At 43.1% G+C, this 72089-nt stretch overlaps 1 protein-coding gene across 1 annotated transcript; it reads right to left on the bottom strand.

Annotated features, from left to right (window-relative positions):
- Positions 1-19832: 19832 nt before the first annotated feature.
- On the bottom strand, positions 19833-41246 carry LCA5 (lebercilin LCA5). Its single transcript, XM_074150984.1, has 9 exons — positions 41173-41246; positions 40583-40665; positions 33588-33978; positions 30639-31168; positions 29013-29150; positions 27995-28091; positions 26745-26890; positions 24761-24899; positions 19833-21583 (listed from the first exon to the last, which is right to left on the bottom strand). Exons 3-9 carry the CDS (start codon positions 33784-33786, stop codon positions 20778-20780), a joined length of 2055 nt encoding a protein of 684 aa, XP_074007085.1. The 5' UTR covers positions 33787-33978; positions 40583-40665; positions 41173-41246; the 3' UTR covers positions 19833-20777.
- Positions 41247-72089: the final 30843 nt, after the last annotated feature.

The raw sequence follows: 72089 nt of genomic DNA on the forward strand, positions 1-72089 counted from the left end.
TGTAGAGCCTACGCTACAATGATACTGATAAATGTTAAATAACTACAGTGACATACATTTCAACGATGCCTTTAGATCCAACCTCCTGCCATTCAGGGATCAGAAAAGTAATGGCTAACTTAATAAAATATATGCAATTAGAGTTATTCAGTGTATTGAACTACTTGTACCACAAAGTGAAGCAGCCAGGAAATTAATGGGAGGGTTTAGTGCTAAAAGTGAGTGTTGGAAAATTTTGTAGGCACAAGTAAAACTAGCCCACAGTGTCTTCCTTGGACACCAGACCTGGAACAGAAGAGGACAGAGAAGACTAAGGGCAAGTTGTTTGGGGTTTTTTGGGGTTTTTGTTTGGTTGGTTGGTTGGGGTTTTTTTGCTAGAGGAGATAGCTAGATAGAGAGATAACAGGCCATGCAACAGCATTTAGATATTTGTAATATTTTATAAAGAATTCTACCGTCAGTTTGTTGTGCTATGCTCAGCTTAGAGGATGTTGGACCACTGAGGGATGCATATCTTAGATGTATGGAGGCAACGCTATTGAAAGACCGTGAGTCTGAAGAGGGTATATATATAAATATTGGGATGGTCAATGCTGATATATGTACTGAAAGCATATTACAGGCAATATTCAGAGGTGCCTATCATTTCAGCCCCATCCCTGGAGGGGTTCAAGGCCAGGCTGGATGAGGCTTTGAGCAACCTGGTCTGGTGAGAGGTGTCCCTGCCCAGGGCAGGGGGTTGGAACTCAATGATCTTTAAGGTCCCTTCCGAGTCTAACCATTCTATGATTCTATGAGAAGGAACCAGGTGAGAGGTATTTTCTCAAAATAAAGCAGCATTGGATGCATTTAAAATAACGGATCCAGATCTTTTCCATATTCATCCCAGCTGGAGAATAAATTAGTCCGGGAAGTTCAGTTATACCCCATGAAAACAGCTGATTGAAACTTTTTGGTAGCATGGAAGTAAACTTCTTCCATGCTCCCATTCCTTAATGTAATTCACCACATTTAATGTAATTAATTTGGAAAGAAGGAAGAGCATTTTTCCCAAAGGAATTTCCTGACTGACAGCTGTTTTACATAATCAGCACAGAAACAGCGGTGGTGGAGCATACTCCAGCTATTACCTCTTAATGGACCTTTATTTTGCTTTACTACTGTTTTCCTCAGCAAGATAGCTAGGGAGATTCAATTTAAATTCCTTTCCCTATACCATTAATTCTTTAGCTAAGTGTGTATGTCACAGAATCCTTTGCTTTGGGGCAATAATGAGCACCCAGCACCTGGTGAGTCTGCAAGTCTGTGTCCTGGTATTCCCCAGAAATACCAGCATCACAACCCCAGAATCAGTTCGAAAAATCCTCCTTCCCAATGAGAAAATCTTAGATGCTATTAGCTTTGTGTAACTGTGAAGTAAAGTAAAAGCAAGGACCCCAATAATGTTTGTAAAATGGTTTGTGAGTGCTTAATGAGGGCAACTGTTCACTTTAATAATTATTCAAGCCTATTTGACTGAATTTGTGAGGTGAAACGGAAAAGCACTCTAAAGAAAGAGCAAATAATCATTTGACACTTTTCTGTGGCAAAGTGTAGTGAAGAAGGGGTGGAGAGTAGTAAATATGGAATAAATCAAATGTTTGAGTCTTCCTGAATAAAATTTATCTAATTTGTGGAAGGAAAAGAATCAGATGTTTCCCTCTCGTATAATACCCAGGTGACTTCTGGTATGTCTCTCCAATTTTCCGTGTTTGTTTTAAATGAAAAGCTGTGTATTTTTCTAATCTAAATTTGGAAAGAACCATCAACTTGGTAGGAGATTCCCCCCCCACACACACACCGTACATGTAGATGTTCAACAGTAGGTGGTGCTCCCAGGGTGAAAATGTACATAGTCTAAAATGCAAATTAAAGAGGGTTTACTGAGGAAGGAGAGCTCTTTGGGGTTTTTAATATGGCAACTGAAGAGTATTTAAAGTGCAAAATCTCTAAAAAGATATTAAATATTATGTGAATTGATTTTTAAATCCTGTGCAACTACACGACCACTCAAACAAACGTGGAAGATGCTCATTTTTCGGTCTGTTCTTTTTCTTCCAAATATTCACACAAATTGTTCTCTCAACTTCTACCCTGACTATGGAATTTCTGTCCATGTGCTTTATGGCTCAGATTTGATTCACATTTGCTGAGAACCTCAGTATCAAATCCAAATTACCTATGTGGTTTTCTCAGTTGTTAAATGTTTAATCTGTTTTATTAGCAATCACGCACTTTAAATATTCTTTTTGAGTTACGTCCTAGATTTATAGCACATACCGTGGGGTTCTTAAAAAACCTAGAATCTTTTCAAAGTTATAAATAGCAATAGAAGCTAGCATTTTCTGCTGGGTTTCTTTGCTGTAGGCGTTCTTCATTCAATATATGTTTGCTTTTCACTTTTGTTGCTCGAATTTTGTGATACAAATATGGTCTCGCGCATTCTTTATATGACCAGAGAGCATCACATGGGAGATATAACTTACTATGCTCAAATTCCAGCCTGAATGTTACTGGCAGAGCACCCTACAAATTTTTAATGAAATAAAGAACTAAAGTTAAAATTGCAGTTGAAAACACACCATAAAGATCAAGTGTCCCAAATAGCTTTCAAAGAGGAATGTGCTGGTTTGGGGGATTTTTTTTTTCTTTGCCTGTTTACATTTCTGTAGGAATTCATCAACATTTGTATAATATACTATTTGTTTATATGCAATCTGACAAATCTGGTAATTTGCAAACAGTGTATTTTGTTAATTATAGTAGGTGCTTTGCCTATTTATGGATTTGAGCAGCTTGAGCTAAATTGAGAGAATAAAACCAATGAGGCAGGAAAGTCCAATTAAAAGTACATTAATCAAATGCCCCCAAATGCCTTTCCTCCCTCATATGTGTTGTTGCATTTTATGTAGATGCCTGTTTGATGTCAATTGGCCTTCTGTATCTAACGCAGTATCTCGCTCAGTCAATGTGCAGTAATAAATGTAATTGTCAAGTGCCTGGGTTTGGATACTTCATTTTACATTTTTATGGATTTTATAGTTCATTTAAATTTTAAACCATTCTTCTTTTTAAGATTAATTATAACCAGGAAACATAGAGAAATGAGAAAGCGAGTACCATGTTAAGAAATGGCTGGTTAAAATGCTTTTGATCTAGGGTAGTTGCAGTAGACTCGCTTCTCATCTGCGCTGGACTAAGGAGAAGTACACTCTGTTGGGTTTCACATGAAATTCGAAATAGAAAAGCGCTTCAACAGAGCACTTAAAATTTGTTCCCCTGGTATCTGATGAACAATATTAGCTTGACTCATCTTCTAATATAATGCCATAAATCTAGAATAAGTCCGTGGAAGCCCATATGAAAAGCTTGTTTTGCTGTAGTGATGCATCTCGATAAAAAAAATCTGGCCTGGATTGTCAGGACGTGCTGAAGGCATGATGACATGATGGGGCTCCCCACGGAACCCTGCCGTGCTCACTATCGAAACATAAACCCCACAGGAGGGTACCCAGATTCTGCTACAGAGAAAAAAATAGAAGATTTCCAGAAAATAGTACAAGTTCAAGTATTTCCTTACCCCCACAGGGCTGGAAGCTCCTGGGAAGACTCATTGGAGTTGAAATTCTCTCAGGCTGGGGAGAGATCTGGAACCACCTCTTGGTTTAGGTTTCTCGCTGCCAGATGATTGTAAAAGGTGAGTCCCACGCCTTTTCCTCTTTGGGTGAGAAACAGGGGGAGAGAGGGATGTTCTTTGAGTGAAAGGGGTGTAGGAGTGAGTCTGCCTGCAGAGGGTGGGCTGTGGGTGCCTGCACAAGGGATGGGAACCAGAGAAAGGGTGGGATTGCAGCCACACACACTGTCCTCATCATCTCCTGCGTGTTAGTGCTACCTGGTGCTGCGGTGAATGGGACAACTTCAGATAAGCGCCCAAAAGCAAGTTCCACCAAGTTCATCCTTTGGATTCCTTTCTGGGCTCCCTTGCCGTGGACACATCTTCCTCCAGTTCCAGTTGAGCCAACTGGAGAGGTTTGATTCCCCAGATGGCTTCTCCCACCCTCTTTCCCCTTTGCATGTCCCCTCAACGCAGACACACCTCCCTTTCTCTCCCTTTCCCTGCCTCTTTGCACCAGAGGTTTCCATCCTCCTCAGCCTCCCAGCTGAGCTGTTTATAAGCAATTCCTGGCAACAGGAGTCAAATTGGCAAAGACCTATATTAATTCTGTTCAAGCCATCCCAGATAATTGCACTTAAGGCAAACTGAGGAGGGCTCATATGAGCAGGTCAGATTTAAGGCATGAGGGCCCTGTAGGAAGCCCTGCTGGTGATAAAAGAGTCCTTGTGGACAGAGGAAGGAACATCCAAATAAATTTTGGTAGGATACTGAAGGTATTGCCTCACTTGGGCATTAAATCTGGGCTCCTCTTCGATGTCCTTCTAGCAATGGCCATTTTGCTGTACGAAAAAAAAAGAGGGAGTCTGCTCATTATTTGTATTCGAACGACTTACACAATTGTTTGCAATAGCTGAGTATTCAATAACATGCAATAATAGTCACTATTGAATTTCCCTTCAGTGAGAGGATTTTCAGGAGGAGATTTTTGACTTCTGAATTAAGTTAAAGGGGCTTCATCATAAAATTATCTGTAACTAGCAATTCAGTCACCTTTGGTGCTTGCATTGCCAGGGAATATTTATAACTGGAGAAACAGCATCCTGTGTTAAACTAAGCCTTCCATGGGAGAAAGAGGGTTTACGGGAGTACATGTTCAATATACATAATAGATACCATTTCACAGGATTAAAAATCTGGACTCGTGAACAGTAAATTTAAGCCTTCTTCTGACTTGTTTTTCCTAGTTACCTTTAGAGGCTGTCTTAGAAGTAGTTGAGAGACCACGAAGTCCATGTTCCCTGGTTACAGAGCATGGAAATTGAACAAATTTAAGGAGAAAGACCCCGAATAACAAAGCTTGAATGGCACCTTCAACTCAAAAAGCCCTTAAAACAATGATTACAAAAATCTGTGAAGAAATAACAAGCTAAGATCATTACCAATAAATTTTCTTTCACTATATGAAATTCTAAATAAAAAAAGACAGGTATATTGTGTCGTTAATGAGGAGTAAACAAAATACGCTCAGGTATATGATTGCCCTTTTCATTAGAAATGCTTCTCTGCAATCTGGAATGTATTAAAAAACAGAAAAAAATGGTTTAGTACTTTATGCCTTGGGCTAATTTGTTTAAATTTGAAATATTGTACTGAGCAAAAATTAAAACATATGCTCTGTGCATATGTTATGCAGGCACCAAACATTTTATACATGAGGTGCTGCAGATAGATATTCTTCTCATAAGTAAATGAAGATGTTTTAAAAAATGTATATCTGATTTTTTTTCTAAGCAAATGCGCCTGGCCTCAGTGCTGCTTTAACAGCAGACTCACAGGGAACCTTGAATCAAATATTTGATACAAACCTCTGACAGTCAATGAGATATGTCATAGTGGCTTTTAAGTTTATTCTCTTATTGCCATGTCTTACAAAAATACCAAGAACACTGGCAAACTTTAAATATATATATGTGTGTATATATATTATACATATATATTAGTCCATTCTGCCTCCTAGCAAAAACCAGAGCTCGTTACGTATTTATAAAGCACTGCACCCATTCCTCCAGCATCCCAGCAAGGCAGTTTGATTTGTTGTTTTGCAGAAAAGGAAGGCTGAGGGACCAAGAAGTTAGGAGGACTTGCCCAAAGACACAGACTGGGAAAATAATAGAAGCAGAAAGCAAGCAGAAAAAATCTGACTGTTTATCTCCCACAGCAAATGAATAATTTTCTCCAGTGCTATTATTGAATTATAACAGAAAGTCTTATATTCTGCATTTTCTTACCTTCAATAGGATTCCCTCATTGTCCAGTAATGTTTTGCTGCTTAATTTACTCAGTGGTAACCAGAGGCAGGAACCTGTTCCTCAGCCTGTAAAATCCTCCTGTGTTTAAGTTGAAATAAGAAAGAATCACTTAAATGAGAGAGAATGAAAATCAAGATTTCTCTCACCAGGAAAATAAACACTGTAAGAGGTAATTCCCGAGCAATACATGTGCCATATATGACTGTAGGCTTCAGCTGTAGGGTTGATTCTCCTTGTCTAGGCATGAAAAATGATACCTAAAACTAACATGAGTTAAAGAAGCTAAAATAAAGTTATCACCTCCCAGAATAATTCACTTTCCGCAGGATTTTCTAAACCTTGCACTGAAGATCAATGTTCTCTGTGTGCCTGGAAACTTTATTCTCTGAGCAGGCTCCTTGACCACCACGCTACTTTATTGAACCCTGCTGTCCCACTAAATAATGCATCCTCCAACAACACACCCACTGTTTAGTCGCCCTGTAGACCTGTGGGACTCATTCCTTTTCCAAAATTGTAATTTATGGGGTCACGTACTGATTATGGAGCACAGCCAAGGGTCGAAATACAGAGCAACCGGAATTACAGCTTCTGAGAACATATCAATAGGATCTAATCCCTTTGCTTGGTTCTTGATTGCTGGGTGACTCCAGTCTGTATTTAAATACAAAAAATAAAAGTTTCAATGTGGAATTAGTAAGGTTTTCATGCTAAGCCAGTCTTTAAACCTGGGCCTGTGCAGGGCTGTACGTCTATGCTGGGATCCTGGCAGTCTCTGCCACTGGCCGTGTCCACCTTGAACCTGGCAGAACTTCCCTGGCAGCATTTTGAGCTCCAGGCTATGGCCCAGGACGAGGCATCTCTTTCTCCAGGCACACTTAATTCAGCTAAAGCCCTGGATTCCTCCTGCTGTGTCTGTTCCTCAGGCGAGCAGTACCAGGGCTTGAAGACAGGTCCCACTCTGTCTTCTTTCCCCGTCTCAGGCCATCTTTTTTCCCTCTCTTCTGGACCATAGCAATGGGGAGAGCTGGAAAAATCTCTGGAGCAAGCTCTGCCTGATCAGATGACAGACTGGAGAACACTAAATGCAAAGGTGACTGAGGTTTCTCCTGGAAGTAATGAGCACACTGGGTGTTTCTGCAAATAACAAGTGTATTGGACACCTATTTTAGCTTTGAGCTCATCCAAGGAACCTCCGTGCAGCAGTCTAAGGGCAACCACTGGCAACCAGAGGTCCATGTTTTCTACCCACCTAGAAATGGGGATGTAATTTTTTTAAAAAAATCTTAACCAGGTCTCCAAAGCCAAATGTCTACTCTGCAAATTGATAGGAAGTATGTTATTTTTGGCCTAGGCTTGCATTAACTCAAAAGTTGGGCAGAAAATAGTTCTCTTCTTTTTTTTTTTTTGTTTCACTATTCACATTAACAGATGCAATTCCTGTCATTTGGTACTTTTTCTGTCAATAACACACAAATCCCATGGAGACATGCCGAAGATTTTCTTAGCAACCAAGCCTCTTGCCTGATATACATGATTAACTACAACAGTCTGTTAAAAGCTTAAAATAAACCTGTCTTTTTTTTAGAATTTCATATAGTAAAAGAAGACTCATCGGTAATGAATTTTGCCCGATTTCATAAGAATATCTTTCTTTTTTATGGAGACGGAGCACTCAAGGGACGTCGTGGTAAAAGCATGTGTCGCTGCGAAGGCAAATCTGCTGGGATCAGTGCAATGGCTGAGTTCAGGTAACGTAAAAGCACTCGCACCAACTGAGGGTGTTGGCTCCCCTATGATTAAAATGCAAATGGATTCATGCCTTGTTAGCGCATAACAATACTGCTGCAGAAAGCATCCTTCTCCACCGAAAAGTAGTAAATTCCATCACGAAGGATGGGATTTTGCCAAGGTATTTCTAGTTCCAAGAGGGTAAACATTTTGGGGAAGAGTGTGCAAATTCCGGGCGCTGCTTTGTGATTCTCTGGAACATGAAGACTAACTGCATTTTCAGAAAACAGAAATTGTAGTTTTTATGGCTTTGCATTTGGATGAAGCCTGAGGGGGGATCTGATCAAGGCCTACAAATACTTCAAGGGTGGGTGTCAGGAGGATGGGGCCAGGCTTTTGTCAGTGGTGCCCAGGGACAGGACAAGAGGGAATGGGCACAAACTGGAACATAAGAAGTTCCATCTGAACATGAGGAGGAACTTCTTTCCTGTGAGGGTGGCAGAGCCCTGGAAGAGGCTGCCCAGAGAGGTGGTGGAGTCTCCTTCTCTGGAGACATTCCAAACCCGCCTGGACACGTTCCTGTGGGACCTGCTCTGGGTGACCCTGCTCTGGCCAGGGGTTGGACTGGATGATCTCCAGAGGTCCCTTCCAACCCCATACCGTTCTGTGAGTCTGTGAAGTGAAATATAGCATTATCACAAGTTCTATCCTATTTCTAGGAAATCTTTCTTATCTTTGCTTAGAATAATCTCCATTGGCTTCCCGGTCTTTGAATGAGACCCAGGGCGGTGGCTGATGGTATACGAAAAAGAATTATTTTTAGAAGCCGTGTACATAACTGCTATCAAAAGAAATAAAACAACAGTATCTGAGGTAAAGACTGACTCTCACTTGAACTCAGCTTCTTGTGAAGCTTTTGTCACGCACTAACCACCCATTTATGTTGCAGCCATCAAAAACTTAGAGACCTTTAGGTCTCTCCGTAGGTATTAGACGGAGCTAGTATTTAAATATCCTATTTCTCCAACAATCCTAAAAATAGGTTTCCATGACCAGAATTGATTCTGCCACTGAGAAAAAAAATACCCTAGTAAGGAGGAGAATAAGAAACAAAGGAACAACAAAACACAGCATTAAGCATTATAAGCTGAAGACATTAAGTAGCCCTTTATTCTGGTCTTTTAAATAGTTTATGGACAATGGCAGCCTTAGTGGTCTCATAGGAAGAATGGCTTCTCCAGTAAACCTGTTTGTTGAAATTTAATGATATGTCTCCCGGCACAATTCTCCTGATTTGTGCCTGCTGTGGGGCAGGCACAATAGGTGGGAACAACTCTTCTCTTCACAAGTGACCCACAAGATGTAATGCAAGCGGCTGCACTGTAGTAACGTGGAGGGATCTAAATGGCTGTGCTAAAGCTCACAGCAAGTTAGATGTTCTTAAAGCTGTGCAGACTAGTGGAAAAAAAAAATTTACTCTTGTTTTAGCAGGTGTTATAGCAAAAAGTTATTAGAAAAGTAAATATTAGATGTAACTTTGAAGACGAGGAATGCTTCAGTTCCCTGGAGCTGAGGGGCTTGAGCTGTGCCCCACTGCAATCGTTAGGGGTCTGAGAGATCATACTGGTGCCAAATGTTGGCACGGAGAATCGTATTTGCCTGTGCCGCGGCAATAAACCGCAATGACCAGTACCGACCGTCTCCCTTACTGGCTTCTGCTGCCAGGGGGTGGGAAAAGGGCTCCCACAGCCCTCCTGACAAACACTCGACACGCCTCAGCGCACTCTGCTTTTGCCTGATGCCGTTTCTAACCTTTCTGCCTCTGCCGCAGAGGTATAAATGACCTTCAAATAACAGACTCTTTTTTTTTTTTTTTTTTTTTTTTTTTTGTCAAAATTGGGTCTATGCATAAATTTCTGAAGCACTATTGTAGAAAATGGTCTTGTAGGTAAGGAATATATTTTCGGCTCTAGTCTCCCAAAATACAGATGGCCATAATTTCTGATGGATACAATACATACACAGGGAAAACAGTTCTGCAGGAACAGAGACAAAAAAAATCTAACTTTTCATTACCCTGTGTGGTATTTGCTGGCTGTCTGAAGTAAGACTAGTTTTCTGCAATAAAACCAGTGTTCAAGGTAGAAAAAGAAGATGATGAAGAAGATGAAGAGAAGGCTCTGAGGAGACCTTGTAGCAGCCTTCCAGTATCTGAAGGGAGCCTACAGGAGAGCTGGAGAGGGACTCTTTGTCAGGGAGTGGAGCTATAGGATGAGGGGTAAGGGCTTTTAATTGAAAGAGGGGAGATTTAGATGAGATCTTAGGGAGAAATTCTTTGCTGTGAGGGTGGTGAGACCCTGGCCCAGGTTGCCCAGAGAAGCTGTGGCTGCCCCATCCCTGGAGGGGTTCAAGGCCAGGCTGGATGGGGCTTTGAGCAACCTGGTCTGGTGGGAGGTGTCCCTGCCCAGGGCAGGGGGTTGGAACTGGATGATCTTTAAGGTCCCTTCCAACCCAAACCATTTTGTGATTCTATGATTCAAACTGAGCCACACCATGCCTGGAACCAACTGCTTTTAGGGCCGGGGAAGAAGTCTCTTCTCTTATGCATGATGCAGTAGTTCGGTTCTCATTCATTTCAATTAGAAGTTGATGAAGTTCTTTGGTTTATCACGTTGTCGTTTGCACTACATTTTCAAATTGCAGTAAGACATTAAATATTCTCACAGGTGGTAACTGCTCACAGGGGATTTTATGCTGTGCAAGACACGTAATGAAACCCAACTCATTATTATTATTATTATTATTATTAATTATTTGTATTCCTTTATTGCTTAGGAGTTGTAGTCATGGATCAAGACCTCATTGCATAATGTGGAGAGCCAGAACAAAAAGGCCATTACTCCCTTAATTGTTACGGATCGGAGGTCATTAGTGGCATTGCTTGGCTTAGGAGCCTGGAATCAGTGCTGTCCCCGCTTCCATCCTCACTCTGCTGACCCTGGAGGAAATCCTTGGGCTGAGGCTGTTCCAGCAGCATCATCAGTCCCCTGCTGCTCCTCTGCCCACCCTCCCACAGCTGCCTCCATCCTCAGGAGCCAGGACCCCTCACAAGAGCATCTCCCAGCCCTGCCCGCTCCGTGCCAGTTCCTCGAACAAGATTTTTTGTAAGTGATAATGAATTTTCCTTTTTTTTTTTTTTTTTGTTGGAAGGTGTCAACTATCAAAGATTTGGTGTGTGGGGAGGTTGGTTTGGTTTTTGTTTTGTTTTTCACAAATATTCTAGTTTTAATAACAATTTTGTAATGACGTTCTTATCAAAATAGCAGCAATGCCTCCTCTGGCAACATTCAACAGGTTTTGGGATGCAGGATTTGCTCACTCGGATCCTCCTCCTGCCACTCTCTAACAAATTCCCCTCATCCGGCCAGGCCGTTCCACATTGTATAACTGTCATATCTACCGGCCAGAGAAAGAAATCCTGTCTTCACTTGACTTGGAAGCATTAAAAGGATTAGAAAATTAACCATTCTTCTGTCAACCTAATATCAGTTCTAGGAAATATAACAAAAGAGCAGATATGGGATTTCACTGTTAAACAAACGGAAGGAGAGCCGTACAATCGATACCAATAAGAAAATATGAAAACCAGATTTTTTCTAAAACAACTCAGTACCTTTTTGGTTCATGTAACAGATTTGGTTGAAAAATTCATAAATGCCAATCCAATGTATGAAATATATGTAATATAGGGGAAATTTCAATTATTTAGATTGTATTTCTGCTGAATCATCACTAAAGTGGTAGGTGATAAGACCCGTTAAATGACCGATCTCAAACACAAGCATAACCAGGGAATCCTCACTGAGGAAACACATTTTTAGTGTGTTGCTGTGTCTCTTCACATTATTTAACTTTTATCAGTGAATGGAAGGGAAATATAACGCTGCTGATAAAGCAGGCAGGTAAACGAAAAATTGGAGGATTGTTAAATAACAAAAAGGACTGGTCTTCCCTCCAGCAGAGGCAATAAATTGAGCACAAACAAGCAAACACTCATCTCACGAAGAATCATTACGAGCAGCAAGCTCGTGAGATGGACCTGAGATATCACATACAGCAGCCCCAGTCCACCCCTGCAGCCTGCCAGGCTTCATCCCACCCAGAGGTGCTCCAGATTTGTGGTCTGGATGCTCAGGAGCATTTCAGGACCCACTCTCCGCTGCTTTCCCTGCAGATCGGGTGCCTGAGCACTCTTCGGCTTGGTTTAAGAGTGAAGTGTTTTGTAAATGCTTTTGAAACAGAGCAGGTGAGAACATCTCAGATCAAGAAGTAGCTGATTTCCTTCAAATTTGGGTTGTACTTCAATGGGATGATCTTAACTCTGAGGTGTCTCAGACCCTGGAGCTTTGAGAGGAAGAAGATCTTAGAAAGGGTTACGAAGAGTTGTAAGTTCACTAGTACCTCTCTGAGAAGAGTCAGATTCTGTGTACTCTCCCCCTGTAAGACAGAGAGGCCGATAGTATATGGCCAATAATATATAATTATAGAATTGGATTGGATTTAATTGGATAATTCCTCTCTTATTTAGGAAGAATACAGCATGCAGTGTAACAGCACAAACCAGCCTGAAAATCATGGCCATCTTAATGGAGACTTGAAGAACTGTTTTTCTGAAGTCATGAATTGTCGTCTTCTGTCATGAAAATGGAGATTTTAATTTTTTTTTCAAGAAGTACAAGATGAAATACACATTTGGAACTTCAATTACTTTATCATGTAGTTTTATTTCTTAAATGTATTTCCCTTTTTCTTTGAGGCCTCTCGCTTCTGCCTTTCAAGGTTTTCTCCACAACCGCAGGAAAAAAACACCCTGGATTTTGAAAATCAAAGCTGAAAATCTCATGGGATTTGCAGAGACTCAGCAGCCCTGAAACGAAATGCAATTCCCTGAGGTTTAGGATCACAGAGATGTAAACATGCCTGCCATAGAGGACTACCCAAATAAACTAGAAGTTTGGGAGAACTAAAATTTCTTCCAACCTGATTCTGCTGATCTAACTAGGAAAAAAAAATAAATAGATTTTATAACGTTGTAGAAGAGATTTCATGTTTTGAATCTGTTGTAGTAGTGAGGTTGGGTGCTTTTGGGGACTGATGCATAACAGTGAATCCTGCTAACACAAGGTATGTTTATACCGAGTTTCCTGAATATCGGGTCCATCCGGGAGGTTTAATCTGCTGTGGCAGAGATGGAAGAAGAGATAAGTGATGGGTTGGAGAGATTCACAGGATTACCCACCCAAGGACTTCTGCTGGGCTGCCTTCCAGCTACTGCCGCTGCCCTGTGAGGCCTTCACAGGGCTTACAAAAATCCTTTGTGAGCCATCAAAAGATGGGTTTTCCACCCTCATCGGAGCTTTTCTTCATTTTTCTTCAACCCAGCCCTCCAATTCTGCCTGTGCTGTCAGCCGGCTCCCACTGTAGGCACCTTTTAAGCCAATGGAAGACAACAACGTGATGAGCATGATCCAAGATTTGGTTGAGGGGCTGCAAATGCACTGAACATCAATCCCCAGTCATCTGCAACGTTAGAGCTGGGCTTGCTGCAGCTAATTAACCACCTAAAGATAAAATATAGACCCATGTTATCAGGACGATGTTGATGCAATTGCACAGAGTGCAGAAGCGATCATAATAAGGAGCCAGAGAGAAGGTAAGCATCTGAATCACCATTTTGTTGGATGTTCCTTCATCTCCATGAAATGACAATAATTATCTGGACAAATGAGATACTTTTGAGGGTTCAAATCTAAAATTAAGCTCATTTTTTGTTGCGGAGAAGACATTTATTTGCACAATTATCCTGTTTACATCACTGTGGACTTCCCCTGAACCGTGTATTGCCTCAAGCTGGGAGACTGTGGTAGGCACTGTCTATACTTCCCTGATCTCTGTGCTGCTTTCACTAAAAAATAAGAACCAGAATAATAGATTAAGACATCTAAAAGCAACTTTCTTCATTCTAGAAAATACCTCATGTCACCCATGGACCTCCTAATCCCATCACTTTATCCAGCAAGATGACCCCACAGCCACATCCTGCCCAGCTTGGGTAGAGCACGCAAAAAAAGAAAGTGAGAGTGAAAGAGAAGGAGATGGAGCGATAGACCTGGCTGCAGAAACACCACTTCTGCTGGAAAACAGATGAAGTCATAGGGAAGGAGAACCCTATAGGTCTCTCTAGATCCAGTGACTGGTCACCGACGATGGGAGGACCTGCATCCCTGAGATCACACAGTGGAAGTGAAGGCTCACCTGTATGTTGGCCTCTAGGGCTTGAAGCTGAGCCTCTCAGCCCTCTTTATCAGAAGAGAGAGTTCAGCATCCTGGAGTGTATCTTCCTTCCAACATTTTGCTTGGTGATTAAGAAAATCACCATAGCCAAGGCCTGAGAAGTCTATTACAAGGTGTATTTCATGTCAAATATTTGCATACAGTAGATAATGTGCACTAGCCCTCAGCATCCTAAATATTGAACAAAAAATATTCAAGACATGGACCTCCGATGTCCAGATATGGATAACGAGCCTCATTAACAGCAAGTTCAGGCATTTAGGTTGACTTCAGGGAAGTCAATGGTGCCCTCTAAAGGAAGCTCATGTGATTCACAAGAGCTCCTGACAGCGCTACCCACTACCCACAGACCATTTCTGAGCAATAATTTAAATAATCAATAAACTGACAAATATACAGAGTCCTTACTAACCCTTCAGAATTTGGGAAAGACAGCCTGTAAAAAGCTCATTTTTTTTCCAAACGTTTATTTTTTAGAGGCAGAAGGGATCCTTGTCCCAAAACATAAGTAACTATTATTGGGAGCAAGACCTCAGATTGTGGCTCAGAAAGCTACATCAAACTGGCAAGAGAGCGTGCCCAAGTGAAAGCTGGCCATGATATATTTCATATTTCCATTTTCTCCTGAGCTAAATAAGACAAAAACCAGCGGCGGGCGAAGAGAGGACAATTAAAAGAGCTACTCGGGAGCGAAGTGTGTGAATAAACAAGCACCACAGAGGAACTATGGTCTTTAAACAATGCGTTGTCTCAGCTGTGTCTCAGCTAACAGGAACCTGTGATTACTCTGTGATTTGCTTATAAAATTCAACATATTCTCTTTCAAGACACATGAAGTTCCATGGACAACACCACATGCTTTGTTTCAAACTCTCAGCTGAGCTCCAGCTGATTGAGGCCCTGGGCAACCTGGTCTAGTTGGGGGTGTCCCTGCTGACTGCGGGGAGGTCGGACTAGATGACCTTTGGAGGTCCCTTCCGGCCTGGATCAATCTATGAATCTATGAATCTATGATTGCACCAGCCAGAGAACATCGTTTGGCCAAACTGGGGAAAGAGCTATTGATCTCTAACGTAGGGATGGTGCAGATCTTCTACAGGGGGATATATTATTTCGGGACACCAGCCCACTGCCCAGGAAGATTTGCCTTGCCTTGGATTCAACGGGCACCCCAGAATTTTTTCAACGGGCACCCCAGGGCTTTGCTGGCTCAGAAAGTCAGGACAGTTATTTCCAGGTTTTGTCATTGCCACTCATTAAAGTCTGTATTTACTTGATTAGGTTTGGAGGAACTCTAGATCTCAGGGTGTAATTTACAACCGGGAACACCACAAAAAATTATTAATATTGCTTAGAATTAAGTATTTCTAGTGAATGTTGCTCATGCTTTAACTGTGCTTTTTTCCCTGCGTTGTGGGTGTAGTATCAGGACGGCGCTGGGATTTATCAGTTACAGTGAATTTACGCCCTTTGCTTACAAAAGTCACATCCATGTTTCAGCAGATGTGGTCTATTCACTAGAAACAAACAGAAAATCAAAGAGACAGGGTTTTTAGAAGACGTTAGAATATTCTTGGGATCATTTTCATCCTAGATTTATGCATTTCTTCAAGAGAAGAAATTACACATCTCAGCTCGTTCCAGGAGTGAAGATCAGCTGAGTGCCTTTTTCAGTAGAACACCTGAGATTTGGATCGAGGATGCCTTTGCACACACGTGAAAATGGGGGCGGTGCCTTATAATCACAGACTCACAGAATGGTATGGGGTTGGAATGGACCTCTGGAGATCATCCAGTCCAACCCCCTGCCAGAGCAGGGTCACCCAGAGCAGGTCCCACAGGAACGTGTCCAGGGGGGTTTGGAATGTCTCCAGAGAAGGAGACTCCAACCACCTCTCTGGGCAGCCTCTTCCAGGGCTCTGCCACCATCAAAGTCAAGATGTTCCTCCTCATGTTTAGATGGAACTTCTTATGTTCAAGTTTGTGCCCATTCCCTCTTGTCCTGTCACTGGGATATCTATCTATATGGATATATATTTTATATATATATAATGAGTGAGAATGTAGAAATTTCTAGTCTTAACTTCCATCACCGACCAGTGGGACTCTCATCTCCTCAGGGTTTCCTCACAGGCGGTGTGAGGCCCATAGGCTTAGAAAGCACGTTGAGACAAAAACGCCTCTGAAACCCAAGCGATGTTGCTGTTGCTCCGTATGATGGGTCGTGAGTGAAGGAAAACCACGTACCAAGCAAACGCTTGCCAGTTAAATAAGAATCACTCCCCGGGGCTCGCGTGCTTGGTTCACACGGGCAGTTTAAGGCTTAGTTTTGTGCTTGTTTCGAGCGAGAATTCAAAGCCGAAGTGAGCTTCACAGCAAGAGGAAGGTCAGGCAGGGGAGCTCAGTTTGTGCCCTTTGCCAATCCAAACAGGATTTCTTCAGGCTGAGCGCCAGTAATTAACTGATCTCTAGTGAATTACAGCACCTGGGTTATCCGTCCTCGCTACCAGGAGAATTATTAAGCAGCAAACTGTGAAGCTGTAACAGCTCATTAGAAGCTTTGCAAAACACAGCAGCACACAGCCCCGTCCCACAGACTCCCAATACATCGCGACGGAAACAAGAATACTGGTATAAAGGGAGAATGACTGGGAAGGTCTGGGACATGGGAGCAGGAGGAGGATGGGCTGTCAGAGGCACCCAAATTAGCAGGTCGTCAAGATCCTAGCAGAGAAACCCACAGCTTTTCAGGTTACTTGGAATAGGAGGGGTGGCCTATAGACAGACCAAAGCAAAGGCTTAAGGCCGCTGAGGGGAGATGGTGGGAAGATGAACAGGCTGGAGCCCTTGGCAGCTCAGGGCAAGAAAGGACAGTGAGGAATTCCTAATGACTCACAGAGGTGGGACAGGATGGATAGAAAAATCACAGGCAGCTCCTAAAAGGCAAAAAGGGCACTTCCCTCCCCAGCCAAAGCAGTGACCAGCAGATGTGAGGACTTCAGAGCAGGCAAGCCTTGTTCTCTGGGGTAAGGACCCCTGACCAGCCCAACTGGGTACAAGTATCTTGGTGCCTGAGCACGGGACTGAAAGAGGGGAGATTTAGATGAGATCTCAGGAAGAAATTCTTTGCTGTGAGAGTGGTGAGACCCTGGCCCAGGTTGCCCAGAGAAGCTGTGGCTGCCCCATCCCTGGAGGGGTTCAAGGCCAGGCTGGATGGGGCTTGGAGCAACCTGGTCTGGTGGGAGGTGTCCCTGCCCAGGGCAGGGGGTGGAACTGGATGATCTTTAAGGTCCCTTCCAACCCGAACCATTCCATGATCTTAGTGCTTGTACAGGGGTGTGGAAGTACAAGTGAAATCAGTTTCAGAATAAGACCATCTTCCCTCCTGCGAGGCCTTTCCTACCTTCTTGCACCATTACTTCCACCCCTGGGTGACAACATGGCTGGTAGGGAGCTCCAGAGCGAGAAAAGACACTATGGGAGAGAAGATAAAGGCAATTTAGGGAGAAGATAACTGTGATGCTGAGGGGACAAAAAGCAGAAGACTGTTCAGGCAGAAGGAAGGAATTACGGTCCACCAAGAGGAAAGACACAGTGGAAGCAGCAAAAGGAGTTTAGGAAAGAGAAGAAAGAGGGTTGTGGAATAAGGGAAGACTCACAGAAATAACAGCAAAAGGTCCTGAAGACAAAGTTTGAACAAAATGTTTCAGGAAATGGGAAGATGAGAAAAAAAAAAAAGAAGAAAAGGGCACTGGAAGGATGAGCACGCACAGAGCAGCTATTGTGGAGAGGGAGAGCCGAGTTGGGATCTGTGTCCTGAAAACAATGGTGTCATATTCAAGAACAGATGGACACACAGGATGCGTCTGAGGCAACTTTGTGCAAGTAGCACGAAAGGGCTTTGTACAAAGGGTTTCTGCTGGAAGGCAGTGTTAATACCAGTGGGACGCGGCAGGGATGACAGGAGCACAGAGTAGCTTCGGTTGGGACCTTGGCAGGTCCATCCGGTCCAACCCCCCGCTCAGAGCGGGGAAAGAAAAAAAATCATACTTAGGAGATGAGAAATTCCCTTGTAGGGATTGAAGATTCTCTTGAAGAAGAGAAAGTTAAGCCTTAGCCTGTACCCCAGAAATGCGTATCCAAAGTCAAACCTTCCCTTGGATCCCTCTGGTTGATGTTCCCTTCTGGCAGCAATCCTCATCTTACAGATTACTGGGATTGCCACTGGAATTGCTCTGGATCCTTTGCTAAGGAGCACAGAGGGGTTTTTTTTTTTTTGCATCTCAAAAGCAGGCAAAAGACACACACGATGATCAACCGGTAGCACACATGCACGTCTGATGCAGAGTTGATGCCAGCGCAAAACAAAGATGGGAAAAAGAGTATTTCTGATGCAAACGGGGTTGGTGGTTAATCAAGTGAATCGTACCTTTTGGAGAGGTATCCTAGCAACTCCCCAGCAGCCACCGGTCCCGCCTGACAGTGCACACTGATGCCATTGTTCTCCTCCTGCAGACATCAAAACTTCGCAGCTAATCAAAGAGATAATTCGAAACAGGAGACCACGTTAAACCCCATCCAACAAAAGGGAATGTTATAAACGAGCGATGGGGCATCTCTTCTGCTCGAAGTTGTCATCTCGGAACAGGAGTGGGTCAGGCTTGGCGAAGCCATGTAGCTCTGGGAACAAACCCTCCCTTCCTGCCATCGGAGGCACGATTCTCCCCAAGGCGTTGCTTCTGCCGCCTCCATTTTTGCTGGTCTCCGCTTTGGAGCACTACGCAGAATTTATTACACGGAATCACAGAATGATATGGGGTTGGAAGGGACCTCTGGAGATCATCCAGTCCAACCCCTGGCCAGAGCAGGGTCACCCAGAGCAGGTTGCACCTTCAGCACCACAGTTAGAATTCACCAGATGTTAACAGGTTGACTAGCAAAGAAACAAAATCCCAACACTCCGTACATTCCACAATCCTTAATAACCGCAGCAGCTACATCATTGTTTCATGCCTTAGAATCCTCAGCCGCAGGAAACAAAAATAAACAGCCCACCCCAGCAGTATCTACAGGAGCAAAGTGCCACCTTCTAGAATGGCAGGAGCCACCCACGAGTAGGACAAGAAAACTAAGACAAATGACCATCCATTCACAAACACCTACTTCTCCCACCTCTTACACCACAGTATCCCCCAAAGAAATCACGGCGGAAGAGTAACAGAGTTAAATTCACTGTTGCCGGTCAGGATTGTCCTGATATTCCGAACGTCTGCAAGCAAAACGACCCAGCTAAATTCTGTAATATTATAATCGATAAAATCGGGGTTTTCAGCAAGCAGGCGAACACGAGCTGCTCTTCACTCCGGGGTGAGAACAGTCCCACGTGCTGGGTCCGGGTCCCTTCTGTCTGGGAGAGCAAAGAAAGTTATTGCACGATGCAGACACTGGCATTTCTCTCCAGAAAAGCCACTGTGTCCAGAGAAATCTTGACTCAAAGAGTCTTGAAATGACAAGAATTCTCTGTATTTTAGTATGTTTCGAATCAGGCTCACAGGGAGCATATCAGAGAGGTGTTTCAAAAATCTGTTTTTCTAACCTTCAGCTTATTTTTTGGAATTTCTCTGCTAAATCCCTCATTTCCTACCTTTTTAATCTGTGTACGCGGCACCATCCGGTGAATAACATCACCGGCAACATCGCTACCAACCCACCACCCCTCAGTATCAACATCATCATATAAAAAAAAATAAATCAGAACTTTGTGTTAAAGATGATCTCTGCACAAAAATTTTACTCATTTAATAAAACCATTTTGTTAAAAAAAAAAAAAAGACTTAGTAATGATTGGAATTTTACATACAAAATTCAGAAATTACAAAAAATGGCATTATATAATAAATAGAATCTGAATATAGGAGAAGAGTTAGACAAATTTGGTAGTAAGGTCTCCAGAAAAACCTATGCAGAGGAGGGACTGGCTGTTCCTGAGTTAGTTGTGGTCCTGTCGATGTTCTTCTGAGACAACATGATTGCAGCGCAGAATATTCTCTTTCTCCCTGAGCCGTTGTGCCAGGTCTCTCCTATCCATTTCCCGACACTGGTGTTAGACACGTGCCTTCTCCTGACACAGTTAAGAGGCTCCCCAAATGCCTGAGAAAGAAAATATCTGAGGCGAAAAAAAAATAATAGTAGTATTTCAAATGAAAAGCAGTGAACTGTGAGCAGCCTACAGGGAACACCACCCCAACGCTTCCTACAGCCAGAGATGCCCATCAAGTAGCCGCCCCGAATGCCAGGGTTGCCACATAAAAACTTCCCACCTTTCTTGGCCAACTCATCCTGCAAGAAATAACAACGTTCCCTCGTGAGAAGTGTAATTCTGGGGCAACAGCATCCCCCCCCGACTGACCGAAACGTCCAGCCAGCGCCTGTCTCATCTCTCCGAGTCCCTCGGGACACCTTCCCCTGTGTTCCTGCCACAAGACTCACCGCCAGGTCTCCAAGGTCTGCATTTGGACACCACGTTTCAGAAGCAGTTTCCCGCGCATGGGTTAGGCTGCTCTATCAAAGTGCATCTTTCCTCTAGACATACACCCACTTACAGAAAGTACTCCTTCGTAAGGCTTTACAGTATATCCCAAATGGTTCAAATCTGTATCTAATAAATATTACACGAAAATATTTTTTTTTTTTTTCAGTATTTACATACAAAAGATACAAAAATATGATCATTTTAAGATTACTTCTTCGATTTCATCTTCTAAAGAGCCGAGGGTCTTCACCGCTGGCTTGCTCGCAGCGTGTTGCAGACGGTGCCTGGTTGGGTTCCTTCCTTCACCAAAAAGCTCACCGTCTTCTTTCCCTTTGACTTTGCTGTTTTTGTCGACAGGGAGAGCATTTCTCAGGTCCCACTCTACGTCAAAAGGTGTTGGATCATTATTTTTAGAAAGAAGGATGGTACCGGCACTGCTTCCGAAGAGCTGTTCCATTAAATTGGACTTCTTTTCCTTCTTAATGTTGCAATCTGCGTTTTCCTTCACGTTTTCTTCCAAGTTGTCGCTTTTTTGGGTAAGCCAACTCGGTCTCCCGGATCCTTTCCCAAAGGAAGGTACGTAACTACCAAATGTTAACTCGCTGCTCAGATCTACAGTCCTTACGCTGCGATGCTTCTGCCCCTCTGCTCTGGTGGCGTCATCCCGGCTGTCACCTACAGGAAATCCATTACTCACCCTCCCGGGAAGCTCAAAGAATTGAGTAGTTTTTTCTTTTTTCTCCAGCAAATCGGATTTTCTTGCTGTATCTACCAGCGGCGCTTGGGAAGCAGCTCTCACGTTTGTTACATTTTGAGTCTCTCTATCAATCTCTTGCATTTTAGCGAGCAGGAACTCTCTTTTTCGCCGCTCTTCCAGCATTTCAGTGCCTTCTCTCTCTACTTCAGCTTTGGGGATTTCTGTCTCCATCTTGGTTTTCTCTTCTTTATCCAATAAATATCTGCTTTCTTTTTTCATTTTGTTGTATTCTTCCTTTTCCCACTCTGCAGGAAACGTTTAAACAATTTAAAATGTTTTAGTTTTAAAATGCCTTTAAAAGAATATTTTTAAAATAATGCAAGAAAAAGCCATTGAGTTTTTAATGTGCTCTTCTATGCAGAATGTGGCTTTCCTACTGCAAAAATTAATCCTTCAAAAATTACAACTAAATTCACACCAGCTTCTCTGTGAAGATATAAAAGTTTACTGTCATTTCCCAAAGGGATCAGGACATTATCCACGTTTTAGAATTTTCAGAAGAAATTCATTTCTGCCAATTGCCTTCCCGTTTCCTGGGTTTGAATGAAAACGAACACGACATCACTGGGTTTAATAGTTCGACTTTCACAGCGCTGTATGTTTCTTTGTCGGCGTCACTGAGCTCGGGACAGTGCTGGGATACGTGGTCTGGGTTTGCTCCAGGGTTTTTTTTATCCCCATGAAGGGAACTATTCCTGTGAACGCATCAGGCCCCAGAGTCAAAGCAGTCATTACCAGTTTCAACTTGTGAACGATTTAAAATATTCTGCATCTGCTGCACACAGAAAACACCTTCACACGAGTGTCCCTGCCCAGGGCAGGGGGTTGGAACTCGATGACCTTTAAGGTCCCTTCCAACCCAAACCATTCCGTGATTCTGGGCATCACCACGGGAGAGTGTCTGTGCAAATACCAGCCGTCGGTTTGCACAGCTATAAAGGGACACCAAAGGGGCAAAACAGTAATAAATTTACAGACAGAACTTGCAAATACGTATGCAAGAGAAAGGAAGCTTCCCAAATATTTCTCTCTTCAAAATATGTTCTTTGGGAACAGCGTGGTGAGTAGGACTCAGGAGGTGACCGTCCCCCTGGACTGGGCACTGGTGAGGCCCCACCTCGAGGGCTGTGTCCAGTTTCGGGCCCCTCACAACAGGAAAGACATTTGAGGTGCTGGAGCGGGTCCAGAGAAGGGCAACGGAGCTGGTGAGGGGTCTGGAGCACAAGTCTTGTGAGGAGCGGCTGAGGGAGCTGGGGGTGTTCAGCCTGGAGAAAAGGAGGCTGAGGGGAGACCTCGCTGTCTACAACTCCCTGAAAGGAGGGTGTAGCCGGGGGGGGTCGGTCTCTTCTCCCAAGGAACAGGCGATGGGACAAGAGGAAACGGCCTCAAGTTGCACCAGGGGAGGTTCAGATTGGATATTAGGAAAAGTTTTTACACTGAAAGGGTTATTAAGCCTTGGAATGGGCTGCCCAGGGAAGTGGTTGAGGCACCATCCCCGGAGGGATTTAAAAGACGGGTTGACATAGAGCTTAGAGATATGGGTTAGTGATGGGTTTTATCAGAGTTAGGTTGATGGTTGGATTTGATCTTAAAGGTCCCTTCCAACCTGGACAATTCTATGATTCTATATTTTTCTATTTTGTGTGTTCGGCTGAAAGTTGAATAGTACTACTTGGGCACTTCAACACACTTTATTCAAATTTCTGACCAATCTTTCCAAAAAGTTCCATGTTATCTATCGTACTTCAGATCAAACTTACAGAACTAACTGCAACAGTTCGGTTAATATATTTAATCTATTTTTTTTTTCCCCAACAGTGTATCGTTATACCAAGTGAAGTAAGGAGCTGCCTTTCTGGACATGAGGTGGGGAAAATCTCAGCCTATACTGTAAGATGGGAAAGGAGGTCGGAATCCTCTCAGAGACCAACCGGAGCAGATCCTTGGCTTGTGTGAGTCGTGCAGGAGTTGCCAGCAGGAGCAGGGCAGTGATGGTGCCTCTGTACTGGGCGCTGGTGAGCCCTCACCTCGAGTGCTGTGTTCAGTTCTGGGCCCCTCACTACAGGAAGGACATTGAGCTGCTGGAGCGTGTCCAGAGGAGAGCCACCAAGCTGGTGAGGGGTCTGGAGAACAAGTCATATGAGGAGAGGCTGAGGGAACTGGGCATGTTTAGCTTGGAGAAGAGGAGGCTGAGGGGGGACCTCATTGCCCTCTACAACTCCCTGAAAGGAGGGTGTAGAGAGGTGGGTGTTGACCTCTTCTCCCAAGGGAATAATGGCAGGACCAGAGGAAATGGTCTGAAGTTGGGGCAGGGGAGGTTTAGATTAGGTATTAGGAAGAATGACTTTACTGAGAGAGTGGTCAGGCACTGGAACAGCCTGCCCAGGGAGGTGGTGGAGTCGCCATCCCTAGAGGTATTTCAGAAACGTGTAGCCATGGCACTTCAGGGCATGCTCCAGTGCCCGAGATTGTTGGGTTGTGTCTGTCTGTGGATGGGGTGGTGTGTGGTTGTGGTTGTTTGGTTTGGTTTTGGTGTTCTGGTATTTTTTGGGTGGGTTTTTTTTTTTTTGGTGGGGTTTTTGGTTTTGTCTTTTTTTTTTTTTGTTTGTTTTTGTTTTTTTTTGTTGGTTGGACTCGATGATCTCAAAGGTCCCATCCAACCAAAAATATTCTGTGATTCTGTGCACTGATGCCAGGGGAGACAGGGGGTTTTTACACAGAATTCACCCCTGAAAGCAGCTATAGATTTTTAAAATTCTTCCTGGTCATCTAGAATGAGTGTTTCTGTACATTAACTATAATCACTGAAAGAGTATTTTAACGTGATGGGGTGCAGTCCATATAAAATATTTTAGAATATTAATAGACTTATGAATGTAAGTCATTAAGATGGTGTGAAAACCAAATGAGTAAAAAAAGCAATATTAAAACATAACGATAGAAACTGACATTTCTCACAGAGCCACACCAAGTGATTCAGATAAACACAAATGGAAAGAGAAACTACAATTTCAAATGATACAAGTGAAGTAGACAGGTACTGAAAAAACTGTATTAAGGCAAGCAGATTTGTTCCATAACAGTAAAAATCTACCTCAATACCATCCAGCGCCCCAGAGATACCATCAGCGTTTACCTGCCATGCCATCCTGGTTTTGTAAAGCAAAATCTCTCAGGCTTCAATATTTTTTTAGCAGACAGCATTTTTTGCCGCTGCATATTAATCACAGCTGAGCCCAGGACACAGATTACTCCATATCCCCTATTTCTTTCTGATTCTCTTTGCATAATACAACTGAAAATAATTTTCCACTGTAGTGATCTCTGCAAAATCGTTTTGCTCTTCTCACAAGGAACCAGCAGCCTCACTCGATTAGTATTCTATGGGGTATTTTCCAGGCTTCAGCTGCCCGTTTCCTTACCGTCATGTAGTTTTTGAACTCTCTCCTCTAAAGCCTGTATTTCCTGAAAACGTTTCAATTTCTCTTCCCTTTCCCTCTCTTGGTCTTGTCTAAGGAGCTCTGCTTGCTCTTTCTGTTCTTTGTCTTGAGTTTCTTTTTCCTGAAATAAATTAATACAAAACTGAAACTGGGGGGGGGGGAGGGGGGGGAAATAATCAATAAAACAAAATCATATGAACTTCTCTTGTGATTCTGAAATCACAATCTTACAGCTAAACATAAAAAGGAGCAACTCATCTAAACCAAACCAGCTTCGACAACCCAGGGGTCTGGCTCTAAAAAGTCTTCTCAGCTCTAACATAGTTTTAGGCACTGGAAACAAAATGAATAGACAATCAACTCTGTTCCCTACCACACACGTCAGGGAAGTTGCTGCTCCAATGTCATAAAGCAGAATTATTATTCTCTTTACAAGTCAGAAGTTGTCTTTTTCAGGGACTGTAATAGAAGGCCAGACCCCACCACCTTATTCTTTTAACAAGCAAGCAATTAGTTACCCTCTATTTCCACAATCTGATCTTTTTACTCTTGAGTGGGTTGTAGATTCAGAGTTTCACAGGGGTACTTAAAGTTATGGAGTATCATGTAACAAATAGTAAAAGAAAGGATTAATCTTGGCTGAAAAATTCAGCTAGTGAGTGTATGTACACATTTAAAAGGAAAAGATTAACAGCAGCAGTAAAAATCACTAACACGGAAAAGTAGCAGCAATGAAGTGAAGAGAAAGCCAGTGTAATCCAACACGTGGATTCTAACTTTGTAGCTTTTGCTTATTTTAGAGTAAAATAAGCTTCCAGTTTATTTTAAACTTCTAAGAGAAATGGTGACTAGTTAATAAGCAAAGAAAATATAACTATGAGCCAAAACAACGCCAAGTATTTTCCCTTCACGTAAAAGTTTACCATCATTATATTAAAAAAACAAACGAAAAAACTTCATAAAGAGATGGCAGCCAGGTGTTTCAAGCACTTGACTTAGAAAACTGAAGAAAGCCCAGGCTACCCCTAAATCTAACTTACATTACATAAAGCAACAGCCATAAACAAGCTAAAGGGGTTTGTAAGATGACAGAGTTGGTACAAGCGGCTCTTGTGCGGTTCCATAACTCAGTATATGCTGGAGGAATGCGTACATTAAATACATCCTTACTTACAGAAAGGGTTTTGGAAGAGAGAATATACAAACAGAACAGCCATGAAAAAGCTTCAGTCTTATCAGGAAGCCAGTCAAGGGCATAATCAGGGCATTATTTCCGACAAATAGTCCTTGCCTAATGCCATCAGAATTTGTACAATTCCTACCAGAACCTGTATCATTCGGATTTTCAATACTTTACAAAGCTTTCTGGGTTTAGCCTGAGGTCCCAGAAGCATTAGCAATGCTTCTAATGGCACTATTTTATAATAAAAAGGGAAATGGAAAAACTAACAACAACAAAAACATCCAACCATATTCACAAAGCTGGAAAAACGACAGAAGAAATACCAGCACTCTGACAATAAGAGGAAGTGTTAGATTTATGCGTTGTGAAATAAATCTGGAAAGTAAAAGAAACCCTAATTAAGACCAAAGCAAAAATACAAGGCGGGCAGCGCTGTTACAGCAGATTGCTCAAATAAGCATTAGAAACAAAGAAAAGCGGAGAAAACCAAAATGAAGTCTTAAAAACTTCAAAGAAATCACAGTGGCAGAAAAAAACCCTAAACTGAATTAATAATTATCAGTAAGACCCAGAATATGATGAACTAAGTGTCACAAAAACAGAGCATGATATTTCTGGAAGGGTAGAGTTTCTGTTAAAGATCAGAATATTTTCTAAATTGTATTTTCTATCTATTTATATTAGTATATTGACACACACTTTCTAAAATATAAGCTCCGAATTAAACATTCGGTCTGACAGGTGAGTTACCTGGAACAAGACTCAAATTTTTATGGAACTCACTATTTTAGGAAGAATTCCTTCTTTCTTGTTTATTGCATCACCACTGACATGTTCTGCTTCTGGAAGAAATTCCACCGGTGAGAAGTATCCGCTGGTCTGTACGGCTTTTGTGAGCTGTGCTCCTTTTTTAATATTTTGGTTGTTGGCTGGAGAAAATACAAACTAATCAAATAATGTTTTCAGTTGAAAATATCCCACTATATCCCCTAGCTCTCATTTTTAACGATTTGCAGCAAACGTAAAAGACGGTATCAGAGCCAACGGAAGTGGAAAGTATTGGCGAGTTTCACATAGTTGTCTTCAGCATCTGTAAAAGCTAATTTAAGAGAAAACTGCATGCAAAACTCCTACTGAAAAAAAAATAAAAAACCCACCTTAAAGCGACTTATAAAGTCATTATCGTATACTGAATATTTGTTAAAAAAATCCTCACAAAATCTCTCTCTCATCTCGCTGCTTGTCACAGAGGCTACATGTAAAGAAGCAAACTCATAAAATTAAAATTCACTTATTTGCATCTTTGAAAACACATACACTTATCTCTGTGGAATGACATTTTTAAAAATCCCAACCTAAAATGGAATAATAGCAGAGTATCTATAATAAAGTGAGCAGCAGACAAACTGTTGGAAATGCTGGCATTAAATATTTAAAACAGTCCCATAAATTCCTGCTGCTTCTGACAAGTAGATTCTACTGATCCAGTGAAAATAAGCTAAATGCACCCACAGACACACGTATACACACATATTTATGTGGGTAGCGTAAGGTTCAAGGCTGCCTTGTCACACCAGAGGAAATTACTGCGCTGATACTTTTAGAAGATCGTGTTCTGGGACATATGTATTCTTTGGGGGGGAACAAACACCACAGCAGAGTGCAGCTCATCTGACAGACAGTACATTTGAATTAGTAAAAAATAAATAAAAAGCATAACCGAAATATTGATAGCAGTGAAGTTACATATTTTTAAAGCCTCTGTGCTTTATTGTCATGTACCCATTATCTATGATCTATTAGAGAACTTACTAGATGTTTTTCCCCGCTCCTTCACCCAGGAACACCCGGTGTGAAAGGAGTTCAGGATGTTGTTTGATGAAGTTCTGGCTTTGGGTCCTGCTGCAGTTACAGGAAAGTCAAATAAAAGTCCCTGACCAAGCACACTGAATGGTACGAACCATATAACCCAGCAGAGCAATTTAAAAGCATCCCTATTAATTTTTCTGCCTTTATTACTTTATATAAGTTACCTTTTTTTCTTTGGATAATATCCACGTCTTTTCTTGGTGACAGCTTCAGCATGCGATTAGCATATATATTTTTTGCTTCAAGCTCTCTTTCTTTTTCCTGCGAGTGAAAAAGGTAGGAGTAACAGAGTAAGTTACTAATGTTTCATTTACTAGTCATTAGCAAAGCTGCAAATTAAATTAAAAATACATGTTGTAAATAGAAACAGAGTAAAGCAATCAATAGTTACGTCCAATGTTTTAAGAATAATTGCATTCCTAACTTTTCCTATGCTATAAGAAAGCAGATAAAACTTCTCCCCCAAAAACTCAAAATATCAAATTCTCCACTAATGAATCAGGCTTAAAACACTCCAAATAATTAAGTTTTTGAGTTACTAATGCTACTGCTACTTGCTTGATAGCAAGTAAGGGGGTAAACTGGTGCATCTCCAGTACAGAAGTATGAGACTTGGGGTTTCAAGTACTTTCAGTCTTATTTAATTTTTTTTTCTAAAGATAAACCTACTAGGTAGAATATAACAGTATTTTCAGCCCTTAAATTTAGAATTTGGGCAATGATGGGGTGGGGGAGTGCAAATAAACCTTTGCACAAATTTAGCAACACACGTGGATATCAGAAATAAATGAAATTAATCTTTACACAAACCCACTGCAATGCAAACGTTCATGACATGAAGCACTGTAGATACCTGCAGATTTCATTTTAAAAAACCTAATTTTCCAGTAGATCTCGTGGTCTAACGGCAATGCTTGGTTACGTACTCGATCTTGCTTTTCTTAACTAGTGCTAACAATAATGATTAACGTAGTTAACGTAGAGACGTTCCTGTTACAAACACTGCAGGGTCAGAGCACGGAGCATTTCAATTTAAAGCAGGGAAAGAACTCATCTGTGGTACACCATTAAGTACGCCCCAGAGACTGCAAGCACCGGGGAACTATTCAAACCTGAATACAGATACTGCCAAAGATAAAATGCCAGAACACGGTTAGCAGCTTGCATTGCTTCCCATTTTACCTTCAGCTTCTGATTGAGTTGATTAAGCTCTTCTTGGAGAACTCTCTTTTCTTCTTGAGCCTCGTACATCTTTTTTTTCTTTGAATGTAACTCTCGTTGAAAACTGCTACCGCTTAATTCAAGATTTTTTTCCAGATCCTTCAATTAAAACAAATTTTTTTTTTTTTTTAAATAACTCAAGAACTTTTTTAACAGTCAAATTACTTAAATAAACCCCCCAGCATTTTGGATTCAGATATCGGCTCCACCATTGCAGCAACACTAAATGCATTTAAACCCTTAATCCGAACGTTGAGGGGGCAGAGAGAGCACCTGCAGACGCTGCAGCTCATCCTTCTGGAGAACCGAGAGGTGATTTGAGGACACAACGGGAACACACACTGCTTTCTGCAAGGCTCTCGGCACAGCGGACCTCCCGCTCTCTTCAGACAAATCTTAAATTGATGGTTAAGAAAAAAAAACAACCAAACCTCCCTGAAAGTGCAGGATTAGAAGAAAATAAGAAAAAAAATTTAAACCTTCCTACTAGAAACAAATTTGTGATTGTGCTTTCCTTTACACGTTCTCACATTGCAAAGGGTGTTTGAAGTGAACCTGTCATGATGAGAGAAGGGGAAAAAAGTAGAAAATCCCTTACTTTTTAGAGCACGGTTTATTTTCACACGATCCAGCGCTACACGTGTTCAAATACCTGATGATAAAACTACAGGTGCCAGATGGTGACAACTACAGGGGGAGGTGATTTAACTACCTCAGCAATTTATATCTTGATATTTTAGTATTTATTTTATGAAAGCTTAGTTTCCAGATCAATCCTTTAGATTTCCAGATCTATTAACTCTTGTAATGGAATTTAGGTTTAATTACCAATATAGACACTAAATTTTAACATCATTTTAATGACCAATATATTTTAAGCTCAAAATAGTATTCCATACAACTACCAACAGTTTCACGGTGTTAACACAATTATTTTTAAACAAGATGAGTTTTTAGACATGTTTACAAAAACGTAAACGTTTTTGCTGAACAAAATTAAAATATACGGCACAAAATTCTTAAAATGCATACCCGTAAAAACACCGCTCTAAAGCTCATTTTGCTATTAAAAAAATTGCTATAATTTTGTTCAGCTCAGCTCTCAGATATGCAGAATAGTGGGCAATCAGACACTGCATGAATGCAGCTCACCAAACTGAAAGAGAATTATTCTCTGTATGGTTTTTAGAATTTTAGTATAGAGTTCCCTAAATACCCAGAAAATATTTAACAAATGCTTTCCCTTTAAGACGATAAATTAGATTTCATAAAGTTGTATTACAGCTGCATGCATTTCTGCAACGTTATTACTAGTTATAAAACCACTTAAAAGCACATGTCCACAGTTATATATTCTGACAAAATATACTTAATTTGTAAATAGAAATTTGAATGCACAATTACCAAGTATATAAGTATATAATCACCTCGGAAATAATTTATTTGATGCTACTTATGTGTAAAAATTTAAAAAAAAAAAAAAAGAAAAGAATGTTTTTCTATTTGCTCCACAACTGTGAAAATTCACGAAGCTCCCTCTAGTAAGAAATATCCGGAGCAGAATTTCCGATGAAAAGGTCATCTCACCTTAATTCTTTTCTCGCTCTCCTCCAGCCTGCTCTCCGCACAGGCTAGTTTCTTCGCCAGGTCATCTCTTTCGGCGAGGTGCTTATCTGCAGAGAGCTTTTTCAGTTTCTGCAAGACGGTTTTTGTTCTGTACAGTTCCTCTTCCGAATCTTTCAGCCGTCTCTCAGTTGCTCGTTCCCTCTCTTGAGATTTCCGTAGGCGCTCCCTTAATATACGAATCTCATTGTTGTGCCGAGCGAGGAGCTGAGAGATTTCGTTTTCCGTATCTTCAAACTTATTCAGGGCTTTCTCCTGCCTGTGCTGAAGCCTCTTCAGCGCCCTGTTTTCCTTCTGCAGCTCATCCAGTTTGATGTGGAGTTCAGTCAGTTCATTTCGGAGCTCGTTGATTTTCAGCAGCCTGGCAGAAAGAACTCTTTTTGTAACAAGATCTATATCTTTGGCGGGAGAATCCCTAGTGAGGCTCTGAGAACGGAAACCCCACTGCGGCCCTCTTTTGCTGGGTGCATATTTGGAACCCAATTTCTTTGTGGCTGAGAGAGGAAAAAATAAAAAGCATGTTTACTGTAAGACAATGCAATTTGTCTGCTCAGACATCCTTCTTGGAACACAGCTCTGGGCCCGAAACAATTTTACAATACTTAGCAGAGATTGCAGCTTTCAACCCAGACAATAAAAGGCATATATATGATAGACTTATGTTCCTTTTGATAGATACAAAAATGGAGATTTATCTTTGTGATCTACTGTAAGAGAGAATATTTGCAGCCATCAACATAGGACCATTGTCAAGTAATCATCTGCAAACTGTAGCAGAAATAACACTCATATTTTGTTAATATTTGGTGATGTTTATTAAAATGTTTTAGAAATACTGTACTCTTATGCATACAATATTATCAAATGCCTTTTAAATGGCAACAATTAGCCGAGCCTTAGCTGGTTATGTATTATGCAAGATGTAATTCTCTCAGACAAATGCAGGAGTATTTTCAAATCCAGCTGCCACACTCACAGACAAAACACCAGATTCCAAAAAAAAAAAATCAGTGCAAAAAGCCTCCAAAGCAAAATTATAAACCCCATGAAAATTCAGTTCTTCCCTTAATAATTTATTCTTGTATCGCAAGTTATTTTTCACACAGCGCCCTTATTTGATTACCAGCATGCATCACTTGCGTTCCTACTGATACTATTATTTTATTATCATCCCCATAGATAAAAGCTAAACATTTTATTTCTGTCTTACTTGCCTCTCAAGCCACTCTCAAGGAACGAAGCTTATAATTCACCAAAAAAAATATCTCTTAAAACAACTGACTGTATAGAGAATGCGAAATTCATTAAGGTACAGCAGCGCTCGGAGGAAAGGTACTGAGCAGCAGCTTCTCGTTCAGGCTGGAAAGCTGAGATACAGCAACAGTGCAGTCACCTCCAGAGAGACAGCGTGTCCGTGTGACAGCAAGTTCTTCCTCCCCTTTCACCACGTTTCTATCCTACAAAAAATATTTTACTGCAAAAAAAAAACCAAACCAAACCCAACCCCAGCTTTACAATATTCTCTTGTAATTTTCACTAAACATTTTGCACAAATACTCATCCATTTTATGCTTAATGCTCATTTTTTCCACGGCTCGGGCAAACAAGAAGGAGGGGTTGGTTTTTTTTTCCTTTACAAAAACCAATTATGTCACATTCAGGTGTGAAAATTCTTTAATACATGCACTGCAGGAATGATGCCACTCCTACCACCAACTAAGGGAATTCTCATTAACCCTATACTTCCAGCCCCTTGAAGAATTTCTCCACGTTTAAAGCAGGACAGAAAATTCCAATGCCACGTTTGCGCTTTTGGGGATTTCGAGTCTTTCATAACATTCACAATACCTTCATGGAATAATTGTGTTCAGCGCTGGCTACGGAATCAAAGAACTAGTCATTCATTTGGCCCCCTCCCAATTAAATAGCCCAGTTTTGGTTTCCCAGAAAGCTAATCCGTGACTGCTCTGGAGAAGATGCCACCACTGTCAAGGGTCTGAAGGGATACGCTCCCTGGGCAACTTCAGTATTTCAAGTTCTACCTCCTGGCACGCTCGAGATGATAAAGTTGACCAAATCATTCATATGGTATCTAGCACTTATAAGTGACATTGAAAACTTGCTTCAGAAAGGCAGGATATACCCTGACTTCACCAGAAAACGTGTGAAAATATTTAGAACAAGCTGTCAAAGCACGGCAGAGAAGCTGCACATCCCTACTCCAGCTCAGGATCTGTGTAACCATTCTCTCCCTTTTTGTAGGGATGTTCCATTCCCCACTATCTCAACCAAGGAAGCACCTTATGGAGGTGAGGTGTGTGCGAGGGAGCTCAAAGCGGAGCTACTTCATCTCAAAGCGGAGATATTTTACCCTCAAGGAAGGACCAGGAAAAACTTCTTGAATTTCACATTCAACTTCACCAAACACATTTTCTCTCTCTTGTCTTTGTTTTTTCAAAGTACCCAGGATTACACCATAAAACTCAGTCAGCTAGACTTCCACGAGAGAGATACCTTTAGGGGTACCTTAGATATCTTGATATCATCAAGAAATGTTAACAATTGTCTCTCTCTTACTGACTGCGTAGTAAGGACTTGCCTTGAGTCCTTGGCTTCGAGTCTTTTTGTCAAAGACCGAAAGAGAAGATCAGCCTGATTCAAGAAAAGGCTAGGAGAAGAGCCACACTCATTAACAAAAATATGAATAATTCCAAAAAGGACCAAAAATCCCCCTTATGCAGGAACAGGTTGATTTCAGTTTTCAACGGAGCAGTTACAGTTTACCTGCAGCATAATTCACCTGAACCTTATTTGTAGTTTCTCATAATGGTAGTTTCCCACTTTTATTTCAGCTTTCAAAAATAATTAACTCTTCAGACGAGTTACAAAGCAGCAGCTTCTGTATCTACCTACCTTGGTAGTGCACGAGGCTGTTTGAAGTTTGTGGTTTGTGATCTCTTTTTTCTTGGCTTGTAGAGGGATAGCTCAGCGTTGGCGACGGGCCAGAGGAACGAGATGCATTATCTTCATCTGAATAATAGGAGTCACTATTTTTATCCCCATCCGATTTCCTGTCGTGTTCAGAATCTGGGCTCCTGACTCTTTCTCCCATTTTTTTCAGATTTAACTGCTTTCCAGATTTTTTTTCCTCAAAGACTGTTCATTTTGACACAAAGGACCTTTCAGTTGTCACAATGGCAGCAGCTGGATTATTTCCTTGGATTTATCATCTTCATCTCCAAAGCACGAGATCTTTGGGGTTCAGTTCAGCAAGCAGCAGTTACTGTTCAGAATGCATTTTTTTCTGTAACAATTCAAAGACACCAAAAAAAGTGAGAATAGGTTTTTGCTGTGTAGTGAAGAAAGGTAGGGGAAAAAACCTGTAAAATTATATATAACCTTATATATTATATAAAATTATATATAACCTTCTGCCATGTGCTGTGCTATATTAGCCTTATTATTTATATTAAATGTGACAGACATCACTCTAGGAATGCTACTGGTATTACACTCGGTGGTTTCAGGCACTTCATCCCCAAAAGAGAAAGCAGAAAATTAACACGGCTAAATCTAGAATAAGAAATTCCTCAGAGAGAGGGGAAAAGAAGCATTTGGAAAACAAAGCAGAATACAAGTGAAAGCTTGACCCTATTCAGGAAAATAATTTAAACATACGTAAACGCTTTTTAACCAAATAAATTAACAACTTATTCGTGCTACTAGAATTGAGATATTTGCTGAATTTGACTAAATCTTCCATGTCTCAATTTCTGACACTCCAATGGTAAATAAAGGGCCTGGAAATCAGTTTTCCCACGTGTCTGGAGGACATTCTGTCCCTAATGGCTGATGAGACTGTACCTACTGTATCACAGTCTTTGCCCCGGAAAGTACTCTCATTCCCTACAACATCCTGTGTTTCATGCCTTCAAGAACTGGTAGGAGCACACACTGAGTCACATGCTTTAGAGGAAAATGCAAATATAGCCTCTTGGGTTTTTTAATATCTGATAAGAGCGACCACAGGTATACGGTAAACATTAGATCTGCAGCAGGTATAAACCGAGAAGTGCGGCTCCTGCAGCCTGTTTTCTGCTGTAAACTGAAAAATCCCCTCATCTCAAGGTAAAAATCACCTTATTTTGCATTTTTGGAGACACTTCCTGAGAATATAATGGAGCAAATGTGTCTAAAATTTTCCTCACCTTCCCAGTGGAAAGAATTTTCTCCTCAGTTTAGGAAGTATTTTACTGCCTACACTCAGCCTCCTGTGTTTTTTCTCTCTCTCGCCACTCTTCACAGCTCTCAAGCTTATTCCACCATCTATCTCACTTCAAGCCAACGTCAGGACATCAAGCATCTAACGGGTGAATAAACAGCACTTGCACCAGAGCCCATCAGTTCTGCCTCTTCAATGACATAAGCTCCTCGCCCATTTCCAAACGGTAAAACAAACTACACCCCAAGATTTGAGCAGCTTTCAATCAAAACTCTTTTACAACATGCCTGTAGATGAGCTGTAAATTTTTCACTGTATTATTACCCAATAAAATAAACTTCTCATGCTTCTTGGCCTTTTCCTGCACTGTCTATACATGCAGAATGGCACAGTCAAGGAGAACAGAAGTGTCAGCTGCCAAGACAGGTTTCGTTCTGCATTCCAGCTTTCTGCCCCAGTTCGCTGTCAGCACGACTCTGCCTCCAGTGACTGGAACCCGTTTGCCCTCATAATCTACACAGAAGGAATTACAGGAATAAATATTTCTAAACTGGTGAAGCTGCTGGGAAATTAATACTGAATTATTTGGAAGAGAATGTCTGACTTTACTTGGGGAGTAACTTTGCAAAATAACATTTTTTTAAGCATCTAAATATTTCCAAATAAATCACATGCCTAAAACTTAGGTCAGAGGGGATTCTGCTGAAAACTCAAATTACACTGCAAAGCCCAGAAAGAAAACAAGCTACACTTGAGATCGCTTGTCCTAGAGACTGCTAAACACACGCTGGAAGGTACCGGTTATTGCAAACATTCAAACGATCAGTAATGACTGTTCTTTTTTCTTCTGAAATAATGCAGTTATTAAAGATATTTCATAGAATCATAGAATCATAGAATGGCTAGAGTTGGAAAGGACCTTAAAGATCATCTAGTTCCAACCCCCCTGCCATGGACAGGGACACCTCTCACTAGAGCAGGTTGCTTAAAGCCCCATCCAGCCTGGCCTTGAACACTTCCAGGGATGGGGCATCCACAACTTCCCTGGGCAACCTGTTCCAGTGCCTCACCACCCTCACTGTAAAGAATTTCTTCCTTATATCTAATCTAAATCTCTTCTCTTTCAATTTAAAACCATTGCCCCTTGTCCTGTCACCACTCTTCCTGACAAAGAGTCCCTCTTCAGCTCTTCTGTAGGCTCCCTTCAGGTATTGATAGGCTGTTATAAGGTCTCCCCGGAGCCTTCTCTTCTCCAGGCTGAAGAGAATTCTATTTCAAAAGAATATACCTAATCATAATCGTATTATCTCCTTTAAGTGTAATGAAGGCCCTCAGATACGTTTGAGTGCAAAATTAGGATCACGTAAGAACATTAGAACCTATCAGGATGCACCACTACTCCCAAGCAGCTCCACTCCTAAGTCCTGGCCTCACAAACATCTGCACAGAGCGTATGTCATTTCGCTCCCTGAAGAGCAAACCGAGCCCAAACCGAAACACAGGCAGAATTTTGGGGACAACCTGTTCTCTAGAGGGTGCATAGGCAAGACTGCGTCAGTTCTGTCTCCACAGGACAGAATCTCAGGGAATTAAAAAAACCCAACCAACCACCAACCAAATAAAAACCTAATATATTTATATTAAAATACTAAAATATTATAAAATATAAAAATAGTACTCTGAAAGGCTGTAACACAGACCTCATATTATTACAGTCATCCTGACTAAAATAAAATGTCAAATCAGTAGTTGTGTTTGTAACCCACACAGTGTGGTGATGTCATTCATGGAATCATAGAATGCCAGATCCTCAAGGATCACCTGGTCCAACCTTTCTTGGCAAAAGCACAGCCTAGACAAGATGACCCAGCACCTTGTCCAGCTGAATCTTAAAATAGTCTAGTGATAGGAAATCCACTTCTTCCCTGGGGAGATTATTCCAGTGGCTGATAGTTCTCATGGTCAAAAAAATCTCCTCTCCGGTCCAATGGGAATCTGCCCAGGAGTAACTTGTACCCATTACCCCTTGTTTTTTCCATGTGATTCCTTGTAAAAAGGGAGTGTCCATCTTCTTTGTAGCCACCATATAAATACTGGTCTCCCCTGAGCCTTCTTTTCTCAAGGCTGAACCAACCCAGTTCTCTCAGTCTTTCTTCCTATGTCAGGCTTCCCAGTCCTTTGACCATCTTGGTGGCCCTTCTCTGGACCCTCTCCAGATTGCCCACATCTTTTTCGTATTTCCAGGACCAAACCTGAACACAGGATTCCAGGTGTGGCCTGACAAGCACTGAGCAGAGTGGGATAATGACTTCTCTCAGCTGGTGATGCCCTTATTGATGCAACCCAGCATCCTGCTGGCTTTCTTTACCACAGCAGCGCACTGTTCACTCATCCTGAGCTCGTTGTCCACCAGGACCCCCAGAACCCTTTCCAGAGAGCTTCTCGCCAGCCAGGTAGATCCTAGTCTGTGCAGCGCTCCTGGATTATGTTTACATTGAAGCCAAAGGCTTCATTTCCAGCTAACGACACAAGCCACAAGACTTGCCAGACTTTGTCTGAACTCCTCTTGAATGCGTGAAGCTTCGCTATAGCTTATCTACTGCAACAAAATTAATTACCAATCAGGAAACTTACCTGATTTGTTTTAGCTTTTTGCTTTGTACAATTGTCTAGCACTTACTGTTACATTTATAACTAACAGACAGCAGGAACAAGTAGTTATTCTGTGCAGAGTGAATGACACCTACAACCCTTGCAAAAACGCAGCCCAGAGGAGCACAGGGATGGGGTGACTGCAGGGGCCAGAGAGCACAAACACAGGACAATACTGGGCCCCATAACAGCTCACCTGTGCTTAATTACTGGTCATCAAGGGGATGCAGTCTCAGGGGCTGGGTAAAACCAGTTTTATAGGCAACATATAAAGCAAAGAACAAGTACTCAACATATGTAAAACACACCAGATGTAATAAATTCAGATATTATGGGGAATCACAAATCAATGAACTGAACAGAATAAAGAGCAAGGTGCACAGAGTGTTAACAAGGATATAAAAATGATTCCAAACGGACCCAAGGCAAGGAGGAAAGAAACCTTCAGCATCGTCCCCTTGCCAGGGGAGGATTTGGGATGCTGATAACTTGCTGTAAAGAATTTCCCCTCCCAGCTGAAGCCAGTGAAGTGCCAGGGGAAGAGTGGGTGGGTGAAGATAACACCAGGGAGAGGGTTTGGTACGAGAACTTGTGCCTGTATCACCGCATATAGCGGTGATTTCACATATATATCACATATAGCTTGAAGTGTGTTAGTATCTGGGCTAATACTAAATCTTTGATTAGACCATTAAGATTTTAATTAGATGGCCCTGCAACTGTGTTCCTTGTTTTGCTCCTAACAACAGGCTGAATAAAACAAACTGACGGGAATTCAAGCAACTTAGCCCTGTTCCTTGGATGCAAGCGTGTCCCAGGGGCACATGTGGCATCCAGAGGAGTCCTGGAGTGGGGACATCAGTGTTAAGAGGCACCAGCACATCCCGCGGCGTTAGCCTAGCCCTGTGGGGAGACAGGGATTGCACTATGGGGCAAGTTATCTTCAACAGTGTAAATAGAAGCAAGATACACCCACATTTTGTCTGCCTTCAGAACACAGAGGGGCAGAAAGAAATCATCACACGCAGACTTCTTCTTGAGAAGAAAATAAGACCGAATGAAAACAAATGGGACTGCATTCAGGGAAAAAAGTAGCGCCTACAGTTCAATCATCAAGGTGTCTATATATATATAAAACAAGAACACTCACTTTCATTTACAGACTTAAAGCTGATCAGTTACTTTAAAGTCCCACAAGAGGCAATAATTTTTTTGAAGAATGCTTTTCATAACTCACTGTATTTAAAACAGACAAAATGGAAGAACTGGAGGATTAGAATTATCCATCATTTCTCTACTGGATATTCCCCACTTTCGAGAATATTTTGTTAAATATCATCTTGACATACAGCAACATAAACGAACAGTAATTTGTGATGCATTCTGGAAGTACTTGGAAAAGCGATGGACTGAAAACAAATTGAAAAGGGTGAACTGATAAATGCTCCCCTGAGAAATCACCAAAAACATTTTCTGAATCTTAAAATGGTTTTCAGTTTTATAAATTGGAAATATTATCAAATTTTCCATACAAAACAAGAAACCTTAGTCTGTCAAGTCTTGCCAAACCCATGTTTTCCACCAGTTTATAATGTAATTTGATTAACATAAAAAATGCAGAGTTTATCTTGAGAAGGAATGAATCACTAGGATATTTGAGTTTTACTTCACTTAGCCTAAGGACTGTCTAATTAAGAAACGCTTTGCTTCACTGACTTTTCAATTGTTACCAACCAGTTTGAGTTGATTATAAAATAAGTTCAACTTGTGTAAGATCCACAAAGATGTTTATTTTCCCCTGGTACATTTAGTAAGTTTGTGAGGAGTGAAACACTGGGGGTTAGCGGTGGGTCTGCTAAGCTCCCACCACCACTAAAACCCCAAATCCCTCCCCCCAAAAGCTCCACATGTGCTTTTAGAAGCCTCATGCGTTGAGATCAGGTCAGTATAGAATAGATGAAGTAAATCTGGGACTCATACAAACTTTAGAAATAGTTTTCTTCCCAGAATTCCGTACTCCTTCACTTCAGCTACTTCTACTATTGCTATTAGTTGCAAATATTGCATTGAAAACATGCTTATTATTGCAAAAACCAGACAAAATAGAGAACACAAAACAACTGTAAGGTGACAGAATACTGTCTCCCTATCACTCCTAAGTAAATCACAGAAGCAGAAATTGAACTACTGTATTACAGGTATTAAGCAACAGAGAAAGGGATATTCAGTATCAGTAATTCTTCTCTTACAGTACACCCAGAGCTTAGTTCTGTAATGGAAGACTCATAAAACTTTTTAAGTCCTTTTCAGTTGTAATACCCTTCTAAAACCAGAAGAAGCTCGACACTTTTACTGGTCACCATATGACACTCCCGAGCACAAATGCTGACCTCTAACGGGCCCTTCAGGTTTTTCCACCTATTCCGAGAGACGGGCAGTGCAAGAAAGAGCCAGCTTCAGACAAGTAAGAAAGCAACAATCCAAATTATTAAAGTGCTAAACTTAAGGACAGTAACTTCAACGGGAAATTGTCTCTCTCCTCTTTCTCTACCCGTCTTTTTCACATCCAAATACTGTAGTTTTTCCAGACAAGCAAGGAGCAAAAGAATTTACTTGTATCTCATCAAAACATATGCGCTGATGGGGCTTCAGCGAGGAACAAGTATTTTATGAGGGAAGCTTTCTGAAGCTGCTGACTTAACTGGATGCATTTCTCTTAGGTTTACCAGCTTAGGTTCACCAGCTTTTCTCTTAGCTTTACCAGTGAATTAGAATGCTATATAGTTTTAAAAGCCAACGTTAAACTTATCTGACCCTGTGACAGCAATACTTAGTGTTAGTTTCAGCAGCAGGTCTCAAAATGAAAGAGTTGCTGTAAGTCCCAGGTCAGAGCTGAGGAAACAGTAGTCCGAACAGGTAACTCACAGGCCAGCCCTACAACCAGGAAAAGGGATTATGTTTCTAAATCCTCTACCGAGGAGGCTCCTGCTGTCGTTCACATTTCCACCTATACCTCCGGTGTGTGCACACTTACCTAGTTCAACTTAGCCATTCCTGAAAGCGTCTCTCCCGTTCCCAAAGGGTAGGCAAGGAATTTTCCTTCGGCGGGGAGAAGTTCTTAAAGACCATATAGAATATTATTTTTAATTAGCACTTTTGAAAACAACTAGCAACCACACGTGAGAGTACGCCTCAAGTGCAGTCACTTAACCCTACAATAAACGATTTCTGAGGACAGGGACTGAACGCCCGCCGCCCGGCACACACGGCTCTGCAGAGGGCCTGCTGCCCGGCACCCGCCGGTGCTGGGGAGGAGGCCCCTCTTCAGCGCCCCAACTTCAACTCCACTCGCCCCGGGGCCCAGCCGCCCTCCCCGCTACTCGCCCCGGGCCCGAGCCGGTCAGCCGGGCCCGCAACACCACGTCGGGAGTAAGATCCGCAGCTGCGGATCCGAGCCTCCCTCTTCCCCCCGCTCAAGGCGAGGCCTAGGCCCAGGCCCGGGCCCGCTCCGAACTCCAACAGCCCCCAGGATGAAACGCACACACCCTCCAGCTCCTCCCTCCGCCTCACGGCGGCCCCGTCGCCCCAGCCCAGCCCTGTCCGGCCCGGCCCCACCGTCGGTACCTGCCCGCCCGCCGGGCGGACGCGCCGGCGGTTGCCGCGCTACGCTTAAAGGGGCGACTGCCAGCGGCTGCCCCGGCAACGGGGCGGGGGAGGAGGCGGGCTCTCCTCGTCAGCCATTGGCTATCCGCCCTGTCAGCTCGACGGTCCGCAGCGGCTGATTGGTACGGGAGGCTGGCAGGGTCCGAGGGGCACCCTCTCTCCCCATTGGTGGGAGGCTACATTCCGGCTGCTGATTGGTTAAGGCGCCGCAGGGGGGATTGAGGGGGGCTCAACGCCGTGACGCCGCCATCTTGGGTTTGTGGGGACGAGTGGGTTTAATCGAAGGAGGCGGCAAGTGCAAGGTCAGAGAGGCGCCCAGGAGGGTGGGGGATGAAGGCAGCAGTCCCTTGGGTTTGTAGGGACTGGTGGGTGTAATCGAAGGAGGCGGCAAGTGCAAGGTCAGAGGGGCGCCCAGGAGGGCGGGGAATGAAGGCAGCGGTCCACCTTTGAGCTGGCACCCATCGTGTGGTAATGAGCTGTCCCCCCTCATAACCCCTCCGAGGAGTGGGGTGGAAGGAAACCTTGGGTGGCCTCGGGCACTTAAAGTCATCTGGGGTTTGACAAGGAGGCTTTGGGTGAGGGCAACGTCTGGGAGTAAGGACTGATCAGAGGTGACAGCAAAAGGGAAAAAAATACTCTTTGCTTTAATATTTAAGCAGGATGGGGAGCTAGGTGAGTAACCAGTATATAACAGCTTTTATGCGTATATACGTATATATATACACACACATGCACTCTGTGTGATGTGATTTAAAAGCAAAACTCCCCGCAAACAGCAGGAAAGAAAAAAAGGAGTGATACCAAATGATAAAATAGCCCAGAACTTAAAACAAAATGTATTCTACTGACAAGAGGGTAAAGTATTGTGTAAAGCTAGCAAGTAAGCTTGAACTAAAGGGCAGCCTCAACGTAACAAGGCTGTTGTGTTTTATTCCCCAAAGAAGGAGGAAGGTTTCTAAACCTCGGCTTTTATTACTCTAAGTTACTGCTGTATTTTTTTTCCTAATTTAATAGCAAATGTAGTCAAACTTTCTGGAGAGAGGAAGGGAAAAAGAAACGAATAGCAGATCTTTCTTGCCTCGCTTTGCTTACTGATGGAATATGTTATGATAGCCCAGTGATGAAAGTGACATAAAAATTTGGGTGGATCAGAACAGAGCACTTCATACGAAAGTTCTAACCTGCCTGCATGGGAAGGAATAAATGGGACATTTGGGAAATGGAGACAGGTTTGCACTTGACAGAAGTGTCTCTCTGCAGTTCTGAATGTTCAAAATTACCACTCATCGACCACTAAATGAAAATAAAAAAAGGAGGAAACAGGACAAGGTACCAGTTTTGTTAACTAAGGTAATGTTTTCAGGCAAAACCCCCTCACCTTCTTCACAATAAAATACAAGGAAATAAGTGAGAAAATGCAGTTTTAATGCGCTTGAAATTAAAAGATTGCCATCACCCCAGAATATAAATTTTAGAAGGAAAAATTAGATCTGTTTCAATGGAAAAAGAAAAAAAAACTAATTTATGATTGTGAAAGTCAGAATTGAGAGATTCTCAAAACTGACTTAGGCATTGTGCACAAGAACTCTGAATATGCTTAATTTAATTTCTGGAAAGTACAGTTTAATGAGTAGGCTGGAATGCAATCACGAACACGTGGGCATAAACTCCAGCAAAAGAAGAGGAGACGGGAGCAGGTATTTCAAAAGCATGAGAGCACCTGGGAGGCATAGACCCGATGTGGAGTCTCCCAAGCTGAACGGAGCTTTTAATTTTTTGATCCTAAAATCCCAGAAAACAGGCATGAAGCGTGCAAAAAACCCAGCAGCCAGGCTGTGAATGCCGTAATTTTGCTTGTCTCCCTAATTGCACTTAATATTTTTGCTATATTTGCATTACTATTATGAAATTGGTTTAAAAAAAAACCCGATAAAAACTCATGGATAATTTTTAAAATTAATTCTCCTGTGGCTTTGTATAGCTCACCCTTGTGCTAAACAGCTAGAGCATATAATTCATCACAGCAACGCTGGCAGAGAATCATTGATGTCCTTCAAAAAGATCCAGAGAAGTGCGGAATAACAAAGACGGAATAATTTTATTGCTTGCAACTGGAGGGAATGTATTGCTTGTACCTGGCAGCAGGCCAGGCCAGCAGCTGAAATGCTCTTGCTGCTGTAAATAGGATGAAAGGGATGCATAATCCATCTCCATGCCCACTGTAGCTAGGAAAATTATAAGCAGGAAAAGCAATTAAAAAAAAAAAACGAGAGAAAGCATTAAAAAATGTGGAAGAGACTTTTTTTTTAACGTTGATAATTTATAGACTAATTGTCATGACTAAGAATTTGGGTCTTGGTTAGCAACTAACCATTAGTTATTGAGTATAAGTAATACAGAATTTAGGTGGTGTGTATATTTAATACAGGTATTGAATACAGATAATTGAATTATTTTGAACAGAGGCCTCTTGTTCAGAACAAATGACATCTCACCAGACTTCCCCATCAGCTGCTCCATCCAGAATAACACTGACGTACTGGAATCAGCTGCTGAACTGGAATAAGTTCAGATGTGCAATATCAGCGCAGGGATAAACTGATGGAAGTTTGTTAATCTAAAACCTACAAATAACATATTTAAGGTGTTCTCCTCTACGTAACAGTTGATACAGTGCAGATAAATGCTGTGGTATTTCAGTTTCCCTTGGACAGGACAAATATATAAATCACCCGAGCAAGGAATGATGTTTTGCAGTTTTCTTCTGTCTCTGTGAAGCAAATCCGATGTCTTAACTGCTTGCTTGGGTGGGAAAGTCACAACAGAGTTATTTCACCCAAGAGCAGGATGGGGAAGTAGAAGGGAAGGAGGTACCTGAGCTTCAGAAGGGAGGGTGGAAACCTTTGGAAACTAAATCGGGTCATAATATCACCCAGTTTGATATTCCCAGGGGTACCAACAGGGATAAAGCCCCCCAGGCTTATTAAGATGAGTGGAACCAGTGCTCACTTCATTGTTATACATGAATATCGATGGGAAATCCCTGATGCACAGAGAAGATGCTATTGATTTCCACTGCACCGTCGCAATGGCTGTAGCATATGGGGCAGGAACTATTATAATGGCTGGATGAAAAACCAAATACCTTTTGGCTCCTTCAGCTTTCCCATTTTCTGATGTTTTCCCTCAGAATAGGCTATAGGATACTGCCTTGCACGCTGGAATATAAACATAAACATTTATATGCATCGCTCTCTGTACGCACCAGAGGCAGTAACTTGCATCTGCACTTGCAGAAAAGCTTTATTCAAAATCCAGGAATTTATACTAAAGAGATTTTGCCTCAAAGCAGTTCCTCAGATGTGGGTAGCCAAGTTCAGGCTGCAGTTTCCAGTAGCAGGGTTCCCTCTCTCCGCTGCTATAAAGGTGACTAAGATCTCTCTATTAGAGCATGAGTGTGGGTGGAGTGAGGGTCCAGCTGAAGGTTTTTTCCTTAACATATGTTGGAATATTCTCTGGCGTAGAAGATCCGTTGTCTGTCAGCACATACTTCTCTTTGCTCTCAATTATCTGCAATCATATCATCAAAATATTTTAAATTCTAACGCAAATAAAATTAAATGTCAGTCTATTTCAATGCTATAAATATTCATGATCTCCTTGTGCTTTTTAACGCATTTGTCAAAATAAGCTGTGGTTTTGTTGCAGGCCGGCTGCTTTTCTTACTGCACGCTCACCTGCCTTGTGAAACGAGGAGCCCAAAGATCTCTCTCAAAGCTTGTCTTCTATGCCCTGGACTCTGAAGTGACCCAAAATCTTTTCACTCTTCCTTTTCTCGGGTGCTCCCAAGTCACCTGCTGAAAAGCGACCGCTCACCTTTTACAATTCTGTGTTATAATTCTTTGAAAGAATGTCTGTTGGCGTCACTTTTCATACAGTGGCTGGTTGTAACCTTCTAAAGGGGGTTTTCTTGACGGCGGCGGCGCTGGAGCTGTTACTGACACCCCCTTTGTGTCTCTGTCAGGCAGCGCAGGATGGGCTCCTGTGAACTCGGCTCAACTTGAGGATGTCTAAAAGCAGCACGTTGGGCGTTGTTCATGGCGAGCTGTTTTTAACAGTACCCTTTTCCAAGGCTGTGAAATACTGAAATATTAAAGGGAAAAATACAGTGCAATGAAAGAAGCATTTACACATACATCACACCACTAGTTGATGTCAGAGATTTTACAAATTTGGTGAAATTCTGTGTTTTAGTATACCTGCTTGGATTTTGAGCTCACAGCTGCCTTGTGGAGGGATACGAGGTGATTAACAAAAGCAGTTGCTGGTGAATCGCGGGAATATAATTTCCAATGTGATGATTTAACATCCCACATAATAAAACGAGATGCTCCATCACTACAGTACGAAGCTTTAACTGCTTGTGCTGTGGATGTAGGTGTTTTAACAATTGAAACAATGGAATTACTGAATTACTTCTGGGCTAGCAACAAATATTTAGTAAGCAATTTAAATAACAAAAAAAAGCCCAGTAAAGCCTGGGAAGAGGAAGAAGCTGCTGAGGAAACAAGTCTTGAATGTTTGATTAGAAAAAAGTACTATGTGAAGGAGACATTTCAGTTAAAGATGTGGTTCTCCAGAAGACATATGCTACTGGGAGGAAAATTTCATGCAGATTGTTTGGGATCTGGCAGTTTTATGTTAAATGCTGCATTTGTTTTTAGCAGGTTTTAGTAATGTTTTTCTAGAAACCCGCTTTTTGAAGGGCAAACGTGCTATCTCTGGACTTGTTTCTACTGCTTTTGCATACAATTTCATATGCACAATGTGTATGTTATTCTTTGACCAAAAAAAAAAAATGCAGTGACCAAATAATTTTGACGTATTCTTTAATCAAAAGCAATGTGTGTTGCTTCTGAACATCCATCTCTTTTGGCTTTGAAACTCATTTCTATTGCTAGGATAGCAAATGAATTTTGTTCTGTCCCTGCAGAGTTTAGTGATATAAATTATGTTGTAGAGATATAAGGTCAAATGTATCTTTGAAACCCATAAAGAGAATGGATGTTCTATCAAAATAAATTTGGCCTTAGTGTTGAACGCGCCTGCTTTGAAAACGCATTTATTGTCCCAGTTATACAAGCATGGTATGGCGACGAATTAAAATCTTCCCCTTAAAAGAAAATCCTTCATTCAAAATATAAACGCACCTTATTAGCATTAAACTGGAAAGGAGGCCTAGGCAACTCACACCATTTCTAGGCACCTGATTGTATCATCAAAGTCTTTTTTTTTAATTTTATTTTTAATGCAAAAGGGAACGCTTCCAGGGAGGAGGGAGAAGTGCCAGCGTCTCAGCCCACACTCTTACGTATCACAGACTGTGGGCAAGTAGGAGGTAGGGATTTGTGCCCACTTGGTTAGAGGAGAGAGATGAAACTTGGGTCCTCAGATTTCTGGATGTGCCTCCCAAGTCAAGCTTGTTAAGGGAGATGTGGGCACCTTGTGGGCAGCTCGTGTGGGCATCTTGTGGGCATCTCGTGGGCATCTCGTGGGCATCTCATGGGCATCTCGTGTGGGCATCTTGTGGGTGTTTTGTGTGGGCATCTTGTGGGCATCTCATGGGCGTCTCGTGTGGGCATTTCATGTGGTCAACTTGTGGGCATCTCTTGTGGTTATCCATGAGATATGTCCCGAGCTGCCCATCGCTGTGAAGGCTGAGATGCCTCTGAGCAGAACACGTGCCTTGGGCACCACTGACAGCATTCTTGACTTAATTACCTTAATTTGTTAAAATCCTGTTTAGGGTGAGTCTGAACCTTTTACAGCTTTAAATGTATAAACTCTTGCAAAGTATGCATCAGCTTACTGGAGTTCTCTTTGTTGGAATTAAATACTGTTAAACCAGCATCCTTTTCATCTTCTCAGGGTTTGCAGTAGTTTTGGGCAACACAAAAGCTAGAATATTCTATTATTCATGTTGTGTCTCCATCCCGTGCTTCAAGAATGCTTTGATTGATGAAGACTGCTTTCTTGATGTTTTTTTCCCTTTCGGTTTTTATAACCGAAACTGTCAATCCTCTCCTAAGACCTGGTAAATAATGAGATCAGTCCCTGTGTAGTTGGCAGAAGAGCAAGGACAGTGACTGAGGCAGCCCTGGGTAGCAGGTGAACAAGCAGGGGAGGGGTATTTCAGGTAGTTCAAGCAAAATCCTGGTCCTGCTCAGAGGGATTGAAGGACTGCACGAGGGATGTTTGCAAAGGCTAATGTCAGGCTCGAGGGGGCTAGTCCTCTGGATAACCTGTATCATCAATAAAAAGGGAGAGATGACCATGCAGATAGAGCAGGGAAGGAGGCTTTGCTCTCATGTGCTTTCTCTCTTTCTGTCCACCATGCAGGGAACCTTCTGGAAGCCCAGTGCTGCGACATGAACTGCCTCCCTGCTGGATGCACCTTCTGAAGTGTGGTGAGCCAGCTACTTCGTGGTGGGGGAAGGTGGTGATGGGGAATGCTTCCACAAAAAAGGGTTGGAGGAGGGCCATGAAGATGCTCCAAGGGCTGGAGCACCTCTCCTATGAAGACAGGCTCAGAGAGTTGGGGGTGTCCAGCCTGGAGAAGAGAAGGCTCTGGGAAGACCTTAGAGCCCCTTCCAGTCCCTAAAGGGGCTCCAGGAGAGATGGGAGGGGGGACTCTTTATCAAGGAGTGGAGCAGTAGGACGAGGGGTAACGGTTTTAAACTGAAAGAGGGGAGATTTAGATGAGATCTCAGGAAGAAATTCTTTGCTGTGAGGGTGGTGAGACCCTGGCCCAGGTTTCCCAGAGAAGCTGTGGCTGCCCCATCCCTGGAGGGGTTCAAGGCCAGGCTGGATGGGGCTTGGAGCAACCTGGTCTGATGGGAGGTGTCCCTGCCCAGGGCAGGGGGTGGGACTGGATGGGCTTTAAGGTCCCTTCCAACCCAAACCATTCTATAAAGCAGATTCTCCTCCTTTCTTTCTGTCCTGCACTGTTCATCTCATGAATGCACTGCAGTTCTGGAGATAGAGGAGTCAATTTGGAATTGGGGATTTGTTAAACTAATAAAAAGTTTTAGTTAAAGTAATTTTAGTTAAAATAATAAAAAGATGATGAGAAGTCATTGGGGGTTTAGTTTGGAGAGGAAAGTGGCATCACATCTTTCTGTGCCACAAGTGAAACCTGTCAGTTGAAATAAGGTAGGCACTTCTGGTGTCCACACATGAAGAAGGGTAGCTGAAAAAATAGAAGGGCATCACAAACACCTTTCAAGAATCACTGGGGTCCCTAAAACTTGATGTTACAGGGAGAGACACCCAAGATTCAATACAAAAAAGACTTGAGAGATGATTTGATAGCGAGTTCTGTTGTTCTTGTGGGTAGGTGGCTTTTTGCCTAGCAGTAAAAAGGTGCAATGAACCTCACTGGTTACAAGTTGGAGGTAGTTCGAAGCAACAAAGTGCACATTTTTAACAGTAAAAGGAAGTGCTTTTACCCAGATGAAGTGAGCAGAAGAGATGGGGGAGTTTTAAGTCGTGAGTGCCGCCGGCTCTCTGCTGAGCCCTGCTGCTGCAGGTGACTGCTCTTACAGGAGCCTAGAGGAGGAGGTGAGGGGCTGTATCTTGGGTACTTTTGGGTAAGTCTGGTGTTTTTAGTCAAGCTCCTCTGCACTGGTAACTGAAGCTGCTCTTCTGGGGAAGGGGGAATTGTATCATGCTAAATTGCCATGGCAGTGTTTGTCAGAACTGGTGGGTTGTGTCTTTATTACACCGTGAGAACAATGTGAAAGTCCCGGTTGACTGTGACTCCGTGTCACTTGGTGAAATAGTTGTGACAGAGCAGCTGGAGTAGTTCTCAAAGGCAGGATGCTGGAGTCAGCTAAACTCATGGCTTTAGCTGGATTCTGGCTCCCAGGTCATTTCCAGTCTGGAGCAGTCTCTGTGTGACCAGGATAGCTGGGTACCTATGTCAGGGGGATAATTAGGTCCCGATCACTTGAACGTAACCTGTAATTAAGTGTCCATTAGGGTTACATCAGTGATGTATGAGCCTTAATGTGAACCAGCAATGCACCCTTGTGGCAAAGGCAGCCCATGGCACCCGGGGCTGCAGCGGGGAGGGGAGGGGGGACGACACGACACACGACACACTGCTGCCAGCAGGTGAGGGAGGGGACCTTTCTCCTCTTCTCAGCTCTGGTGGGGCACATCGGGAGGACTGGGACCAGTTCTGGGCTCACCAGTGCTAGAGAGACATGGACCTACAGGAGGGGGTCCAGTGAAGAGCCATGAAGGTGATGAAGAGGTTGAGACATCTGACGTAGGAGGAGGGGCTGAGCAGGCTGGGACTGTTCAGCCTGAAGAACGCTCTGGGGGAACTCATCAGTGCCTACAAATGCCTCATGTGGGGAGTAAAGAAAAAGGAACCAAACTCTTCTCAGTGGTGCCCAGAGACAGGACAAGAAGCAATGGGCACACTTTGAAATACAGGAAATTCCTTTTAAACATAAGAAAACACTTTTTACTGACCAGGTGATCAAAGACAAGAAGTTTGCCCAAGGAGGCTTTGGAGATTCGCCCCTCATCCTTGGAGATCCTCAAAACCTGAGTGGACACAGTCCTGGACAACCTACTCTGGCTGAGCCTGCTTGAGCAGGGGAAGGTTGGACTGGATGATCTGCAGAGGTCCCCACAACCTCAGCCATTCTGTGATTCTGCCACACCAGAATGCATATTACACGCGAGGAGTGCTGGGGCTAATGACACTCACCCTAAGAAGATACTTTATCATTTGGATTCTCATGTATGCAATGTTTTGATTAGGACTGTGGCATCAGCACCCAACTGCTCTTGATTAACCCCTCAGAATTTCTTCTGATGGGGCTTTTCCTCCATGTCCTATTTCATTTTAGGACTCAGCCCCCAATCTAGAAATTTGATGATGTTTTTTGTTCTTAGGTGCATGAGCTTGCACTTGGATTCACATCTGCATTAACAAAACTGGACGTTTTTTTCTCAACAAACAAACAATCTCTCTGTGTAATAGAACTGTTGCTTTTGTTGTTTTCCACATTAGCAATTTGTGTGTCATATTGCAAATATTATGTGCAATAATGCTATGTTTTCATCCAGGGCATTGATAAACATATTGAAAAAGTGGGTGTCAAAACAAATCCCTTTATAAGCTCACAAAATCTGCAGTCCCTTGGAAAGAAAACACTCCAACTACAGTATATTTTTATGACCTGGTTGATAACCAGTTTTAAAAATTATCATTTAGTATGTGTTACACTGATTTTGTTTAGAGTTATTTTTTAATGCAGGATTATGTCGCATGTTGGTAAAGACAGTATTTCAGCCACAATCTTCATTATCAGTCTAATGCTTAATCTCATTAAAACAGTATCAAATTTGTTTGACAGTCTGAGTTCCTGGGAAACCATGTTGACTGACATTAATAAATCCGTAATCCGTTAATTCTTTCATTAGTATCCCGTATCAGCATTTTTATTAGTTTGCTCGATGACACTTGCCGGCTAAAGCTGCCTGTGCTTACCCAAGCGATTAGATTTATCGTCTGAAAAATATTGGTTCAGCGTTAACTTTTTCTCTCCAAAGTCTGAAACTCAGACAGTGGAAGTGCCATCGCCGAGCCACCCGCCAGCAGAAGCAGAGGATTGCCGGTTTTTCTTCGGTTCCTTAATTGCCGGTTTTTCTTCGGTTCCTTAACCCTTCTCCCGTTCCTTGGAGACGATGGAGGCGTTATTTATTTGTCTCGGGGCGCTGCCGGTGCCTGCGGAGCCGTGCGGAGCGGTGCGCAGCGGGCGCAGTTGCGCGGCGATGCTCTAGGGGGGGCTTCAGCACCGGCAGAGGCAGCGAACCGGCCTGCCCACCCCCCGACAGCAAACCCTGCCCTTTCCAGCCGATGGAGGGGGGTTGAAATAGCTTTCTCCCAGCTTTAAATTTGTCCTCGTTCCTTTGCTCTCGTTGTCTTTTTACGCTTTTTCATCGTGCTTAACGAGGAAACCTTTTTGTCCGGTCCTGTTTATCTTCCCTTAAAATCAGTAACCGTGTGGCAAAGCGTGCGTGGAGGAGGTTTGCACAGGTGTAGCTTGTTAGTAGGAGATACATCCACAAGTCCTCTAAACTATTTTGGACATGTCAACCTCCCTTCTTACTGCATTAGTGTAGAAGATCACGGGAGGTCATCCTCCCCCTCTGCTCTGCCCTGGTGAGGCCGCACCTGGAGCACTGGGTTCAGTTTTGGACCCCCCAGTTCAAGAAGGACAGGGAACTGCTGGAGTCCAGTGGAGGCTACAAAGATGATCAAGGGACTGGAGCACCTCTCTGATGAGGAAAGGCTGAGAGACCTGGGTCTGTTTAGTCTGGAGAAGAGAAGACTGAGAGGGGACCTCATCAATACTTATCAATGTCTAAAGGGCAGGTGTCAGGAGGATGGGGTCAGGCTCTTCTCAGTGGTGCCCAGTGACAGGACAAGAGCTAACAGGCACAAGCTGGAACACAGGAAATTCCATCTGAACATGCAGAGAAATTTCTTTCCTGTGAGGGTGGCAGAGCCTGGAAGAGGCTGCCCATAGAGGTGGTGGAGTCTCCTTCTCTGCAGACATTCCAAACCCGCCTGGACATGTTCCTGTGGGACCTGCTCTGGGTGACCCTGCTCTGGCAGGTTAGACTGGATGATCTCCAGAGGTCCCTTCCAACTCCTACAATTCTGTGGTTCTGTAAATCACAGAATAGTTTGGGTTGGAAAGTACCTTTAAAGGTCTACCCCCGAGGGCCCTACTGTCACCCTTGGGGATGGAGTCACCCCATCTGCAGTGCAGTGCAAATCAGCACAGGTCACAAAGCAGGTCTCCAGAAAAAGCCCTGGGGTCCTGGTGGACAACAGGTTGAACATGAGTCAGTGATGCGCCCTGGGATCCCCAGTACAAGAAAAACACTGAAAACCTGGAGTGAGTCCTGTAGAGGAGCACCAAATTTAGGTTAGATCTTAGGAAGAACTTCTTTGCTGTGAGGGTGGTGAGAGCCTGGCCCAGGTTGCCCAGAGAAGCTGTGGCTGCCCCATCCCTGGAGGGGTTCAAGGCCAGGTTGAACGGGGTTTTGAGCAACCTGGTCTGGTGGGAGGTGTCCCTGCCCAGGGCAGGGCGTGAGATTGGATGGTCTTTAAGGTCCCTTCCAAACCCAGTTCTGATTCTGTGATATTAGTCTGTGATTCCAAAACTGGGGGGCTGTAGCCAGACCAACAGAGCTCACTGCCCTTTGCTGCCCCCCAGACCATGCACGGGAACCCGTGGGCAGAGTTGTAGCTGACTGGGGACAAAGCCACGGCGGTGGCCACCCTCACAATTTCACAGTGAAGGAGATCAAGCTCCAGCGTCTAGAATGCTTTAAGTAAATAAACACAGTTTCCAGAAATAGAAACATAAAATATAAACATGGAAAACAAAAACACGGCTTCACTTTCATGCAAATGCTTTTAGCTCGTTCATTGCATTCATTTAATTAATAGCAACAGTTACAAATGTGAAATCCCGATCCTTCTCAGGCCGCACACCGGGCAGGTATCACCAAAGGCTTGCGCACACTGTTATGACGATATGCAAATATCTTTTCATTAGCAGTGATTGCACTTTTGTGGATTGGAAACCCTTTTTGAAACAGAAAACTGAATATTCAGAACCTAAAGAGTTCTTAACATTTGACTGATTTTCTGTAATAATACACGTATCTAATTATTAATTCCTTATTCCTGGTGAAGATCCATTCATATTAAGATTTATAAAACATGATGAAAAGAATTGCTCACTTTTTCTCATATAGAGGACAGTATTTACTTCATATGTATTTTTAAGCAGGTTTCCTGGAAAACCAGGAAGCTGAGAATCTTTCCTGTGCCTTGCAAGTTCTCAGTGTCTTTCCTGGGGGGGTGGAATACAATCCAAAGCAACTGAAAATGCCCCGCCATCAGCCTGTCTCTGTTTAATCTAGTAGCTACTCAGCTGTATATTGTATTATCTGACACACAGCGATAAGCAGCTTAGCTGTCCGAGATCATATTAAATATGTTGGGTTTAGCCTAATTCTGCAGCGCCCCATGAGGAGACACCCTGATGTCCATTTGGAGCCTTTCTGAAGCCAGTGTGGTTCTACACAGGGATGGGGACCCTCCTGCACGGCTTCTGGAGGATAATATTCTTTCCTTGGGGGAGAATATTCTTTCCCGTCATCTGGTCCTTCCTTCTTCTCTAAAAACCCTTTCTTCAGCTCATGTTCCTGCACTTAAGAAATGAAAAATTCAAGCGAGCCCATGCCCTAGAAAACAAAAATATCCCTATAGCAGATCATCCAGAAGTTTATAGGTTAGAATGGAGCTGCCTTTAAGGAGTTCTGCTGGAAAAAACACAGTTTAAAAAGAACTCCTACACTGCGTTTTCCATACTTTAAAAATACATCTTTTTACTATTTTGTTAATAGCTCACTGGAAGATTGACGATCACATTTACTCCCTGTATTCTCTCTTCAATTACTTGTAAAATTCATGTCACCTTGCAAAAAACCCCTGAATAATCAGGTTTCTGTCAAGTCTGCCGAAAGCCCACACTAATACGCGGTGCCTCTTTTTGACACCTTTCTGAGGTTGAAGGGATGAAGGCTCTGTACTGACAGGTCCTCACAGCCGCTTCTCCGTCGTGGCTCCAACTGTTCCTGGCACGGATGCCTGGGCTCCTTTTGCTGTTCGGGGAGCTCCATCTGCAGCTCAGGGATCAATCACAAACTGAATTTTACCCAATAGATATGGATAGATTTGATGGGGACGATGAATGTGATGATAGAATCATAGAACCGTAGAATTGTCTAGATTGGAAGGGACTGTTAAGGTCATCTAGTCCAACCATCAACCCAACTCTGATAAAAAACCGTCACTAAACCACGTCACTAAGCTCTGTGTCAACCCTCAACAGTCACTGCCAAGAAAACAGCAATATTGTTTAAGAAAAATATATCTGCTCAGGCTTCTTCTCCTTATAAACTCTAAAATGCCTGTTTTAAGGGGATTGCTTGTAGTCCTTTCGGTGGGAAACTACACTGGCTGTTGGAGTAAAAGGTCCTATGATCTCAAACGAGATGGGTGCCAGCGCTGAGAAAACTGGATAGAGTGGTGCCATTTCCACGGGATTTAAAATTAACCTCATTGCATGAGTGGCTTACATTACTAATCCGATATACCAGGGCTAAATATAGCCTTTGAAGACAATGTCTTTCCACGCAAATAATCACTGCAGGCTAAAAATGAGTAAAAATGGAAATGAAGAAAGAAAAATGTTAAATTAAATTCTAGACAAACTGTCATCTTGCTAGAATATTGATCTGAAACTGCACATATAGAAGACACCTGCAAGGGAGAGGGAAAAAATAAATAGAGAAATTAGTAGGTTTGAATATATATTTATAAAGGAAGAGTTTCTGATGCTGTCAGCAATTTCTGTCAAAGATCTACCTTCAGAGGCATCACTGTTGACTTTCAAACATTTCATGTTTTATTACTGCATTTTCATCATTAACTATGAATGGTGTCCCTGGATGATCTGCAGGAGCTATGAATCATTCATTATAACTAAAACAAACTCTTTTTTTTTTTTTTTCTTCATTAAAATAAATGAATATGAAAGAGTTTGCAAAAAAAATCAGGACAGTAAAACCTTTAGGAAAGAACTCATATTTTAGGAAATGCTACAGATCAATGCTACAAAAAAGCTGCAAAGTCAGAGAAGGAACCGGAGAGTGGAGAGCTGAGATTAAGACTCTATGCAGGTCTTTTTTTGTTTTCTCCTCTAGTCTCCTAAATTCCCAAAGAATGTAAATATCATAAAATGTATTATGTAGGCAGGTGCAATTCCAATTTAATAAGCCCATAGTAATATTTTGTAGATAAAAGAGCTGCTTCTGTGTGAAAACCAGCTCTGTGGCACTAAACCCGTTTGGGAACAGTCTTATTTCCCATATTAGTGCAAGACGTGATTTTCCATGTGACAGACCAAAAAGACTTGCTTCGCTGACAAAGGTTCCTATCATCTCTGCTGGAATTCAGTGAGCTCCAAACATAGGAGAAATATTATAACCCAGTTCACTTGGTCTTATTTATTTGTTAGCGTAACTTGTACCAAGAAGTATAAATAGCCCGTAGTTCCTGGGGAAGTTGAGGGCACTGTTTTGGATCAGCCTCGCAAGAAATTTGCCTTGAATCCCTAAGGGGTTTATTCTTAATACACGAATTCCAGTCTACGGGAGAAACTACATCTTCAACTGAGATCTTCATTAAATCCACATCCCGTAAAAAATCAGTCTCATTGAGTTCAACATCTAGATGAAGCTTTCGGATGAACAAGTGAGACAACCCAAGCTTGGAAGTGACAGCAACATGGAGATAGCGTGAAGATACCACAGGTAGAGCCAGATCGTGGCAAGACAGAGATGTCTATGGATATACAAACCACGACTAGCAATTTTGAAGAAGACATACCTGCTGCTACACATTAGGACGGCTGCACAACTCGGAATCAACCCAGGCTTCTTGGCCTGTAGGCCAGTATCTGGCCACTGGGTCATGCTGTGGAAGGTTTGAAAGGTCCTCACCAGTCGTATCCCAAAGGGAATTCTGCCGTTTGAGTTCACATTGATTCACAGTTGTCGTCTCCCAGCCTGAATCTGCAACCCAGTTTGCTGAGTGTCCTTCATTCACACAGATAGTCCCATTTATTTCAGTGAATTCTCTAGTCTGAGTGAGGTCTACTCAACGGGAATGAGGACCCCAGATACCGGCGTTAGTGACAAGGTGGGGAGCAGGCAAGAGAATGGAAGTGAAGGAGCTGAACTGGCTCTGTGGGCATATGAAATAATATTCTTCCTTTCTGTGAAGCCTTCCATGAGGTCTTTGCTGGACCCTTACTGGTCTTTGACCCACTGATGATGTGAGGGATCTCAGGAGGAAACCCCTGACACTGGTCTCCGCTGCAGCCTGTTCTGTAGCCCAAAATGGTCTGTTGGATGGCCTTTTGTCTAGGTTCCTTTAAGAAATGCTGCATTCAATTATGATACCAAAGTATCCATTGTGCTGGGTTTAATATTTCTCAGATTTCCCTAGACTGCAGTCATCAACATTAAAAAGTTAATATTGAGTCAAAGTTATCTCCTGTTATTTTAAATAGAACTGGTTTTTAAAGTGTAGTAAATAGACTGGCCATCACAGGTATTTACCCATGTAGGGTCTGAAATAGCTGTGGTATTGTATTTGTCCATTTGTGGCCAAAAGACAACTTTCTTTATACAAGTAAGGAGATAATTCATAAAAAAAAAAGAAGGTTTTTTAAAAAAATTGCAGGTTGTTTTTCAGGAGCTATCTAGAAGCCGCCTATGCTGACCAATTCACAGCTGAAATAACAGGTTGTGTTTGAGACAGGTATTCTGTCTAAAATAGGCTAGTTTGTGTGTGTTGCTCTTGTAAACTTTAAGATTTCAGGTGTGTTTCTACTTGCTAAACCACCTCCTTAATCATTTTCTATTTTAAATTTTAGTCCAATCTTTAGCATTTTTACATAGCCCGGGGTCCTATTCTGCACTCAATCCTCTAAAGCATCAGAGAGGAAAAGGTTGCTGTTAGGTTTAGCAACACACTTCTTTGGCCGTACCTCCGCTAGTTATTTTATGTTTACTATTCTGAAAGTAATTCTAGTTCAGTCCAGCTACATTTAGAAACAAATCAATAGCAGCTTTGACACACTTCCCCTTGCCACGCCATTAGCACAACAGCAGACTGGACCCTGCTGGCTGCACGGTACGTCCGTTGCTTTAGTGAAACACAGGGTATGTATCCAGAGACGATGGATTTTGATGAATTGAACAAATAATATTTCTTGCAGCGAGATTAATTTTGCTAACCTCTCATAACTACTCATTGGGCTTGTCGTGTTTGTTTTACAGATTTCCGATGAAGACCAGTTGTCTGCCTTTCACCATCTTTTTCCCAGTTAATTAAAAAAAAAACACGGGTTGAATTACTTTTTTGTTCTTGCCATCCAAGTCATGCTCTGAATAGTCTGGAAGCTGTTCTAAGCTGTGCCTTCGCTGACAAAAGTAATACATACTTATTGTGTCAACCGGCACTTCTCCCAGTGGAAAAACACGGACAGAAAGAATGCCATTTTTTCTGCAGAGAAGAACTGGGAAGGTCAAATGTGACCAGGGGTAACACTGCTTTTTGGAGCTAACTTTTGGGAAGTGCTAAAAATGCCACTTAGCATTTTCACCACTTTACAATTTTGAGCTGAACAACAGTTAGAGCCTAATTAGTCCTCTGTGGAAAACATTACTTCCCAACCGCTACCTCCCCAGTACCTTTATGGCAGTAGACAGTCAATCTCAGATAGCTCTGGGACAGAGACAGCTGCACTGAAGATCTGGTCTGGGAAAACATGGCCCAAAAAAATCTGAAAGGAGTAAATAAATGTTAGCAAATTTTGCAGGGTTACTTTACCAAAGAATTCAAAGAGTGTATCTGCTTTGACAGGCAGGTCCATGCTTAGCACCGGGGAGCCTGGGTTGAGAGTAATAAGACGATGCTTGAAAGGACAATGATTTGTCTAACCCCTCGCTTGAAAAGCTGTGTGGTTTCTCATTTACTTGGCTGCTGTTTGGTCTGGCTTACCTTGCTCCTGCATCCTCCTTTGCTCGGCGCATTAGTTGCACAGGTTGTATCTACGCTCACCTGATGGTTTCCATCCAGTGTGCTCCTGCTCTGAATCCATGTCTCTTCCAGGTCTGTCCAGGCAGGAGAAGGTCCTCTCTGTTCAAACCAGCTCATGAAACTGCAGTCAGTTCCCACATAGGGCGATACAACCCGTCTGCAGCACATCCGCCGTCACTGCTGCTGTGTTTGCCTTTTCTGCCTCCTCCCTGCACCAGCTCTGGCTCCCACTTGATGGAGCCCCCTCTCCAGTTCGAGGAGGTTCCTAAAGGTCACCTCAAATCTGTGCCGGAGTACAGCCTTGTGTTCCTGCGATGTCAGTGTGGCCTCTATTTGTGAGCTTGAACCCATGCGTGAAATGCAGTACACACATAATCTTTATCCTCAAATTTATGTCAGCTTTCCAAGTTTGAGATTTTTTTTCCCACTCTCTGTTCTGTGAAACATCTAAAAAACTCCAAAGTACTATAAAAATAATAACTATTCTTAGTTTATTTGGTGCATACACTTCAGGAATGTTGCCAGTATTCATGTACTCAGCTGCTTCTTATTCTCCACAAGATTACTCTCTCCTTGTCCCCGTATTCCTAAATATTATTGCTGACCCACTTCTCCTGCATCCTGCAAGAAATGAATCTTCTAAAGTGTCTTGTCATAGTGGAACAGGACAGACATGGAAAACCAGCTGGAAAACAGCCAGAATGAACGTGGTAGTAGATTGCTTTTCCAAGGGCTTGGCAGAAGATCTCTCAGGAAAGGGCTGGCAGGACCATGTCTGTGTCTGCTCCCTGGGTGCACTTTGCATCTCGAGTGCTCCCTAATTTAAGTTTTGGTGGGAACTGCGGATGGGCAAATGAGATTTGTGGGGGCTTTCAGCCCTCGTCCCTCTGCAGTAAGGGAGATTACTAAATGTTGTTCAAATTAGCAGAAATAAGGATGAAGACAGGAGTGCAAAACGAACTCTGGCACGTCTCACACCACATAGCTGGAAGTTTAAGGCATGATGTATGATTTTATACAGAGCGTGAAAGATGTTTTCACCTCCAGGTTCAGTTATTGCAAGTCAGGTGACTGAGATACATGAGATAATGAATTTCACAGGAAAATGTTTTTCTTTTCAAAGGTCCCTCATATTAGGAGTTCATGGAGGGAATCAAAGCAGCCACAGATACTTGCTTCGTGTCGTGCTTCAACTAAGGGGCAGCAGATCGTGACTTCCACTGAAGGGCAGCAGCTGAGAAGAATGGACTCCTATATAGCTTTGGAATTATCTAGATATATTTGGATTTAAATGGCATGAAGAAAGGTTTACTCAGCTCACTGTGGGGTTTTTTTCTGCTATCACTTATAAAGAATCATAGAATGGTTTGGGTTGGAAGGGACCTTAAAGATCATCGAGTTCCAACTCCCTGCCTTGGACAGGGACACCTCCCACCAGACCAGGTTGCTCAAGAGATGGTCGAAAAATCATTCTGAAATGAAGACCAGCCGTACCTTTCCACTTTCCTCAACATCCCACACTTCTGAATGCAAGAATCAAAACTGTTCTCAAAATTGTTCCAGCTCTGTCTCTTCCCAAGAGCCTGCACTTTGTAGTAGCTTCAGAGTAATTCAAGTCAAAAGAGTAAAAGCTTTTGTCTTGGGGCAGTGTTTAATTCTGTTGATGTTATCTCTAAAATTCTGACAGTGGGGAAAGCTGTGAAATGCTCTAAATGTAAACCTCCGGCTGCAGTCAAGGTTTTGGAAAAAACCCAGAGTCCTGGGTGAAACGGAGTTTGTTATTGGGACACTCTGGTGTGATTTACACAACCTCCGAAGCCATTTTTGCAAGGGATAGGGTGACCTTGGCTAGGAGCTGTGCACGTTGAGGAGGAGCCACAATAGTATGCGCAACCCACGCCTGCCGGTGTTAGTGCACGTTGGAGAGAGTGTACCCTGGAGGTTCCTTCCCTGATTAAACCGATACTTTAAAAATCCAGAGGCTTCTAGGACGTATGTGGAGGATTAGGCTCCAAACAGCATTATCTCATAGGCTTTCAAGCTGTGTCTGGAGAAGATATTTACAGGCCATCAGCCGCCACGCTGAGTGCCTTTACTCAACAAATGGAAAAATCCTGTACTTACACCACAGTACTTCGGCCACTTTCTATGTTTTACAGCCTTTAAGTTATCTACTTTCTCTTGGGGTCTGCAGTACGAGATCAGCTGACTGATCTCTCTCTCTCTCTCTCTCTCTCTCCCGTAGCTCTATTGCAGCTGGAATGTTCTGTTTTCTCTACTATTTATCTTCTCCTTTTGCTGCTCCCTGGCATGACAGCCACCTGTCTACCAAGGAAGATTGCTCAGGACTCTCAGAGCTTTTAATGACACTCTAAAACCGTAATTTTCAACATGCTTTGATATTTAGAATTTTTAAGAAGTCCTAAATACCCCATTAGAAATTTCAAGTGTGTGGATTGTTGCGGAGTCTGTGTGAACTCACCACATCTTGGCAACTTTTCACAGAACCCAGAGGAGTAACTGGTGGGTACCAACAACCCACAGACCAGAAAACATCTAATGCGCCTCAGTCAGACTGCTCCTTTCAGGTGAGAGGTGAAGCCATTTTTATCCACTTTTTCAGTTCTGAATATAAGGTTCCATTTCTGCAGGATTTTCCCCCTATGCCTGTTGCATCTTGCTGTACAAATAATCTTTTATCATAATTAGAATCTTCTTTGTCTGAGGTTGCACTTTTATACTTCTGGTTTCACGTATTCGCAAGCCTGGTATTGTGTGTTCTTTGTTCCCTTAGCAGCAGCAGCAAAGTTCTCTTTAATCTTCCATGAAGATCTGGCACAACAATGAATCATTCTTACCATGAAATCTTTAGAAACTACTCCTTGCCCCCATAAATTTACATCTCCAACTCCAGTCTCCACCTCCTGTAAACATAGAAAGTGGCCCATAAATCATTTTAACAATGTTTTTAATTTATCACAGTTCTTCTATTCAACTAAATATTTGGTCTTCAAACCTCTAGAACTGTACGATAGAAATGGACTTGAAGGTACGGCCTCATTTACCAGCAGTGGCTGCAGGACGGAGGGTGGTGGCCAGTCTCAACCTGCGCAACCACCTGGAAGCGCAGAATTTCACGTGGTTTTACCCTCCACAGAGTATTGGAGCAGTTCTCTGCTGAGGGAGCCGTGCAAAGTCAGAGGCTGCTCCACAAGCTTTGAAATCTTCAGCTTCTCAGTGCAATATTTCTTTTTCCTAACTTTCTGGGTTACTTCCATGACGGAACTAGCTCCTTTGTGCGCATGGAAACGCCAACAAAAGACAGAAATGAAAAAGCTGTCTGGATTCGCAGTGCTCAGGCTACATCAGCGTTGATGCGGAGAAGTTACAGGTGCAAGATTTTTAGCCCAAAATATTATAAATTTACTTATAAAAATTGAGAATTACAAGAAAATTCATTTTTCAATGAATTTCAATGAAATTTCAATGAATTTCAATGAAATACAGCTTGGGATTGTTCAAGATCTGTTCCAAAGGGTGTTTGAAAGGACACTTTAATTAAAGGTCCTGCATTCGTGGTCAAGTAGTAGAAGGCAGGCAGGAAGCCCCCTGCTAGGTCTTCGTTGGTGTCTCTAAATCTGTATGGAATAAGGGTGCCGAAGTGTTGGCTAGAAGCTGTGTCAAGCGTGATGGATGGAAGATCTCCATGAGCTCTGGCACTTTAGTCTTTCCTATCTTTTTTTTTCTTTCCTCTTTTGCTGTATTTAAGAAATATATTAGAAGGCAGGAGTTACTAATGTTCTAATTTAATACTAGATATTAATGATGTGAGAGAATCAAATACAGTCAGCTGCAGTGAGTTGCCCTGATTCCATTTGTTTCATATAATAACAGTAAGGCCAAACTAAAACGTTAAAACCGGTATTTTGTAGTAGGCAGCAAATAGAAAAGTAATTGGTACATCTCCTCCTTTTTAAGAAAATTTAGAGAAAGGCAGGAAAACATGTTGTCAGAAATAATCCTGCACTGCGAAGGAAATTCGCTGAGTAAGGTAATGGGGATTTTTCAGGAAAATTCCTATAATGACTCACCTGTCCCAGAGTTTTAACAAGTTGCTTGGAGTTACCTCACAAACTAACATGAAAAAAAAAAAAAAAGTTTGCCTCCTTTGTTCCTTTTGCTGGTCGTTCAGCAGCAATTAACCAGTGAACACGTGTTGGTCACTGGTTTGTGGTTCCCAACGAAGACAGGAGCACTGAAGCCAGAAAATCTTAACCTTTGTACCCAAGGTTAGTCCGATGAAGTTTACCCTGTTTTCAGCAAGCGCTCTCATGAAAGCAAAGTAATGCCTGCTCATAAATCATTGCCAGACCTGAATTCCCACTACAGGCTTGGACTTTATATGGCTGATACTGAGCTCCAGTCTACAGGAGAGTGAAGTCAGTGGAAAGTCTCCAGATGACTTCCACGAGATATAAATCAAGCTCAGGATGAGCACTGAGCGTCCTGATTGTTTTTTATGGCTCTTGCTGGGTACCTTCCATGCAACCTGCAGAATTTCAAAACGAATGATCAATATTTGAGGGGTAATGGTTTTAAACTGAAAGATGGTTATTTAGATTAGATCTCAGGAAGAAATTCTTTGCTGTGAGGGTGGTGAGACCCTGGCCCAGGTTGCCCAGAGAAGCTGTGGCTGCCCCATCCCTGGAGGGGTTCAAGGCCAGGCTGGATGGGTCTTGGAGCAACCTGGTCTGGTTGGAGGTGTCCTTGCCCAGGGCAGGGGGGTTGGAACTGGATGGTCTTTAAGGTCCCTTCCAACCCAAACCATTCTATGATTCTATGATTAAAATGTAAAGAAAGCTTCAGGGACGTTGGGCCCCTTACCACAAAAAGACATTGAGGTTCTGGAGTGGGTCCAGAGAAGAGCAACAAAGCTGGTGAAGGGTCTGGAGCACAAGTCTTAGGAGGAGCAGCTGAGGGAGCTGGGGGTGTTCAGCCTGGAGAAAAGGAGGCTGAGGGGAGACCTTCTCGCTCTCTACAACTCCCTGAAAGGAGGGGGTAGCCAGGGGGGGTCGGTCTCTTCTCCCAAGTCACAGGCGATGGGACAAGAGGAAACAGCCTCAAGTTGCACCAGGGGAGGTTCAGATTGGATATTAGGAAAAAATTTTAGGCTGAAAGGATTATTAAGCCTTGGAATGGGCTGCCCAGGGAAGTGGTTGAGGCACCATCTCTGTAAAAGGTTGACATAGTGCTTAGAGACATGGTTTAGTGATGGTTTTCATCGGAGTTAGGTTGATGGTTGGACTTGATGATCTTAAAGGTCCCTTCCAACCTGGGCAATTCTATGATTCTATGATGTACTTGGCAGTGAGAACTTCTGGACAGTGGAAGTTCTCTGAGGGCGGTGGCGATGCAAAGGGTGTGAAGGAGGTGGACAGCATGCACTTCACCATCGGGGTGACATGGTGGGAAGGGAGAGTTCGGCCAGAGGGAAGGAGTAACCATCTGGCTGCGCGTTGGGAAATAAGAGGATGAGGTTTATGGCTGTAGTAACATGGATAAGACTGCCAGCAATGTGGTTGTGGGTATTGAAATAAAGACAGCCATGTCCTCACAGACCCAAAAGCTGATGAGGGCTGGAGGGATTTCCCTCAGCCACTTGCAGATGAGCTGGCTGATGAAGGGTTATTTGGGGCTATCTGCTGATCCCGTTGATTAATAACATCTGTTCCACAGCTGACAGTATTGAGGACGGAACATCTGTACCAGGGAGTGACAACAGACAGTGCTGTTTAGCTCCTTTGAGATGCAGGGGGTAGGAGAGCCCTCTCGCCCAGTGGCCCACCTCCCTCTCGTTGTCCCTGTGTGACCTCTCAGCCAACAGCATCCTGGGCTGCGTCCCCAGCAGCATGGCCAGCAGGGCGAGGTGGGGGATTCCGTCCCTCTGCTCCGCTCTGGGGAGACCCCACCTGGAGCACTGTGTCCAGCTCTGGGGTCCTCAGCACAGGAAGGACATGGACCTGTTGGAACGGGTCCAGAGGAGGCCACAAAGATCCTCAGGGGGCTGGAGCCCCTCTGCTGTGAGGACAGGCTGAGAGAGCGGGGGGTGTTCAGCCTGGAGAAGAGAAGGCTCCGGGGAGACCTTAGAGCCCCTTCCAGTCCCTAAAGGGGCTCCAGGAGAGATGGGGAGGGACTCTTGATCAGGGAGGGGAGCCATAGGACGAGGGGTAATGGTTTTAAACTGAAAGAGGGGAGATTGAGATGAGATCTTAGGAAGAAATTCTTTGCTGTGAGGGTGGTGAGAGCCTGGCCCAGGTTGCCCAGAGAAGCTGTGGCTGCCCCATCCCTGGAGGTGTCCAAGGCCAGGCTGGATGGGGCTTGGAGCAACCTGGTCTGGTGGGAGGTGTCCCTGCCCAGGGCAGGGGGTTGGAACTGGATGATCTTTAAGGTCCCTTCCAACCCGAACCGCTCTAGGATATTCTATGAACGGCGGCACTCGGCAGCCCCGCTGCAGCAGGTCGGGGAGCGGGCTGTCCCCCTCGCTCTGGCCTCTCCATCCCGGTAGAACTACAGCCCCCGTCGGCCCCTGCGCGCCGCCCCCACCTTTCCCGCCTCTCGCCGGTACCGCCCGCCTTCTGTCAGCCCGCCGCCGGACCCGGCTCGCCACAGAGGGGCTACCGCCGCGGGGTGCTGCGGGTTGGCGGCCGCCCTCGGGGGGCTCTGGCGGGGTGACCTCCGTCCCCCCGTCCCCGTGTGGGGGGAGCGGCGTCTCCGCCGCCTCTTGCTGTCCGGTCCCGTCGCCGCGGCGGCTCATGAGGTGAAAGATGGTGATCCGCGTCTTCGTCGCCTCCTCCTCGGGCTCGGTGGCGGTGAGTCGGGGCTGAGCGGCGGGGAGAAGGGGAGAGGAGCCAGGGGCCGCCGCTGCCGGGGCTGAGCCCCCGGGGCCGGCGAAAAGCCGCCTGGGGGGAAACTGCCCGGCGGTTTGGGTGGCCGCTCGCCGTCCCCGCGGTTGTCCTCTGGAGCTCGCCACCGGCTCCCGGAGCTCGCCCCGCACGGGCACGGACACGGACCCGGGGGCTGCTGCCAAACGCGGCTCTGTTTACCCCCTCACCCCTCCCAAAAAAAGCTGCTAAAGAGTAACTTGTTCGTTAATTGCCTTTAGCAAACCAACCGCCCCCCCCCCCGAAATTTGTAGGGGACAAATATTGGGTGTGTTTAAAGGGTCTTAAAGGTGATTAAAGTGGGCGAAACTTGTCGCCTGGGTGCAGGGGGAGGCCGAGCCCGGTCAGGTGCGCTGCCAGCTACTGCAGGTTTAACAAATAAATAAAAGAAAAGCCCCAGAGACAAACTTGAGGCCGGCAGCACCTCTCTGCGTTAACCAGTACTCGGGAAAAGGTAGAGCTTCTTTCAAACTGGGTTTTGAAAGGCGTCCCCCTGCTTAATTGAAGCTTTTATAGCTTTCTCTTGTTGAATTAATTATGCATGTGACCTATGAATTTCTGCATTTTCATATAAAGTGACAGCTCTGATTTCCGTTAAGGCACTTAAGCGTTCTACTGAATTTGCTCTTTAATGAGAAACATCAGAAGGATTTAGATATAATTGCTATTCTTTATGCTCCAGCAGTGAAGGCAGCAGCATTTTTGTGTTGTGGAAGGAGGTAGTGCTGTATTTTCCCATCTGAGGGTTTATTGTGCGTTCCCTTCCTTCAGCCTTTTACTGGGCAATACTTGTTTTCAGTTCAGTGGCATGGTGACAGGTATGTGTTCTGATATGTTTTGGCACGAAGCCTTCAAAATGCTTAGTGGCTGCATTACAGCTAATAAAAACTAATTATCCGTTTCAGCAGCCAACTGAGTGAACACAGAGCATCTTCAGAACTCTGTAATCCATGTTCATCAAGCATCCATAATAAAAACACCTCCTTCCCGGCGTGGGCAGTTGGTTCATGCTGTGGTAGCTCAGTGTTGCGAGGTTTAGTTTCTGTTTCATGCCTCATAGCCCGAATAATAATGCAGAGTTTTATAGTTTATTTTTGTTGAAGGGGCGGAAAAGGGCCACCACGTAATTAGCTCCCCCATATCTCCTGTTCTGACCAGTCTGCAAATAAGTTATTGATGGGAGTTTTTGGTTCTGCCCTCTCCTTCCCCTGTCTCTGCCTGCAAGGTACATGTCCCGTTAGCAGTAGCAGTATAACCCTCTTCACTATTTATTAACCCAAATCTCAGTTAGACAAGCAATTCAGCTTGCACATCAGTTCATTTGCTGACTTTTTTCTGGGTTGGACAAGAAGATGATATAAAATATGAATAGCAGTTTGAATACTGGTGATAGTCAACTTCACATAGACAGCAGTGTACGAGTACAACCAAATGGAGAAGAGTAGGTAATTTAGCGATTGAAAATACTGTAACACAGGACCAGAGCCCTGCCATCTCTTTTCTGCCAGTTTTTCTTCATCTGTGTCATCGCAGGATCCTTCATTATGGGCTCGGTTCCTGCTGTGCTCAGTGTCGCATCACCGAGGCTTTTTTTCTGTGGGCTTTGCAGGGGGCAAAGTAATCACAGCTAAGTGATGGAGGAAAATGACAAAGAAAAAACTGTTACCAGTTGGTTATGTGGGAATCCCCATCTGGAGAAAAGGGTAGTTACTGTATTGCAGGTCTCTAAACAGGGAAGTTCTAAAATTATTTTCATCCTCCTGGAACTAAACATTAGTGAAAGGAAACAAAAAGTATTTGAGTCATGTAATTCCTTGTCATCTCCTCCAGACTTCAGCACAACTATGTCAGCTACTTTTTGGTGTCCTGTGCAATTCATGAGACTGGATGATTTCCCTCTCTAGAGAAATTAGTACCTCTTATAGATCCTACTCTGTCTCCTGCTAAAAACAGAATCCATGGTTTAATTTCCACCCATAGGTCAGCTTGAGTCAAATTGTAGGGTAGCTGCTTGCGAGAGTGGATGTGGCTGAGATTATTGTCTGTCCTGCTGTAATTGACCAAAAACTTCTATACGTAATATTTGCTGATAAACTAAAAGATAAAAACTAGAGATATTTTGTTAAATTACTCTTTATTTTAAAATGAGAACTCCATCTAGTCTCTAAAGTAAGCTTTTGGTTTTGTTTGTTACCTCACCGGCAGCGTGCTGTTAAAGCAGGGGCACTTCTCAGTCCTTTTTGTGCCTGGAATAAAACTGGTTTGAGTTTGCAGAGAGGGAGGGGTGAAGGCAGTGATTTGTTTAAATAAAAACAATATGCAGCAACTTCCTTACGTTAACTGGTGGAAGAGATAATATTACCCAGCAAATACAATGAGCTAATCTCTTTGTGTATGACTCCTCTTGAAATCTTCAGAATACCCAGGGCAAACGATAGGCATTTGGCTGAAACATCCCTGAGAAATATTCTGGTTGTGTAGTCAGCAGATGCTTGAGTTTGCATAAATATAACTTTCCCTGGAAACTTTTAAAATGTTTATTGATCCTGGTACTTGGTGTAATCTATTTTGTGCTAACGAGGATAAAAATATGTAATAGCCGTACATGATTCTGAAAGTTCAGCACATAAAATGTTTTAGGGGTAATTCTGGAGAATGAGGAAGGGAAATGATTGGAGTGGATGAGAAGGAGCCAAGAACAACGGGAACCTTCCCTCCATTTGGTCTTGGACTTCTCCCTGCAGCATCTTCCTCATCTCTGAAGCTTCTGAGACCTCTGAGAGCTTGATGGTAGTAACTTTTTTGTTGCTTTTTTAAATAAAACTTGTGAGTATAAATGCCTTAAAAGAGCTCAGAGGTCCCAAAACCCAGTTGTTGCTTGAGTGGAAACATTCACCTTCAGTGTTTATGGAAGCTGGAGGGTGGGTTTACCCTGCAGGGGTGCTGCAGGCAAGTTCCTGGGACCTTCTTGAGGGAAGGGAGGAGAGAGGCATTGTGTGTATGGGGGCATTTCTAAATAACCTCGTGTTGTTTTAAGCGTGCATTAGGCAGATTCCATTGTATCACAATGCCTGAATAGGCAGGCAGGCGTGTTTCTACAAGCCTTACTGCCTCCTACTTTTTCTGACCTGAATTTCTACTTGTCGGTAAACTGCGTCTTGAATTCCCAGCCCTTCTGTGTCGGACTGGGGAGGCAGGCTTTGCTTCTCCTCCCTGATGAGGACAATCAGCGTTCTTTTGTGCTTAGGAGGAAGGCTACTTTAAAATTATCGTTTACTTTTCTCCCTCTGCAGTGCTTTGCTGTTTTCAGGAAATAGATTATGCCCTTGTTTTTCATCAAATCATGCCAAGGTGACTGTAATCTGTTTCACGTTTTCCAGTCTATCAATAAAAATTTACACTGGTGCTACTGTACTGTGTATTGACTCAGTTAAATGGTTTTCAGTGTTTTAAAGCAGCTCTGCCTTTGATGGGAAGCTAAGTAGCTCTACGCCTGGAATTCCTACAGTTACCTAGAAATGCCACACTAGAGGAGGCTTCAGTCCTCTTGCAGTCAGAGAACTGAAGATCAGCTGAGGGGGATGTCACTGAAGAGCTTTCAAATAATGGAGAAGTTTCAAGCCACTGTCTCACTTATACTTTCTCTGTGGAAATAATTTATTGCCTTGGAGCTTCGTCTGTTGAGCTGAATTATAGGGGGAATTACTGAAATAATGGAACAGCAGGTGGAACGTCCTCTGACCAGTGAGAGATGTGAAACACTTTCACATCTCATGAACATAGGAGAATTTCAAGGGGAAAAACTCGTGACTGAAATGAACTCCATTTAGTGTACAAGGGCAAGCCCTGCTCAGCCACATTCTCCAGGAGATGTTTAGGGGGACAGGAAGGTTTGGGGAGAACAGCACCAACCTGAAACGAATAGCCTTTTCAAAATGACCAAAACTTGGACTTTGACTCTTGCTACTGAAAAGAATAATGGATTTTTTACTAGGAAGCTTGATAAGATAGGGGCAGTTATAGCTAAATCGTTTCTATAGCAAATATTGGTTTTATGAGACCAAAGCTCTGCTTTTGTTTAAGCACATTATGCTTAATCCAACAAGTTGGATTTTTTGTTTCCTGGAATGACTTTAAATCACAGTAGAAAACATCAGAATGTCAGAATAATTGCAGTCGTGTTTGTTTGGTTCACGTGGTGTTGGATAAGGTAATGAAGACAAGCACAATGCTAACATTCTTAAGGCTGAGCTTGTCTCCTAGCGATAGTGATGAATTTCAACTCCACCCTTGTTTGTACAGTCATTGTAACTCAACATTTCTCAGGAAGAATGTGTTTCCTGTTGAGAGGTGTGGAATAAATTAATTGAGAATATGCCACTTCTGGAATATCCACCACCCAACAGGTTCTTTTTTTGCCCCTCTGCACCCCAAGAGCACAACAGTCAAAGTGATTTGGCTGAGTGACACAAGTGCCTTTTGTGAAAACTGTATTAGTTACAGTGGTCATTTGGAGGGATTTACAACATATCACATGTGATTTACAGAAACTGAACTACCAATAATGTAAAATATGAAGCTTTGCAAACTATAAACATTAGCATGATTTTTTAATTTCAGAAGTTTGTAAAATCAGATCATAGCAGCAGGTAAATTGGCTTTTCAGAAACGAGATTATAATCTTTACAATTAGCAGTGATCCCACAACATTTACATGTGAAATAGCAGTATTTTGAATGTCTAACCACATCTGTCGGTGTGCTGAGGATACACCTGTTGGATCGGATCCTCAAAGCCTGATGATTTATGAATCTCACAAGAACCGAGTCGCTTCACTAGGTCAAGCTGGTGGTGCTTTTGGCTGGGCACCTCCAGAGTTGTGTTGTGGCAAAAGCAGCAATGCTGGAGAAGTTGGATCCTTGCTCAGTCACAGGACGTGTCATGTGTAGCCATAGCAATTATATTGTACCCATAGGAAAGATCTGGGAACTTTCTGGATCTAGTCCCTTTGACCGTCAGAATTAGTTCCCTCATCCTTCCTGGGGTTTCTCATTGTCAGGGCAGGTGGCTCATATTCTTCTTTGCTGGCTTCTGTCAGTCCTGTTTTGCAGGGTCCACCTGGCAGAAGGTCCTTGAGAGCCCCGCTCATGACTGTGACTTCTGCGAGACGGGGAGGTCAGTGCTGAAGGCTTTAGCTGTTTTTCACCCTGAGGACCCTCTGTGGATCTAGCTCTCGAGGCTGTATTCCAGAGAAGTCTAAATTCTAGTTACATCCTCCTGCCTTGTGATGGAGAGGACTAAGAGCCTTTGAACAGCATTTCAGATCTCTTAAGGAAGTCTCTCAGGAGGGAGCCGGGTGAGAGCCCTAGTCACAAGGATGCAGGTGGAATTTAGCCCTGCATTTAGTCTGTGTATGGTGTTCAGTTCCCAACTCTTGCACCATTCTTGTGTGCTTTAGCGCTTTTCAAATATTTACATTGCTTCTTGGCAGACAGATCATGTCAGAAATAATGCTACCTTGAAGAAAACGCTTTAGCCTACATAGTGTCACGGGCAGTAGGACTGTTACCGACCTTTAATAACAATTATAGCTGTGATAACACTTCAAAGGAGGTATTGTTCTGACTGTTTGGAGTGTATGTTTTGGCTCTCTGGTCTGCTTTGTACAGGCATATGATGATTCAAGGTCTCTGACTACTATATAGTGACATTTTCATTAAAGATTTAGCCCTTTATTTTGAATATATTCACATGAGTTACAAAGAATTAAATAAGTAATAAAAAGTGAGTTGTTCATTTTAAGAAGGTTTACCCCCCTCTATAGAGTGCAGCAGTGTCAAAGTGCAAGTCCCTGAATGGACATCACAAATCACAGAGTCATAGAATCGTAGAATTGTCCAGGTTGGAAGGGACCTTTAACATCGAGTCCAGCCATCAACCTAACTCTGGTAAAACCCATCACTAACCCATGTCACTAAGCACTATGTCAACCCATCTTTTAAATACCTCCAGGGATGGTGCCCCAACCACTTCTCTGGGCAGTGCGTTCCAATGCTTAATAACCCCTTCAGTGTAAAAATTCTCCTTAATCTCCCACCCGTATCATCAAAGCCTGGAAATTCGTTTTTTTAACTCTGGTCATACTGTTGGTGGTCACAGGAGGTCACATATAACTGAATTTGTTTACAATAATTAATAAATAAAAGAGACATCATAATGAACTTGCATGCAATTTATTGGTACGACTGACTGTTGGATTACTTCTATTTTCCACCTTGTTATGTGAAATGAAAATTAATTTGGGCACATAACTCACCTGCCTGTTTTTTAGAGAGCGCAAGCCAGGAGGAAGGGTAGGGAACGGAGCATATGCCGTTCTTTGGTCGTCCCCATTTTGTTGTCTGGCGCTAGTGCAGCAACGTATAAACTTGCCACATTTATGGCACATTCATCGTCACGTTATTCCCTGCCAACATTGCTCCCGCAGAGACAGACTCCGGCAGAGGGGCAAGGCGGGCAGCTCTCCTGCTGTCACATCTTGGATCAGCTGCTCCCTTCAGCACTGCTGAGCTGCAGCTCTTTGTACCAGCAACTTTAAACTGGTGAATTCAAATTCAAATTGGAAGCAGGGTGGTTTTCCATATGCAGGCTTGGTGTCTGGTTTCTTGTCACTACAAAGGTTTCTCAGCCAAAGGACAATGAATTGAATGCTGTTACTTACGGCCATCACAGAACTGCTTTCCCAAAAATTCAGCTATTCTTCAGTAAACCTAGGTCCCATATTCACTTCCTCTCTAGATTTTTTTTTTTTTCCCCCACAAAGTCTTATTTGGGCAAAATATGCTGAGCATCACTATTTTTTTTTCTCTTTTGGAGCTAAGTATCTTTGTAAAAAGAGGTAAAGGCTGTTGAATTAAGTTGCTGCTGGACTAATGCAAATCCTGTCATCTGCAGTCATTTACTGGGATGTGGTGTCTAATGTAGTAAATTCCAAGATGTGATCCAAAGCTTGTTAAAATTAGTAAAAACATCTTAATTGACCAGCTGGGCTTTCATTCAAGCCAGGTGGCTTCTATGCTTACCGTTAAACATAAATGGTGTCTCCTGTGTGTGAAAACTTCAGGGCTTTAATAATGTGGATTGTTCTAAGTGTTTTTATTCAT

This window comes from Numenius arquata, chromosome 7 (genome assembly GCF_964106895.1).
Source record: "Numenius arquata chromosome 7, bNumArq3.hap1.1, whole genome shotgun sequence".
Lineage (NCBI taxonomy): Eukaryota > Metazoa > Chordata > Aves > Charadriiformes > Scolopacidae > Numenius > Numenius arquata.

What these genes read in the sequence shown, in the direction of transcription:
- LCA5 (XM_074150984.1), bottom strand. Translation starts at nt 33,786, where the DNA reads ATGGGAGAAAGAGTCAGGAGCCCAGATTCTGAACACGACAGGAAATCG. An exon ending in AGAGCGAGAAAAGAATTAAG is followed by an intron (nt 29,151 to 30,638) that starts GTGAGATGACCT and finishes TTTTAATTGAAG; the next exon opens with GATCTGGAAAAAAATCTTGA. An exon ending in AAGGAATTCTTCCTAAAATA is followed by an intron (nt 24,900 to 26,744) that starts GTGAGTTCCATA and finishes AATTTATTTCAG; the next exon opens with GAAAAAGAAACTCAAGACAA.